At 39.5% G+C, this 70,325-nt stretch overlaps 3 protein-coding genes and 1 pseudogene across 8 annotated transcripts in view; 1 reads left to right on the top strand and 3 right to left on the bottom strand.

Moving 5' to 3' along the window:
- Window positions 1-15,541: 15,541 nt before the first annotated feature.
- LOC135710711 (transmembrane protein 53-like) lies at window positions 15,542-27,388 on the bottom strand. The gene is made up of 5 exons (XM_065233357.1): window positions 26,972-27,388; window positions 26,754-26,887; window positions 16,150-16,581; window positions 15,882-16,059; window positions 15,542-15,811 (listed from the first exon to the last, which is right to left on the bottom strand). Exons 1-5 carry the CDS (start codon window positions 27,173-27,175, stop codon window positions 15,677-15,679), a joined length of 1,083 nt encoding a protein of 360 aa, XP_065089429.1. The 5' UTR covers window positions 27,176-27,388; the 3' UTR covers window positions 15,542-15,676.
- A 9,024-nt stretch (window positions 27,389-36,412) lies between these two features.
- LOC135710717 (tubulin beta chain-like) lies at window positions 36,413-37,887 on the bottom strand (annotated as a pseudogene).
- A 2,162-nt stretch (window positions 37,888-40,049) lies between these two features.
- Window positions 40,050-52,300, top strand: l(2)k09913 (lethal (2) k09913). 5 transcript variants are annotated; one of them, XM_065233398.1, is made up of 7 exons: window positions 40,050-40,114; window positions 41,030-41,350; window positions 50,751-50,860; window positions 50,932-51,097; window positions 51,161-51,429; window positions 51,485-51,662; window positions 51,729-52,300. In XM_065233398.1, the coding sequence occupies exons 2-7, from the start codon at window positions 41,114-41,116 to the stop codon at window positions 51,867-51,869; spliced, it is 1,101 nt and encodes a 366-aa protein (XP_065089470.1). In that variant the 5' UTR covers window positions 40,050-40,114; window positions 41,030-41,113; the 3' UTR covers window positions 51,870-52,300. The 5 variants fall into 5 exon arrangements, with proteins under 5 accessions (XP_065089470.1, XP_065089473.1, XP_065089471.1 ...); XM_065233399.1 differs by having other exon boundaries at window positions 40,077-40,118; XM_065233400.1 differs by lacking the exon at window positions 40,050-40,114 and adding an exon at window positions 40,948-40,965.
- Window positions 52,301-68,840: 16,540 nt separating this feature from the next.
- Shc (SHC-adaptor protein) overlaps window positions 68,841-70,325 on the bottom strand; it is a 17,130-nt gene continuing 15,645 nt past the window's right edge. For both annotated transcript variants that reach the window (XM_065233392.1, XM_065233393.1), the window contains exon 8: window positions 68,841-70,325. This exon is cut by the window's right edge and continues 58 nt beyond it. In XM_065233392.1, the coding sequence (XP_065089464.1) occupies window positions 70,186-70,325 (140 nt within the window). In that variant the 3' untranslated portion in view covers window positions 68,841-70,185.

Below are 70,325 nucleotides of genomic sequence, written 5' to 3'. Positions count from 1 at the left end.
GAAACGCATCCTCTTAGGTACCGATCGATTTTCGATAGTTTCATTATGAGCGAAGAATATTACCAATATTCTACTGAAGGTTCTCTATATCTGTTGAGTTTGAGAGGACTACGGAAGAAACCAGACGTGTATCTTTTAAGTAATGATCATCTGCACATCTCAGAAAAAAAGGATCTGGAACGTAGAAAAATACATGATTCTGAAATGGGATAAATTCTGAGCATCCCAAACTTTTTAAAGTTACCTATAAAAATAATTACAGTATGAAAGTCCTAGACATCGAAAGTAAAATAGAATCTCAGAAAGCTTCAGGATTGCGGTTGTGGCAAACCATATACATGTTCTTCTGACATCTTCTTGTCTATCCCTTGCGCTGCAGAAATCATCATGAGCAATGAGGCCTATTCTGCGCCGCGAGTGAGATGACGTGACTCACTGTCACAAGTGTGGTGACTCTCCATTTGATTTGCCCGGAGATCGGAAAGTCATCTCACATGACATGGTGACACGCGGCGCTGAATAGAGATCAATACCTTATCGTTCAGTCGATGTCCTTCGTTAGTGTCGACCTCCACATATCTGCTATATTGAGTGGCGCAGAAGAGGGGGATGAAGCAGTATTTATGCACCGAATCTGTTCCTGCAGCTGCATTCAGATTGGAACCGTTATCCCACAATATGACGATCGGTGGTCCTCTCCCCAATACGAACCGGCTGACACATGATTCTTACGGTTGCCAGTTACTGTAGTTGTAGCTAACTAAGTACAGTTATCTATCATTTTAGCTCAACAATATCGGGAAAGACTAAGAAATTGTGAACAAACAAAATTTGGTCTTCCCATAGGTTCCTAGTAGTATCCATAAAAACTTTATGTGGTTTGTGCTAAATTAGTTGCCACCGTTTGAGTATAGTCGCTATATTCATAGTCTGGCGGATAGAATCTCGGGAACCAATTGAGCTGTCAAATAGCGGAACCAATCGAGCAAATCACGACCAACAACAGAAAAGAGCCCATCAGCTATTGCGAACAAAACTTCGGAAACCATTTTCTCGTGATGTAAGGCTCGTCTAAGCAAACTAACACTATATTTGAGTTGGCGAAAGATTCTACTATCCGAGGATGCCGGTAATTTGCGTTCGATTGTCGAGGAAAGAATAATCAACGTTTTGTTTATAAAAGTTGATAGGACCTTTTCAATTGTTGGTCTGCGCTTTTTGATAGATCGAAATTTTATCCGCCAGACTACAGGAATATAGCGACTATACGTTTGAGTACTGGGGAACGAAAATTTCAAATTTTGCATCACTCTACTGAACATGCATTCTCGTAGCCTGACGGTGGAGCATCTCGTAAATAGATAGCATTTCGACTTTCTCGATGATGGGAAACGCTACATTCGTCATTAACTCGTTCGTCCCACTACCGGACCGCAAGTATCTTGTAACAGACCTTTTCCATGAACGGTGAACGAAGATAACCCAGTGGACCGAAAGGCTCGTTATGCAACGCAAGATGATCTCACAGAACAGAAGGGGAAAGTGCAAACAAATCGGTGAATCAAAGAGTGGTTCGTTTTTCTGCTCAACAAGAGATGTGTTGTGGTAGCGTTCCACACGGGCTTTCTATGCGCAGTCACACTTTCATAGCATACTGCTTATCTTAACTGAAGGCAGAAGATTCCCTCTACCGCTAGGTGCGCTAGTGTTGGCAAATTACAAGACGAGCCACCTTCTGATCTGAAGTTCTGTTCTGTTCTGTGATGATCTGCTTGATGGGTCGATTAGCGGACGTCATGTACACCATCAGGTCGCTACGCTTTGCCCTTGAAAAGTAAATCGTTTACTTGCTCCATCCTTGCCGGTGTTCAGTGAAACTCCCTTTTTTGTAACTGATTCTCCCATAGCTTCAATATACGCAGTTGAGCTTGATGCAAAATTTCAGATTTTGATTCCTCCGTAGTAAGGTTACACAGTTAAGGTTTTTAATATGCTGATGCCAGGTAAAACAAGTTGACCCAATATTGACTACATCTATCAGCTATTACTTCGAGGTAAGCCTAGGAGTTCGAATGTATACATAGCACGTTCTGGTTTCACTTGGAATTGGTTGTTCAACTCTGCTGCCTCCAAGTGGTTGCAAAGCTTCATAAAACAGAAAAAGGATGAGCAGATCAAAAGAAACACATTTATCGCGTCACTTTCAATAGGTGATGATAATGGTGGTCCCACCTCTTACCCCTACAAAGGTTTGAGCTGGACGATTTATCTTTAAGGTAATTTAACCAGGTTGGCAAACAAAATCGAACTGGTTTCAGTTACAGATATAAATTCCCTCTAGAGTTTACAGTTGCTTCACAGCGATATAAATGTGGAAAAGCTCAGGCGTCCACCTCTTAGTTCGCCTTTTTGTCCACCTAAAATATTCACAAGTATTACAAGCAATCAAGAGTTAATGAACAATCAACAAAGCATCCTATTACACTAGTAACCCCGCAATCTGATGCTATCATAATTTTCAGCAATGTCAGGAATGCTCACGAACTCCCAACATTTGCCAGAAAACTTACTACTAACTCAAGGTATCTTCCAAATAAGCTTCAAAATTGCATTTTTTTTTTATCAAATGTTAAATTCAGTCCTCTATATCCGTAATACGCGCGCGAGGCTCAAGCCTTTGTAGACTACTGTTTTTTTTACTACAACTATTAAATCAAATATCAAAAATCCATCATCACCATCGTGGCGAACAAAATAGTTTTTGCAGTGCTACAATAATTATTAAAAAGTCCTATCCATACAAAATAATCCGTTAAAAAAACTTCGTCAAGATACATAATTTGTCAATTCATAAAAAAAATCACTGGATAACCGTTCAAAAAACAGTTTTAACGTGTGAAATGCAATGTCTCTTAAATTCTGCTAATGTTGTTGCACGTTTAATGTGTCTAGGCATCGAATTGAAAACATTTATTCCTCTAAAAAATAATGAATTCTGTGAAACGCAAGTCAAGAAATGTGGTGTTCTTATTTCATCCGCGTTTCTAGTATTATATCTATGATAGTCACTTCCTCTTTCAATTCGATCACACAAATATCGAGGCAGCAAACCGTTAACTACTTTAAAAATGAACACCATAGTCAAATATACAATTCTTTGCTTCACCGACTACCATTGTAAGGCGTCTAGCATCAAAGTTGAGGAAGTGAATCTATTACATCTCAAAATCATACGCATTATTTTATTCTGCAAGCGCTGTAATCTCGATATTTGTGTTGCATTGGACAGAAATAAAATGGATGGGCAAAAGTCTAGATGAGGAGAGATGATTGATTTGTTTAGCTGTATTTTACTGGCAATAGTTAAATCGTTTTTCAATCGACATAGAATTCCATACTTCTTGGCAATTTTCTTGATGAGCATCTCAATCAACCATCTACTTAAATACTGCAAATCTTCATTCAAGTGTGAGACGGCAACTTCTAAATCCTTAGCTGCAATGAATAACACAGTATCATCTGCAAAAAGATTAATGTCGCAAAACCGTAAAACACGTCGCAAGGCCCTAATACACTTCCCTGGGGCACTCCAAGGTTGTTCCCCACGGGACTGGAAACAGAATCATTAAAAACAGTCCGTTGAGTTCTGTCAGACAAATAGCTTTCAAACCATTTATATGCAGTACTCGTAATTCCAAAGCGCTTGATTGTACTTAACAGTAAGGGCCTAGAAAGTGTTTCAAAAGCGCGTTTCAGATCAAAAAAAACAGCAACAATCGTATCTTTACGCTCCAAGTTGTCTTTCCACTTTGCTAACACCAAATTCAATGCAGTTTCACAAGAATGACCTTCCCGATACCCCGATTGTTCTGGTATCAACAAAGAGTTGCTATTCAAATACTCCTACAGCTGGCGCTTAACAACAAGTTCTAAGATTTTTTCTTATGTGTGCAACATGTTGACGGGATGAAACTCTTCGGCTTTAATCGTTCCAGCAACTTTTTGAATAGGAACCACTAAGGATTCCTTCCAAATTTGTGGCACATGTTCAGTTTGCAATGATTCATTAATAAGGTCCAGAAAGGTGTGGCCAATGACATGAAAGCAATCTTGAATAGCTCTAGCATTAACATTATCTACTCCAGCCGATTTTCCTAATGAAAAACAAATAACTCTAAGTTCATCTAATGTAATTGGGTGAAAAACTTCCAATCTACAACTACTATTAACTGGCTGTTTTATTTCGTCAGGTTCATCGACCAATTCAATGGATTGATTGATCAATGAAACACTTTCGACAAAATAATCACTAAACTTAGATGCAATTACTTGTTCTAACTGTTCTAATGTGCCATTAAAAGTTTAATGTGCCATTAAAAGTTATGTTTGTTAGCCGAGATCTCGGCAAAATTCCCGTTTGTTAGCTAAATCTCGGCAAGTTTTTCACTGAGATCCAGCAAAATAAAATGCCGAGCTGCTCGGTGGTGCCCATCTCGGCGAAAAAATCTAAATGTGTAGGTTTTAATAAAGATTTCAAAATTTTCCATAACTCTTTGCTGTTGTTTTGATGCTGATCAATCTTCCTTTGAACATATTCACAACGAGTTTTCTTTATCGATTGTGAATACTTATTACGCGCGATTGTGTACCTAGTCCAATGATTGTCATTATTAGATCTACAAAACTTTTTGTACCATTTGTCCCTTTTCCGTTTAAGACGCAAAAGATCCAAATTGTACCAGCTGTTCGAGTTTTTCAAAGAAACAAACTTTTGCTCAACTAGTTCATTGGTACACGTTTTCAAAGCGTTATTAAGAACAGCTGTAGATTCATCTAAGTTACCGTCCGCGAATGGAAAATCCAGGCTTCTCTCAACAAGGTTTGAAACAGCTTGCTTCGAATATTTCCTCCAGCACTTCAATTTTACAAAATTATCGTTATCGTTAACATGGTCTAAGACATTAATCACTACAGTCTCATGATCGGTTATTTTCAAATCAGTATCAGTAACTGAACAAATGGAATTAAAATTGGAATAAACGTGGTCAATTAAGGTTCTACTGTGCCTGCAAATACGCGTATATTCATTTACCGTTTACTTTAAATTAAAAAAACTCAGCTAAATGCTTCAAATGATTCGAATTATGGTTATCACGCCAATTAATATTAAAATCACCAGCCAATATATTTAATTTACTAGAATCATGGAATGTCTCGAGCCAGTTCTCTAAAACTTCAACAAAACACTGGTCACTAGAACTGGGAGAATGATAAAAAACACCATAATTACCCATCTTCATGCCACGTACAACTGTAATGCCCAAGAACCAGTTGCCATCAATAACTTCGTTGGTACGAAGGTTGAATTGAACTGATTCTTTGACATAAATAGCAACACCGCCAGTGTATCTAGAATGTGATAAATTAGCAGCAACAATATATCCCGGAATACTATGCTGATCAAAAGCTTCAGTTTCTACAATATGAGTTTCAAATAATAAAACTAAAAGAGGACGTTTTTCCTCAACAATCTGACGTAATGCTACGTAGTTTGTTGACAACCCCGCAATATTCAAATACAAAAATCGAATTGATTCACATTCCTGGAACTTGGCTGCTATTTATTGAAAAGCAAGCTGCTTTTCTTCTAATCAAAAAGTCTTTTATAGAGCAAACATTCCGAGCTAAATGCGGCATGGTTGACGTCCAAGTTCATTTTTCGTTCTTTATTCATTTTCAAACAATTAATACATCTGGTCCTATCTACATTGATCGATTCTCTACAGCGACTTTCTCTTTGGATCGCCACGGCCGTGTTAAGCAATTACCGCATATTTTCGACACACAATTAGATGGAAATAGCAACAATCTAGCATCTAATAGAACAAATACGACAGGAAACGTTTTTGTAGCCGAGCTATTTGCGAAAAAGAGAGTCGATGAAGAGAACCGATGAATGTAGATTGGTCTATTTGAAAAGTGACGCGAGTCCAGCAGAAATCATTTTAATAAATGCAATCAATGCTGATTTTACGGTGATGTCTATATCAAATGTCATATAAACTGTGCTGCAAAATTGATCGTATGTTTCAATTTGGTTGTCTTTTGTTTGTGTAAAAATCGCAGTAAAAATGCATGGAAATATGGAATCGTATGAAGTGCAAAGCTGCTGGATCAAGTAGGGTAAACGCTCCTATAGTTGCGGTACGTTAGAAGCGTTAGGTTCCTATAGTTGTGTATTGAGTCTCCATACACAACTATAGGAACCTAACGCTTCTAACGTACCGCAACTATAGGAGCGTTTCCCCTAGCGGAAATGTGATAGAAATTTGATAGAGAAGAATGTGTTAAAATCGCGTTAAAGCATGCTCAACCGAACAGCTGCATTCGTGTTAGGGGAAGAATGTGTACCGTACGAATTTAAGGTTGCCATGCCGACGCGACGATGGTTTTGGCGGTTTTGGCTGACGCAAGGGGTAGGTAACTCAAGACAGTGTGCCAAAAACATAGTAGGGCACACCCTGGCTCACTCATTGGCACTATTTGACACCCATGGTACATAATTTTTGTGATCTCTAAAGTAACTGGTATCCCGAGCAAAGTCCAGCATCAAAATGACAGCAAATTGAAATCAAGTTTTGATATCAACATCAAACTGAAATCATAATTTGATTTTAGTTTACGCAATTAACAAATTTGATACCTAATTTTGTTTTCATTTTGCTATCAACAGATTGCTATTAGTTTGGGACCGAAGAGAGTACCAGAGCTCATACTTGGCATACACAGTTTTGCTCACAAACTGCTCATTTGCTAATAACTTTTCACAGAGTTGACGAAACATAGTTCTGTTTGAAGCAGTCGATAGAATAGAATTTAAGCTTTTTAAAGATATGTAAAAAAAATGCAGATTTTGATTCAAGTAATAAACTGTATTTGATTTTGCGTTGCAAAAATGAAGTGAGAAATGCCTGCTACACATCTCGGACTTTAAGTGTAAAAATTCATTGGTGTTGATTCAAATGATAAGATTTGCCTACTCTTTGCATGTTTACAGTAAACTATAATCCTAACCTATCAATTACTTTAAAGAAAACTATCTTTCAACAACTGAGTGAAAAGTTATTAACAAATGAGCAGTTGGTGTGTACAACTGTGCATGCCAAGCATGCCAGAGCTGAGCCAAACAGTTAAGCACGTTTCTTCGGGACCTTCTAGTCTTAGAGTTACCTCTATGCTAATACTCCGCCAGTAGACATTTTTACCTCAGTCCAGAATAAGAATCATTAACAATGAATCCAAAAATATAATAATTAAACAGCAGTAAATAATTGTTTTTTTTTTCTTAATTTTCGACAAAAAATGTAAACAAATGAATTACCGAAAAAGGCAGCAATTATTTTGCTGCCTTAAACGGTGATTTTTGACATTTCAGAGATTGTGCAAGTTACGGAGTTTTCAGATAAATTAAAAACGACTGGATTGATTACTTTAAACTCAGCTGTTTAAAAACCCAGTAAAATTTTACCGACTCCGGCAATCTAAACTCTGTGTGTTCTGCACAATAATTGTCTTCTAGTAGTAATAAAGCTCCTGTTGTTGATTGTTTACCTATCCGGTCTAGTTCCCTCAGATACAGACTGGTGAGACGGTGGAAACAATATTCATCTCTCTGACGGAGATATCGTCAGACCAACCTCAAAATCGTGCGACAGAGGACAAATCTAGATAAACATTTCTAAAGGTCCTATCTGCATTGATCTATTCTCATCATCGACTTTCTCATTCGTCAATAACTCAGCTGCAAAACCTTTTCCTGTTGTATTTGACGTTTTGGACGCTAGATAAGAACCTCCTTTATCAAACTATGTGGTAGAATTATCGTTCTAATATGTTTTTGCTAGGCACTTCTTAAGCGTCTTCTCGAATGACTCCGCATCGTAAGCAGAAATTGAGCGAGCCGTCCGTGATGTGCCAACCGTCTCTGTGATGAGTAAAACCAAATCATCATTTTCACCAGGTCCGAGCGTTATTCCATCTGATGTCCTAAAAAAAAAGTTCCGATATCTTAGCTGCTCCGTTTTTCTTGCTCTTCAATCTGTAACTTCATCAACAGAAATTTCCCGCACTATGGAAACGCTCTACTATCAACCGGTGGAAACTAACGATTTTAAATTGGCTCACTACTTGACTAGCCTATTGGTCCCAAGCAAATCGATTAACGTTCCCCATTCTACTCGCAATTCTAGTACTACACTATGTTTGTTTTGATTCGCTATGAAAGTTTGACAGATAAAATAAGGGGTTAGTGGATTTTCCTATGTTTCTAGGGGTGCATCGATTAGCTTGGGACCGAAGAGAGTACCAGAGCTGAGCCAAAAAGTTGAGCACGTTTCTTCGGGACCTACTAGTCTTAGAGTTACCAACAATCAATACGAAACTAACGATTTTAAATTGGCTCACCACTTTAGTAGCCTATTGGTCCCAAGCAAACGATTAACGTACCCTATTCTAGTTGAAATTCTATTACTACACTATGTTTGTTTTGATCCGCTATGAAAGTTTGACAGATAACATCAGGGGTGTGTGGATTCATGCAGAACATGCAGGGGTGAGTGAAATAGCTTGGGACTGCTTGGGACCGTTGTTCTGGTACTGAGTGAGCCAAAAATAATAATGATTTTCTTCGGGACCCAGTGGTCTTAGAGTTACCTCTATGGAGTTACCTCTATGCTACTATGTTCCCTGTTTTCAAGAAAGGAGACAAACGTAATGTGGAAAACTACCGTGGGATTACCTCGCTTGGGGGTGAATCTAAGTTGTTTGAGTCGCTGATAAATGAGAGATTGTTTACTTCCTGCAAGCATTACATAAGTGCATGTCAACGTGATTTCTTTCCTGGCCGCTCCGTGGAAACGAATTTCGTCAGCTTTACGTCGTTCTGTATGGAAAATGTATGCATGAAACTTTAAGTGGATGCCATCTACACTGATCTTAAAGCTGCATTTGATAGAGTTGTGCACGACGTTCTGCTATCAAAGCTTGAAAAATTTGGATGTTCTGTTTCCTCTGCAACGTGAAGTTACTGTATGCATTCGAAACCTCGTCGGAAACTACTCATTGTACTGTTTCTCGAACAGATCAGGAGTTCCACAGGGTAGCACTTTGGGACCACAGCTCTTCTCTTTATTTGTGCACGATGTAACGTTTATTCTACTACGTGAAGGAAAATTGTTTGATGAATTGAAGATTTACCTAGTCGTTCGAGGCTATGCTGACTGTTTAGAACTACAAAACAAAAATCTTTAATGATTGGTGTGAACGTAATTTTATGGTCCTGTGCGTCTCAAAGTGCTGCGTAATTAGTTTCCGTCGAAATAGGACTACCGTTTTGTTTAATTATAACGTTGCTGGGACTGCAGTTCAACGTGTCGATCACGTTAAAGACCTCGGTGTCATGTAGCTCACATACACTCGCCACTTCTCAACCACGATCGACAAAGCAAATCGTCAGCTTGGATTCATGTTCGAGATCTCTAAGCAATTTCGTGATCCTCTGTGTTTTAAAGCCCTTTACTGTTCATTGGTACGCTCACTACTGTAATTCGCGTGTGTTGGCTGGAATCCCTACCAAGCAGTATGGAGTGGACGATTCGAAACTGTTCAATGCAAATTCGTCAGATACGCACTGCGCTAACTTCCTTGGAGTGACCCGCTGAATTTACCACCGTATGCTGACCGCTGTCGTTTACTGGGTTTGGATTCACTTGCTAAGCGCAGGTCGTCTTCGTTGCTAAAGTCTTGCTCGCAAAATCAAAATTATTCTGTATGCTCCTGCCCGAACACTGCGTCCGAGAGCCTTGCTACATGAAGAAGTACATGCAACCAACTATGCTGCAAACAGTTCCTTTGTCGCCATGATTCATCAATTCAACGAAGTATCTGACCTATTTGACTTTGACATCAATGACTCCAGTCGGCCAATCTTTAATTTTTAATGAGTGACTACATTTTTTAGATTTAAGTGTTTCATTGAGACTACCAAGTCAGATGGACTATAATAATAATAATAATAATAGCTAATGTTTGCTATAGCAGTGGTTACGAATAAAGAGCCTAAATTTATAAAGAGGCGACATGTCAAAATTGGAACAATCGATTGTCTGTCAAAGTCATAGGAAAAGTCATTCCAATCGAGCAGAAGACCTGTCAAATGGATAAGATGTCATCTCTTTATAAATTCAGGCTCTTTAGTTATGAAAAGAGAAAGTCGATGAAGAGAATCGATCGAAGCAGATAGAACCAGGCTTGCAATTGCTCATTACAGCTAAAATGCTATTTTTCGGTATTATGAAACAATTGGATACTATAATGATAATTTTTATTTGTAAGATGCAAGAAGAGGTGGTAAAGGTTGTATATGACGTATAAAATTTGTCAATTTTGCTTTCAGAAGGTCACAACTAGCTATTTTATGATGCTGATTGCTCGCTCATCGCGTTGTTCATCGTTACAGATAATCGCTATTGTGACCCTCTGAAAGCTAAATTGACATGTTTTATGTGTCATACACACACTTTACCTCCTGTTCTTGCATCTTGTAAATAGGAATCCAAGATCAACATGTGAAAAGGGCATACAAGCTTTTTGTAAACAAACATTCTTATGCCCTTTTCTCGCCACCCATATGACACCAACGCAAACCATCAACATCGCCGGATAGGGGAAGGTTTCCCCTTCCCGATGATGTTGTTAGTTTGCGTGGGCGACCCTCGGTTGGCGAGAAGAGGGCCTACAAAGGCTTGTTTACAAAAAGCTTGTATGCCCTTTTCACATGTGGCTCTTGAATTATCATTAAGATATCTCATAGCTTCATAAATCCGAAAAATAGCATTTCAGTTGTAATGAGCATTTGTAAGCTTGGATAGAACCATTTGAAATGTTCATCGAGAAATATCGTCGTCCAGCATCTCGTCGTGATCCATGACCGAATCATCTATGTGGACATGCTCATCCTCATCTTCACCATCGACATCATCCACCATCAAAAGGCTGTGCGGTGACGTGGACAGTCCCGTCTGGCTGGAACTGATATTCGCATCTACGTATGTACACAGTTCGAAAAAGTAGTGTAAATGTCTGTTCAGTATGATGCACATAAATGGAGCGTCAAATATCATATAAGTTTACATTATATATCATGTAAAGTTATGAGACATTTCATACAAAGTTGCAAATATTGTATTCAAAAGCCCATTGTTGTAAACAACATTGTTTACAAGTTGCTCGGTTTCGTGAAATTAAATACAAGTTACAAGATTTCTGCAAAATTTAACTGTGACGAATCGATTTCCTGCATCATCCATTCCGTTTCTAGTAGCTAGCTCCTGGATGGTGATCCGAGTTCTAAGATTCTTGTCCAAGAGCGAAAGCAACACGCACCTACCTAAATATACTTTAAAAAAACACTTAAGAAATATATAGCGTTGGTTTATTTGCTCGGTTGCTATGTGGATTTTATCTGTTTGTTTACCCAATGTCAGGAGATTTGTGTGGATATTAGAAAATTTGTTAAAAAATTAACGTTTGATTTATTTAGAGCGTGATTTTCTCGACTTGCTGATTTCTGCTATGGAACGGACATGCAAAGAGCGGCATAAAGGCTGTCTTATAATGAGCACGTATCGCAACTAACATTGCAAGTTTATAGAGGATTTAAAGCATACTACAATTCTAAAGCATGTTCTACAGAACCCTCAAGAAAAACTGTAGAAATTTTTACTTGTGATTAAGGTTCCTTCCATTCACTTTGGATAAAAAAAATATTTTTGAAATCATAGAATACTTAGATATTTTTTTTTTTTTGGGTATCAAGCTGGATCTGCGTGACAGCTTAATTTTCAAGACTTGACCCATTTGAACAAATTTTGTTTCTATCTTTGACAATACAGCAGAAGGACTAGCCTATTTTGGCCGCTTGAACACTGGATTCCATATGTATTGTTTCAAGATAGTTATAGAAAAAATGCTGTGACGTGTGCGCGTAGATACATCCGCGTAGTAAACCGATTGAATGAGTAAATCCGTTTCGAACGAAATATCTAAATTATGTAAGTTACGAAAACCGCGCGAATTCCGAAAGCCGTGCGAGACAACCGAAGCGAGAAAAAAAAGGCTTATTATCATTTAAAGAGTGCCACCAAAATAAATGTGATAGCCTATGTTGGCAAGTTGATTAATTTTGGTTTCCTCCTTAGATATTCTACTTATTTACTACTGAGCTTTGTTTCCATTTAGTTATTTTACCGCACGTATCAATCATTCAAGATTTCACGACCGTACCGAACAAATTCTATACTACAGAAGCTCAAAAAAAACTTTTGGTGAGCTCTACCGCATTGCGAATCATTTCTGCGTAAGCTCCGTAGACGTAGGCGCGTTGATTCCGACAGCCGCGAAAAGTTAAACATGCATCAATACCACATAAGGAAGATCGATTTTACGTATGGTTTAGTTCATAGATTAACATTGACTGCTGTTTACAAATGTAAGTACTTGAACACTAAGAAATAAGTTAACTCAAATGCTTTAACCGCATATATAAGAGATTTCGCGTACTGAGAGAATTATACAGTAATCGAGTACAACAGGGGAATACAATACCTCCAAAAGTTTAAAAGCTATTAATTGTCACATACCTCTACTTTTACTTATTTCCTAAACTATTCCTCTCCTTGTTAATCTGCTAAATGTTATTGGTCTGCCTGCGTTTTCTTTTTAAAGTTCAAGACTAAATAAGAAGATTTATTCTACAACTTTAAAGGTTAGTTGCCTCCCTAAGCGGACCCCCCGCATCCTAATTCTTTTGTTAATCTACTTAATGTCATTAGACTTTCTGAAGTTTCTTATTTAAGTTCATTTGATGATTATGATATCTCATTAGTCTAATTTAATAAATTATTAAAAGCTCTAATTCACCTAATCAAGCATAACCCATGCTTTATTAAGTACCTGCACTTGTGCTTGTAATCTAAAATTAAACGTGTTTCAAGTACTTTTGATTTTGAACTATACCTATTTATTATATCTTAGTTCGACCCAGGTAACACCTTCATGTGACTGAAATGCATCATTTTGAAGTTAGTTTCCTAGCTGATTTTTAAATTATATAGGGTATATGCTCCAATTACGCTCTCACGTTTCCACTATGTCGCACCACAAAAATACATATGGGTATGTCACAATAGAAGCACACCACAGTGGAAATCTCGAGCCATAGTTCAAACACTTATCCCAAATCAAAATGAAGCACATATAAGATTAGTTACAATACCATGTACAAAAATGATGTTTAACATTGTTTCCTGAGTAATACTTCAATGAAAACAACAATGAAAGCTTGTCACGCAAATAGAAGGAGCACCGTTGGGCACTTTCTGAAATATTTCAATAGTATAATTCCCTTGCAAACCCTAATAAATCTATATGCGTAAAAATAAATAAAATAAGAGTGATTTGCGGCAAAACCCGCCAGTATCGCACCCAACGTCAGTGCCTATACGTAAGCGTACTACGACGCGGATCTCAATGAAAGGAGTAACAAGTGTGATACTATCACTGCTAGATTAGATCTTTGGTTCTCTCATGCAGTGGTTTATCAGAGAGGGGAAGCTTAGTAATCCCCATTGCCTGCCCATGACGCTATTCTATCGCGGCATGAGCCAGCAACGCCGACCATAAACCTACCGTCTCCAACACTCCACTATAAAGCATGAAATTAAGCCCACCCACCAACAGCAAGGTGCAAAAACTAGCCAAGGGGAGGGAATTATGGAATACTTAGATATTATGATGATATTTTGCACTAAAATTGTAAAGTTTGTGTTTGACACATAAAACCTGCAAATTTAGCTTTGACAGAGTTACAATGAACGATTTTCTGATCGCCTCTTCGTGAAGAGTGAAAAGCGAAGAGTGGGTGAGATAAATGACAAAATCGCTTATTGCGACTCTCATGTAGGAAAATTGGCTGGTATTATGTGTCAAACACAAACTTCACAATCATTTCTTGTTGATTAAACAAACAAAATATTATCCATAATTTCATAAAACATAGTTTAGCAAAAATGAATGGAAGGCCCCTACTTGGCGACGACACATGTTCATTAGAAGTCATAGATATTAAATTAGTTTGTGTTAACACGCACTAAACGCATAAGTTACGAACGCATTTTATCAGAACGAGCTTTACTAGTTTCCAAACAATAGTGTGCAGCATTCACCCGAAAGCTACCAATTCATCATCATTTCCTTGCACTATGCACACTTGTACAGTAGGCGCCAGTAGCATTGCAGTGTGTGCATCTAAAAATATAACAATTTCTCTGCTGTGATACATTGTGTCACCCTATAAGTATAGGACCAACTGTACAACGGTCATTCTAGCATTACTATTTACATACCTACAATCTACGCAGTAGATTGCAACCGACTGGCGCTCATTTCATTGTATACAATATTAGACTGAACTTTTTTCACTATTCGAAACATGCAAAATTATATTGTGAATGCAGCCAACGGAAGGCTCGCAGAGGGCTTGTTTTGTATCGCACTGTCTGCATAATCAATCGAATGGCGTTCATTAACGTTAACAATAATCGCATACCAGTCCCAATCGCATTTTGTCAAACATAATATTTTCTACTGGAATGGTAGCTAATATTTTTAAATAGTAGCTTTTATTTTAAAAATGTTTAGGAAAATATTCAACTACCAAAAAGCTAAAATGATCCATACTGCCCATAAATGAAGACATGACTAATATGCCAAAATGAAATTCTGAGTTAAAATGAGTTCAAATGTATTAAGCGATAAATCAATTAAATCACGAAAAAAAAGCTATAATAAACGGTAAAAGGGCTGTTGGAAGCCATGCCATTTGGATTAAAATTTAGAAAAATTGCTTTCCAAATGTGGATATTAGACAATTTTTCGACCTTAAAAATTCAGTATTTCAGCAATCTTTTTCCACATGGTTATGGATAGAGATCATACCTACCTGACGGTGCTGTTTTTGGCGACATGATCTGGGTGGCTTAAAAGCCGTTTTTTCGTTTACAGGCTGCACAGCAGTTTTTCGTTATTTCAAACAGGCTTGCGAACATCGGCATTTATCGAGCTTTTAAAATTACAAACGGCTAAGCAGGTTCAAGGACAAACGCAGAAATAAAATAAAATCGTTTGTCATAATCAACAGCTGATTGCTTGATATCATTACACTCAACTCTGTTTTTACGCGGTTGCATTTTTTTTTGGATTTTGTTCTCATGCAGAACGGGTACAACGTTTTAATACCACCCGATTTTTCTTTGTTTTTTTTTTGGAACAAGTTCCATTAAGTTTGGTTGCCAATTGAAATCGAACGACCAAAAATAAAGGCGAAAAACAATCGCGTTAAAACAGAAATTGAGTGTATTTATAAAGCAGCTTATCACTCCGCGTAATCGCAGATAGGTAGGTAATCAAATTGAAATTTCACAGCGAGCGGGGGAGTGGAACGCACGAAACAGTGGCCAGTTAACAACAGGAAGGGAACGTTTATTTTTGGATTTTTCGCTGGGCCAGATTTGTTCGTTTTATCGATTCTTATCACAGGTCATGGAACGATGAATTTTGGTTACAGCTTTGCTTTCGGAAAATAGCCCGCAATGTTGAGGGTGCTTAGATGGGTTAGCAACTGGTCGATGTACTCCTCGCGATGCTTGTGGAAGTGGCCAACGTGCGGCGAACGATCCCAGCACTTCATCGTAGTCTGATTGGAGATAGGAAATTGCATTCGCTTAGATTTATTGGACTGCGTATGAATAGAGATCAGAACCAACCTTAACGCCAACCGTTTCCCAAGCTTCCATGAGCCGTTTGTTGGCGGACTCCGTTCCGACCGGGTCTGTCTTGGAAACCAACAACAACGCCGGACATCGTGCCGGTTCGTAAAAGTACAGGTTGTTGCACTTTTCGTAATACTGCGTGGCTTCTTCATGAAAAAGCTTCAAGTGGTAGCTAGAGATAGTGAGCACACAGAACGGGTGGAATTCAAGGTTCAATGAATTGATAAGAGTTGAACTCTTCAAGAGAGAAATTTTAACTTACGTTATGTAGCCTCGTAATGCGCTTTGCAGGGTAGGATTTTTCGGCAGAACGGCGTGCGGAACTCCAACCGGGATTTCAGTAATGTCAGCTGCACTGTCCCAAATTTGTCCCTTGATCTTGTCGAGTACCGGTTTGTTGGATTCATCCTCGTTGATTTTGACTAGACATTCACCCCACAGGTAACCGCCGACGGAGAATCCATGCAGAACCACTCCTCGGTTTAGATCGTTGTTTCGCATAAATTTCACTATATCGTTGGCTACGGCTTGCGATCCGTGCACGGGCCACATCAGTTGCCATGGGCTGATGTGGGCTACGAGGACTTCGAAACCTTGCTCGATGTAGAACTCGGCGTACTTGGCTAGATGTTTCTCCGATGCTTGCAGCCATGCGAGCATCAGCACCAGGGGCTTGTCCAGTTGTTCCTTTAGCCTGTAATTTTAAGTGTTTTACTGTTCATTGAATGGGTGTCGAACTAAAGGTATTCGCATGGGCGTAGCCAACGGGTGGCCGTTCGGTTGGGGCAAATGCCTCTCCCCCTTAATCTAATAAATTGTTATAAATTCGATTTACTTGAAACTTCAAGAGTCTTGAAAAGTGTTTAAGCCCAAGATGGCAGAAATTGTTTTAACTAGTTCGTTTATTCACTAGGCTCAGTCGTGTGTGACTTAATTAATTAACATTTTAAACAGCAGTAAATCTAGGTTTGTATTGGGTACCAATTAATCGTGGCGGGCTCGAGGTTGGGCAGGGGCAAGTAGCACAGAATCAGGTTGATAATACGACTGGGACACAATGGCTGGAAAACTTGTGGAAAGGAGGGGATGGTCACATCAAATTCTAACATCAGACAAACAAAGGAATTCGTAGATCGCCTGCATGTAGGGAAGATCACGGGTTCCCAATACACCTCTTACTTTACGGAAGGGTTGTCTACCTCGGGCCACTAGGGTATCCAATAGTCGTGCTCTGGAGGCGTCATTACCCGGGCAATGCCAAACTGCGTGATCGATGCCATCATAACCGGTTCTGCCCCTACATATATTGCTGTTAACAAGGTTTATTCTGTAGAGATGTGCGTCTAGCGAGTAGTGGTTGGACATAAGTCTGGACATCACACAAATGAATCCCCGATTTACATCCAGACCTTTGAACCACGCTCTCGAAGAAACATTTGGAGTAATGGAATGTAACCACCGCCCAAGAGAATTACTTGTCCAATCGTTTTGCCAACTTAGAACAGAACTCTGACGTAGTAATGGGAAAAATTCATCATGTGAAATTCTTCTATCATAAATCTCACCTTGTTGTGCGCCCACCTTTGCGACAGAGTCTGCCTTGGATTGAGCAATGTGAGGGAACCCATACAAAGGTAATCATATATGATCTATCGACCAGCAAACTCATCTGCTCCCTTACCCTTGAAAGGTAATAAGATGAGTGTAGATCGCAGAAAATGATACAGGCCTTAGAATTAAAATATTTGTTCTGAGTTACAGAATAACGGACATATTTCGAAGACCAGAAACGCTAACGGTTGGACTGAATCAATCCTTAGGCCGAATTCTGGATAAGGAACATGGTGGATCGCGAAACAGTTTGAAATCGACAATTCGACATTGTCCTGTGTGGTAAAATCGTTCAAGGAGACCCAGACGACCCAGCAGCGAGCTGGCAGCGGACGAAAAACGAAGACGCTCAACCCCGTGAACGCAAGGAAGGTGATGGTTTACTTCAAGCGCAATCCGAACCATTCGATTCGGGACGTGGCCAAGAAGGTCAATTCTTCCGCCTGGTTACTTCAGTAGACAATGAAGCGGGCCGGCCTTCATGACTTCAAGATAAGGAAGGCGCCTAACCGAACCGATAAACAGAATACGGTGGCCAAATTCCGCGCCAGGTTGGTGCAACCGAACTGCATCGTAATGGACGACGAGACGTACTTTAATGCGAATGCCAAGCAGATCCCTGGCCTGGAGTGAGCATCATGGGTTTTTTTTTTTCTTAAAATATAAGGAATACACTTGAGCGAAAACTGTTTTCAAATCCGTTAATTAAAATCCGAAATAGATCCAAATGATGTTGTTCCATCACTAAGTGGGCCATGCTTTAAGACTGTATGCGATTACTTTGCATGTTGTTTGTTGTTTCCACATTTTTCATGATCAAACTCGATCAAACATAATATGAAAATAGATGCCAATTGATAGTGGATAGCGTTGTTATCTCAAAATAGGCGAAAACCCATATGGGACTGATACGCGATTATGGGCAGTCTACCAGTTGGTATAATTTGTTTGCGAGGCGAAAAATAGAAGTTTGAATTCATTGCTTACCAAAGCAGATTCGGCTTAATCTCTTCCCTCCAGACTTATGGTGTGGTAATGTGAATTTTAAGAAGAATTCTGAGGAAAACTTCAAGGGAGTTCTGGGAAGAATGACTGGAATTCCAAGGTAGTTATGAAGAGAATTCTTGATGATGAGACCTTAATGTAAATTCAAGGGAATTCTAAGGAGAACACAGTATAATTCCTAACAAAATAAGGGAATCCTGATGAAAGTATCATGGAAATGTGTAGGAGGATTCAAAGCTAATGGCATTTTTTGCCTAGTTTCAATGACATTTTCCGGAGAATTCTAAAGAGTTTGATAATAAGTTTCCTGGGTATTCTGAAGAGAATTCTAAAGTAATTCCAGAGATAATTAAAAGAGAATTTAGAGGAGAGTTCCAAGGAATATTTTACCAGATTTCTATGAAAGTTTTAGAGAAATATCTAAGAGAATTATATGAACCTTTCTGGAGAGATTTCCTATAGTGTCCTGCAGTGAATTTCTAGTGTTATGAACACAACAAATGTTAGAGAAAACCAGAGATTGCCAAGATAAACTTCCAGTAAATTTTGATAAACTCTATCTGAGAAAAACACAGTATAATCACCCGTTGGAAACTAACGGTTTTAAATTGGCTCGCTACTTGACTAGCCTATTGGTCCCAAGCAAATCGATTAACGACCCCATTATCATATAGGTAACTCTAAGACCAGAAGGTCCCGAAGAAACGAGCTCAACTTTTTGGCTCAGCTCTGGTACTATCTTCGGTCCCAAGCTAATCGATGCACCCCTCGAAACATAGTAAAATCCACGAACCCCTCATTTTATCTGTCAAACTTTCATAGTGAATCAAAACAAACATAGTGTAGTACTGGAATTTTGACTAGAATGTCGTTTGCTTGGGACCAATAGGCTAGTCAAGTAGTGAGCCAATTTAAAATCATTAGTTTCGTATTGATTGTTGCCATTATAGTCTAAATTCTAGTACTATATTGGGTTTGTTTTGATTCGCTATGAAAGTTTGACAGATAAAATGAGGGGTTCGTGGATTTTACTATGTTTCGAGGGGTGCATCGATTAGCTTGGGACCGAAGATAGTACCAGAGCTGACCCAAAAAGTTGAACACGTTTCTTCGGGACCTGCTGGTCTTAGATTTACCTCTATGGTATAATTCCAAACGAATTTTATAAGGTATTCTAAGGGAATCCTGGTGATAGTATTATGGAAATTTATAGGAATATTCAAAGATAATTGATTTTTTGTCTAGTTTCAATGCAATTCTGAGAAGAATTCTGACTTGATAGGAAAGTTTCATGGGTACTCTGAAGAGAATTGCAAAGTTATTCTGAAGATAATTTCAAGAGAATTTAGAGGAGGGTTTGAACGGATGCTTTAGGAGATTTTGGAAGAAAAATCTAAGAGAATTGTATGGAGAAATTCCTGATGATTTTTTTTCAGTGAATTACCAGTATGTTCTGATTAGGATTCCAACAGATGATGAGCAGAATTTTATGCCAATTTTGAATAGTATGAGAGAAAAATCTTAAGGAAATTCCGAGAAGGATTCCAAAATGATCGAATTATGAGGATATTTTCAAAATAATTGTGAAGAAAATTTGAAGAAATTGAGAGGGAATTAAACGGAAACTCTGAGAAAAATTCAATGGAAATTCTTAAGTTAATTTCAACGTGATTTTGAGGATAATTATAAGGGGTGCACTTCAAGGAGTTCTTGGAACCGTTCTAAGGAAATATTTGAGAATATAGCAAGTAGAATTTTCTGGGGATTTTCCGAAGAATTCTGATGAGAAGTTGATTTCATAATCCAAGCCAATTTTATGGTGAAAGAAATGTGGAAAAGAGTTCTAAGCGAATTTTTGCGAGAACTGTTCGAAATAAGTTGTTGAGTGAATTCCAAGAGCTTTCTGGAGAGAATTTTCACAGTGTCTTGCAGAGATGTTCTAGTGTTATGAAAAAAGTAAGATAATTTATATAGCTGAAGATCATTAACGTCAAATATCATACTTAAAATGGTCATTTTATATGATGGACGAGGCGATGAAAGAATAGAGTTGATATTTCCTTTAGGGTATGGCAGTGTTAAAATTGTATATAGAGAGTAGAAAGCGAATCGGGTTGATCATCTCCTTTACCAAACTCCTCTTTTGGGTAGGGATGGTGAGGGATATCTCCACCACTTTAAGTCTGATATTTGAAGTTAAGCATCTCCAACTATGTAAATCGTTAACTTCACAATTAGTAATACAAGCATGATTAGTTAAAGTAAGATAACGCAAAAGAGTGCCAACTTAAAATTTTAGTAAATTTGATACGATTCTAAAAAAAAACTTCAAATAAATCCTGTGAAGAGTTCTAAGGGAATAATACATAAATCAGTGTTGATAAAATATCAAAAATCAAATCTCAATGATATGATAACCTGTGATATCGTTGCGCCAAATATCAAGCTAACAAAACTAACCAGCTACGATTATCACCAACCTGTCGTGAGTATGAGTTTTAAGAGTTTTGCTTTACACCCAAACGCGACCCGAAACTTCCATCACCACTGGCAGCAGTAGCTTTGTGTCTGGCATGCAGCGTTTCGGTCATCCGGCCAGATACACAGACAGATCACGCATATTTCCAGATTTTTTAAATATGTTCCAGATTTTCCCAGATGCTTCGAACATGTTGCTTTAAAAATATCATTGCAATTGATTTACACTCTATTCAAAAAATAAAAAGTGCTTCTTTAATTATTAAAGGCAATCATCGTTGGAAATTATTACAATCCATGTACGATGGAATTGTTAAAACATGTTTGCATGTTAATGGGTTGCAGAATCATGAAAATGAAGCCATTTTCTAAAGATTAGTCGCTGAAAAAAATCTTAAAACTTTTAAAAATAGTTTGCCTAAATGTTTGTTTAATTGGAATTTATATTTATTTAGAATTTTGAATTGCCATAGAATTTCAGAATTTTAAGGTAATGTTGAAAATAGTTTACATTGAAGTGTGAGGCAAATTCTTTGCGAAACCAAAGGAGAATTTCAAGTTAAATCTGAGTAGAGTTCCATTCATCTTTATAAGCTTCGTTGTCGTGCGGTGTCACCCGTCGTTGAGGCGTATTGTGAGTGCCACGAAGTGAGGGTTCGTTTCACGCTCCAGCCAGTGGAACTTTTCGCAACCTGAAAATTTCCCTACTGGTCTACTGGGTGTGGTGTGTGGTCAGTCTGTGCAACCTCTGGTTGAAGACAGTGTCAGTTGTCTTTTAAAAACTCTGATGACAATTGCATAGAGATTTTGTGAAGAATGGAAATAGAATTCGGAATAGAAATCAAAGAAAGTTCTTATTATGAAACTTAAGGAGTATGCTGATACGAAACGTGAGAATAATTTCAATGGAATTCTGTTCAATGTTTCTATGGAGATTCATTTTTATAAAATTTTAAGAAATTTAATCGGAGTTATGCCAAAAGGCAATTTCTGGGAGACTTTGAATGCCATTTTGGCAATGTATTTGAGTACTTAGCAAATACTCAAAAGGATTTCTTAAAAAAATCTGACCTTACCTACAAAGCAGCTCAAATGGAATTATCGGATAACTCTGAGAATAGTGTGACGGTCATTCTGAAGAGTGTGCCAAGGAAATTATTAAGAATATTCTAATGAAATTTCATAGAGAAAGATGAAACAAAATTATGCCAATTCTTGGAAATTATTGCTAGTTTGAGGGAGTTGTGGAATCGGAGAGTGATTTATAAGAGATAGCAAGAGAACTCTTAGAGTGTTACTGAAAACGTTTGGATATTATCAAGATTATTTTAGGGGTATCCAGAAAAGAAGTATGATGGAATTCTAGTATGATTCAAATAGAACTCTGAAAAAAAGACGAAGATATCCTGTAAAGAGTTCCATGTAAATTCAGACTAACAAAAAGTTCCATGATCTTTGACCCAGGAAATATACAAATTCCGCTTTCAGACTTTAATTTTAGTTATATAATTATTTTATTCGTAAGGGTAATGTAAACAGTTGAGTTACCTGTAGTTTAGGTAAACTGTGTGTGAATACCACGATGTTAGGCTTTGATTTCCACTTCAGCCTGGTGAATTTTATAAAATTGCCTACTGCCTACTATGATGTCAAGAATTACATTGTCCGTTCAACCTCAGGGTAATATTAGAATTATTTAGGACTATTAAAATCTTTAACACATATTATGGTACTGCATCAAAAAGCAAGGACTACATCGACTATTGGTTTAAAAAATCCATCCCATCAAAGTTGCTTGATTCTTTGCTTTTCATTCTTTTTTTCAAGTTACAGTTTAAAAAGCAATTCTTAAAATATTTTCTGCAGTATTTTACCAACGATTTAACTTAATTTTTGAAATGCTGCGTAATGAATATTCGAACTTTTTGGGCACACTGTATCAATACTTTTCTTAATTTTTAGGCGATTTAAGCGATGTTAACAAGTTATTTATTTTATATAATTTATTTAAACATGTAATTCATAAACATTCTGGTACTTTGAATAAACTCCAGATGATCAAACTGACCGATTTTTACGGGAGATTGGCACATCACTTTGATTTCAATAGCATTATGTTAAAAACAGGATTTTTTGGAGCCTTCCAGATTTTTCCAGATTTTATAGTTTAGCTGGTCCAGATTTTTATGAAAATGACCTAGCAACGTTGCTGGCATGGCTGAAGAATAAAAAGAAATAGCAAAATATTCTACCTCTTTCTAAAAAAAAAACAATGTGTAACGGAATCAATTTTCTCGCTTCGTTGTCGTGCGCGACAGTCTGTTTGAATTCGTACTCTCATGCTCTACCGTTGTCTCTCTTACACAACACAAACAGTAGAACAACATTCGAGCAAAAAGAAAAATATCAAATAAGTATCATATGACAGGTATGATTTCGTTTTAATTCTTCAATTTGGTATAAATTAAACCATTTCTGATCATAAACGTTATTACTAGGACATCGTTGCTTGCTATTGTCAGAAATCACTTATCTTATTATGGGAAAAACTAAAATACATACATTCGTGATGGTCTTCGGCGGCAGTGTCGTATGACAGCGCCTGTCATATGGCATTTTAGTTTGGTACTGTAAGTGGAGAGCTTGTTTTGCAAGTGTCGGAAGCAAAGGCAGTCCATTATCACAGAAAATTTGTCGACTACGGGGACTGCTTACAAAACTGCTCGCAGTATCAAAGGAGCTTGTAAAATCAATATCAAGTATGATATTTTGTTAAAATATCACGCGTGATAATTTTGCCAATGACTATGCCATCACTGCATATGATTCAGTAATTTTCAAGATCCTAGCCAATAAAATCATGATCCAAGGTTTGTAAAAACTTTTAATATTCTGTGGACTTGAAAGTTTTGTGAGAACTCATGCGTGTTTTTAAAATCCTGGTCCAAGAAGAATCATAAACATACTAGGTATTTTTGTTGTTGAAATTCTGGACTTGAACAAAATGTTAGATCTCAGATGAATGTCCCTGGTTTATTCATTACTAACAGATCATTCAAGACACCCGACTTCAAAAATTGTGTATTATTACAAAGCTAAATTAAATCCAGTGTTTGACATTTCGACAAGGATGCTGACACTTTGACATTTTCCCAAAACTTGGTCCATGGAAAAAAAAGTTGAATATTGAACTTTTTTGAGATCTCAGACTCAATAAAAAGGCGACTTAAGTCATTTTGATATGCCCCCTTAGTGAAAATGTTAAATCTCACGACGAGTTAGACTAATATGCAAGAAAGATTTGCTTATGAGATGATGTGCGCACGCTCAGTAGACAGAGATAATATTGATAACGATTTTAAAGATGTCCTGCAAAATGATGGAGTACGATGTGTGTAGATGGATTTAGATGCCATTAATGAAAGCATTGATTTTTAGATGAATGATTCGCTGGAATGAGACTTTTCGAGCATCTTATGATTACGATTTCGATGACGTCCTCCTCGGCCGTTGCGTTTTCGACACAACTAACGATATTTCTCAGATATTCTTATCAGTCATTGGTTTCATTTGGGAGTGGACTTAGATGGGAAATCCACAGGACTTTATAGGGATACTCATAGAAGTTGCTAGGGGATGTCGATACGTATCAAATATTCTATCAGATCTGGAACAATGAAGGTTGCCTTAGCGCAATAGCATAGGATTAATAGGACCAGATCAATGCAATTACATTCTATTCCGTGAGTCCGACATCAAGTACATGAACTATTTTGTCTCAAAAGGGCCCCGATGCGATGGGTGGAATATCGATCAGTTCTTGTAAGGCAAGTACAAGTAAGGCCTTGTCAATAAAAAAAAAACTCTGTAGAGGGGGTTTCGTTGGGGTCAACGGTTTGCATGATGACACGAAGCAACTTGCTGTTGGGTAAGAGCCCATGGGCGGGCAGATAAGCAACAAAAACCACAGGGTCCTGCCTGCAGTAGAACTGGAGGTGCGTAGCTTATCTGGATAACAAACCATTTCCAAACCATGTGCCAAACTCATGAGATATTGCCACCGATTGGTACACTTCAGCCTACTTCGGCACGTTCGGCACCGCACTTGACACAGCTTTCGGCACAACTAAATCTCGTGGTACAGATTACGTTGTGCGGAGTTGAATATGCCTTGATATTTCAATCTAATTTGAGATCAAAATAAATTCGATTAAAATTATTGTCAAATGAAATGTATTCGAGGGTCGACCGTTTTGATGAAATTTGATGACGTCAGTAGAGAGGAACCTTTCTTTATGATTCACCTACATATTAAAAAGTGATTTTCCAACAGAATCTAATAATCTATTTAAGACTTAAACGCCATTTTCAAACCAAATGAAAGCTTTTTAAGAACACATTTCGGAAATTTTAATCAAAATTGATCGAAGTAGGCCGTATTGCTAAATTAACGTATTTTTGATTTGCTGCATGATTTTTAAATGAAAAAATTAAATTCAAATTTTAAATAATTAAAAAAGTGGAATTGTAAAAATTGTGTAGTGAAATTGAAAGTGGATTACATGACCTTGACCAAATGGAGTCCAACTCCTTTCAGTTGCTGGCAAATAGAGTTCCGGAAGACAGCAGTTTTTTTTCAACCGGCACTGACGCACAACTAAGTTATATTATAAAAAAAAAAAACAACCAATTAATTAACCACTTCATTTGAGTAATTGAAATGACGTTTACTACCACTCGAACTTTGAAATAAAACATTATTTTGAGATTGTTTTCTTCTAGAACCACAAGAAAAGCCAACATTTGTGCGTTTCATAAAAAAAAAATAGAAATTAGTTGGTCCAGTTTTGTGAAATCGCTGGTAAAAAGTCACGCCAAAACAGCTTGACAAAGTGGTCAATTGATGCTCGCGTCAATCAAGAATTGCACTTCTGCTTGATTGAAAGTTTCCATACATTATCAGTGGTTTATAAGCATCGATAACATATTGGGGCGGGCCTTATCGTGTGTACAAATAGCATCGGCATGCTTGCGTTCTTGAAAAGGGGTATTGGAACTGCGGTAGCGTTGTCACCTTCTAACTCCCAGATTCAAGTTTCTTGCACTGATAAATTAAACTATTCCCATTTTGCTTGAACTTTAATCAATTTGACATTAAACTCATTAAACTCGAATGATTAAAAATTAACACTCTCTTTCTAAAAACTAATCGTCTGATATTAAACCCAGTTTAATCATGGTTGATTAGATTGAAAATTACCTTTTTTGATTATATATTAATATTCAAAAATAATAAAATTTAATACTGGAAAGATTATTTCGAATTTAATCACGCATGACTACTGCCGAAGTAATCATGGCTCGGACTCAATAAGGTGAAGCGGGAATCTGCATACTTTTTAAGCTTTTTTGATTTAATTTATCTTTGAGAGTGCAGTCATAAGATATGATTGCAGAGAGATTTTATCCATATTGTCACTGCCAGACTGTGCGAGTTGGATTTTAAATTCATACATACAATACATACATACATTTTGAAAATAGTAATCAAATACCAATTTGAAAAATTTGGAGTTAAAAACGGAATCTTTTGGTCACAAACTTGCATTGTTACCAAAAATTGCCATGATGATTAAGCCATCAAACTCCTTTAATGATTGTGGATATTTTCTAGCACGTCAAATTCAGCATGCATTTAAACAATTGTTAACAATATTGATTATCGATCCATATGGCCGCGAGCTTAGACTAATCAACATTAATAAATCTCACCTCAAGGTCTTGGAGTCCTTGTTCCACTTGCTTCTGGTCGAACTATAGAAGTGCATATTCCTCGTCAAACCGTACACTCGAATATCGACCGGAGCCGATTTTGAACTGGCATTTCTCGAACTCATCACGATTGGCTGCAAGTAACGTAAATCAACACAATTCAAACGTTAATTCACTTCAAAACTCCCCCAACCCACTCCCGGGATGCGGGCGCCTACCCGTCGTCCTCCAATAACCGCAACACTACTGCTCCGTTTATCAGCGGAACCACCACCCTGGCACCGGCCGCAATCAGCGCTCAATTGAACAATTCCGTTGAATTGATTCGCTGCACTTTGCAGCCTGAGACACTGGTTTCGGTAGCCAAAGCTGTTCGGACGTTGGAGTCCACGGGTTATCAGCCGGTAGGACAGGTGCCACATTTCACGATTCCTAACGCCAACGTGAACGCGAAGGGTGCTGCGGACGTGTCAACAATAAGCGTCTTAGGAGACCTTTTGGGAGTAAAATTTGGCTAAAATAAAATACGTTTAAGAAAACGCGCTCGCGAAATGAAATCCAAACACTTTTCGATTGGAGCTATGTTCGCGAAATAACTGATTGTGATTATTAACAGCGTTGGCTTGCCGCTCGGCTTCCCGGCTATAAGCTGCCGGTCGCTGTGTGATGCGAGTGTATACTTTGAATAGGTTTTGCAAAATGTTTCTTGTGGAACGTTTTGCATGTGGTAGTGCTGGCAATGAACGAAAGAGAAGCGAACAGCTGGGTGCACTTATGAATTTTGCAACGTATGTAAATGAATGGTTATAGGAAAGCAGTTATATCATTGTGTTTACTAGATATTTTCTAAAATTTATTGTTGGACTCAGAACTGTATAGCGTCAAAAGAGATATTTCTAAAACAATGTAGTTGTCTTAATCCTTATTTGACACCCGCACGTTTGTACTGCACATGCGGATTAGGCACTCGAGAGATACAACAACCCGGACCTTCTAGAGTGAATGAATGAACACATTATGTGGTAGTTGTGTCTATGACTAGAAATCTGTTAAAAGTGTTGGAAGCATGATTTATTTAGTTTATGGAAAGTGTGAAATGGTTGGAATTATTCCAAAAAACAGAGTTTATTATTCCTATCATTCTTGGCTGCAATCAATTTGTCAGCCTCTCTTCACAGTAGACTTTGCTTGCCAAACAACATTACGAGTTTTACGAGGCTTCGACGTATTTTTCAAGTTCAGATCACGGCCTACGAGAAAATGATAAAACCTTAACTCTTACTTGGGTTACTTGATACTTGATGTCCAAACGAAGAATTCTTCATCTTGATGCAACTCATGATTCCGGTCCATTTAGTCCGGAGTTTGTTCACCCGAACAGCCAATTCCTAGAAGAACGGTTACCCAATGGACACCTGTGTCTGCCTGGTTGGATCGTGCACCAATTCGTCGTACGAAGATATGGGCCGTTGCGCTTCGATCGCCAAGAAAGTCATGAAGCACGGTCCCAAGTCTAAGATACCGATCAACGTTACCTCCTGATCGGAACAGATCCGTACCACCATCGAGTGCAATGGAATCGCTAAAAAGTTCAAGGAATTTGAAGACGCTGTACTGGCCAACGCTTACGGCACATGCATCGGATATTGGAACCATAAGGGCGCAACAAGAACACCATCGTGACCTCATACAACCGCAGCTTCACCGAACATAACGATGCCAACTGCACTGCTTCGTCAATAGTCCTGAACCCTCTGACCGACCAACTGACCGGTGCCGATGGTAAGAAGTTCGGTGATGAGCTGCCCCAGAAGGGATTCGACACTGGCATAGACATCAGGTTCCACCAGCGGACGGTTTCATTTAATTTTCATTTTGCAGCGTTTGGTCGGGCAATGGGAGCGCAAGTCAATCCAAAGCCGAGGATAAAGGACGGGTAATGGCTGAATAGTCTATGCGGACCACTTGAACGCCATGGGAAAAGGAAGGGATTGAAGAGGCCGGTTATTGGGGGGTTTTGAGGAAATGACACATAGTGATGCTAAATGTAAAGAAACCGAAAATCCATCTCCCATTGATTCATCCTTTCACATATATACCAAATTGATATTTTAAAGCCATAATCAAAATAAACAGACATTACATGAAAAGGCTAGTTGCCAGTTGCTTTAAAGGGCTAGTTGCCTCCCTAAGCGGACCCTCCGCATCCTAACTCTTCTGTTAATTCACTTAATGCTACTAGGCTGTCTAAATTTTCTTATTTAAGTTCGTTTGATGATTAAGATATCTCTAGTCTAATTTAATAAATAATTGAAATTTCTTATCTACCTACCATGCTTTACTAAGTACCTGTACTTGTGAATGTAATCTAAAATTTAACGTGTTTCAAGTTGTTTTTGACTTTGACCTATATTTAATATAGGGGAAAAGCTGGCTTCGGCAGCACCCCAACCTACCATCGCCAGGGGGTAAACAACGTCCCTGAGAGCTCAATTTTGGCATGTGGATACATTGTGTTTCAGAGCAACTATTGACCAAATTTGAGTGCTCCAGGACCCTGTTCACCCCCCCCCCCCCCCCGACGATAACAAGCTAAGGTATTGCCGAAGACAACCTTTCCCCTACATTAGTTCGTCCCAGGTAACACCTTCAAGTGACTAAAATGCTTCACTTTGAAGTTAGTTTCCTAGCTGATTTTTAAATTACATAGGGTATATGCTCCAACTATGCTCACACGCTTCCACTATGTCGCACCACAAAAATACGTATGGGTATGTCACAATAAAAGCACGCCACAGTGGAAATCCCGAGTCATAGTTCAAACACTTATCCCAAATCAAAATGAAGCACATATAAGATTAGTTGCAATACCATGTACAAAAATGGTGTTTAACATTTTTCCCTGAGTAATACCTCAATGAAAACAACAACGAAAGCTTTTCACGCAAGTAGAAGGAGCACTGTTGGGCACTTTCTGAAATATTTCAATAGTATGATTCCCTTGCAAACTCAAATAAATCTACCTGCATAAAACTAAATAAAATAAGAGTGATTTGCGGCAAAACCCGCCAGTATCGCACCCAACGTCAGTGCCTATACGTAAGCGTACTACAACGCGGCTTTCAAATAAAGGAGTAACAAGTGTGATACTATCACTTCAGGCTAGAACTTTGGTTCTCTTATGCAATGGTTCATCAGAGAGGGGAAGCTCAGTAATCCTCATCCCATGCTCATGACGCTATTCTGTCACGGCATGAGCCAACGATGCCGGACCTAAACCAACCGCCTCCAACGCTCCACTATGAAGCATAAGATTAGGCCCGCCCACCAACGTCCAGGTTAAAAAACTAGCCAAGGGGAGGGAGGTTCCACCAGCGGACGGTTTCAAAGTCGAAATACCTACTTTTAAACAACACAGATTAGGATACCAAAGAATTCGTCAGTTATTAAGTAGAAATACACCGCCAGATTCTAATTCATCACCGTTTTCTAATCTACCGCCGAGTGCCGAGTGCTGCAGATGGCTACTGAAAGCATCAACGTAACTTCATTATCGCATGTTGTTAAGGTTCCTAAATACACAAGCGGGCCTGATTCAACCGACGATACATACTAGATTTTGGTTTGCTGCCTTGAGATGCACAAAAACATGACTATACCGGGCCGGCGCCGCACAGTGGGACTAAATCAAAAAAGTGGGATACGGCCTTTTGCGACGAAACTGTTGAGTGTAGCATTTTGATGTCTTGCAGAATGTGTCTTCAATTTTTGAGTACTTTATTTGAGTAGTGAAAATGTTTGCTTAAGGGGGGTATACACTCAGATAAAAAAATATGTCTTGTTAAAAATGATGAACACCTAAAGCCCTGTTAATCTCAAATTGGTACGCTTTCAATCGGATGTATCTCAGAATCTATTTGGTTTAGAAAAAAATGTTATTAGAAGAAAATGTTATGAATTTATTTTATTCCTCTCGAATGAAAATTCAAACTTTGGGCTTGTTACGTGCCATCAACTACACACGTAGAAATTATCGCCGACTTCGGTAATTTTTACCGAAATCTGAATAGCTGAACTTTTCGGTAAAATTTATGCAATTCAATTCAATTGCTTTTCAGCTACTTTGGAACTAAATTCTCCACTAAAATGACAAGATTTGATCATTTAAACAAGGTTGAACATGTTTTGATATTATTTTCAAATTCAATAGCCTTTAAAATTAAGGTCAAAGTTTTACCGAACGTTCAGCTGTTCTGATTTCGGTAAAATTTACCGAGCACGAAAACAAAATCTTAGTGTGTACATTTTGATTGGGTGGAAATCCGGGCAGTTTGGGGGGTTCATCCCGTTCTCAATGACGTCTACTCCATTATCGCGATACCACTGTTGCGCATTCTTACTGTAGTCGCAACTTGCCAAATCTGGCCAAAACTTGACGGGTGGGACCTAATAAACGGCAATATACATTTTTCAGGCTTTCGTTGATGTATAACCACAGACAAACAGACATAACACTCACAAGTTGTTCATCGAACAAGCATTTAACGGTCAATTTAAAAATATCTCAGTTGGTAGTACTGCCATAGAGGTAACTCTAAGACCACTGGGTCCCGAAGAAAATCATTATTATTTTTGGCTCACTCAGTACCAGAACAACGGTCCCAAGCAGTCCCAAGCTATTTCACTCACCCCTGCATGTTCTGCATGAATCCACACACCCCTGATGTTATCTGTCAAACTTTCATAGCGAATCAAAACAAACATAGTGTAGTAATAGAATTTCAACTAGAATAGGGTACGTTAATCGTTTGCTTGGGACCAATAGGCTACTAAAGTGGTGAGCCAATTTGAAATCGTTAGTTTCGTATTGATTGTTGGTACTGCCACCTGTGGCGCGCATTGTCAATTCCCTCGCGTTTGACGTTTACACACTAGCGCCATCTGTTCAGCGTACTACCCACCACAGTGTACTCAACAGATGGCGGTAATGTTTTATCGACGATGTTTTACAATGAGAAATATTCAATGTGTTATGTCTGTTTGTCTGTGGTATAACTGTCCGTTCATATGGTTGGTTGTGATGAAAATCGGTGTCTTCTGGCGGTGTCTGGCAGATTATATTTATATTTTGAAACTAATGTTCTGCCCGACAACAACTCAGCAGCACGAGACTCCTTGAACTGTGTTTCAGAGTCGGAGCACTATTGGGCAAACTGGAGGGGCTACGTGGACGAAAAGGCACTCAAGCTTTCAAATGATCTGAAACACAGCGCGGATCAACTTAAACACTGTTTTTTTTCAATTAACGATAGTGTGGATTGTGTGGTGTTGTGATCTATTTTCTGGCACATACCCTTGACGACGATCGCGACTACGACGACTGCAGTCCAGCGAGCGCTCGCTGCGGTTCCAGAATGATTCTTTCGATGGCGGACGATTAAAGGCCGATCTTGTACCACCGCTCGGTGAAATTCGCACTGGCGGGTTGGTTTTACCGGGGCTGGTATAGCGGTGTGTGGAGATGGTTCCGATGCACAGGCGCTTCCTTCTGACGAAGCCGGCCGACGACGGCAAGGCCGCCCTCTGTCGAACCGGGAAGGGAAATTCTCCTTGGCGTTTAGGGCCTTCAGTCCGAGAACGATATCCTTCACGTTTAGTCGAGGTAACTAAATGTCACCTAGACCGTAGCGTGCAATGGCGGTCCTTGACTCGCCAACTAGAAAGCAATTTTATTGGTGGAAAAAGGTCCTAGCGAGGAGGTAACATCCATTAATGCTGTCTTCGACCAATTTCGAGGATGACTTAGACTTTACCTGAATCAGCTGAATTGGTGATTTACAGTTTAACTTGATTCACTACTCACACTTAGTATTCTGTTATAGTATACTCCACAGACACTTCTCTACACGCTCGCCTGAGATAAAGTGAACAATGGCCGTTATATAAGCATCGCCTAACCCTTCAGCTCATCACTCGTGACTCCGTGTCACCATTTTGCCGCGGCCATGCACGCCTTATTCAACAGTCGGCCGTTAAGCATGGCCGTATCGTTTGCCCAGTGGGTTTTACCGCAAGTGTTATACAAATTTACTTAAATGCTCGATCACATGGTGCATATTTAAAATATTGTATTGGACCTTTGTAAGAGAACAGACAACATAAAACTTCTGCCCGGAACATGTTTGAAGTCCAATTTGCAATACGTCTCATCGTCCATAAGGATGCATCCGTTGAATCATACAGCTATCGGGCCCGCGTTTTGGCCATAATATTTTGCTTTAAGATCCGGTTCGGTTGCTTAATAGCCCGATACTTGAAGAAACCTTCCCGAATGTGTATATTCCGAACTGTACTGCGAACAACACCGGGTTGGCCGAAAGAACTGGATTCCCTTTGAAAGCCTTCATGACGTCCTGACGCAGTTTCCGGTCCACTGTACCAACAATCAATACGAAACTAACGATTTTAAATTGGCTCACTACTTGACTAGCCTATTGGTCCCAAGCAAATCGATTACGTACCCCATTCTAGTCAAAATTCTAGTACTACACTATGTTTGTTTTGATTCGCTATGAAAGTTTGACAGATAAAATGAGGGGTTAGTGGATTTTCCTATGTTTCGAGGGGTGAATCGATTAGCTTGGGATCGAAGATAGTACCAGAGCTGACCCAAAAAGTTGAGCATGTTTCTTCGGGACCTACTAGACTAGTCTTAGAGCTACCTCTATGACTGTACCGCTTCGATGCCTTGATTGCACCTTTCGTGAAACAAACAAACTTTCCTTTAAACGTTTCAGCAGTTTGAACTCCTTTGCTATCCTCGTACCCGATAATATCTTGTGTGCAGAATTAATTCTCTTCTTGTTTCTTGCATCGCGTGGAAATTCAAGAAAACATACACTTTTTTTAATTTTGCGCATGATTTGAAGAGAAAGACATTGTAAACAATTTCTGCCAAAAGATTCCAGAACCGACCATTAGGAGCGCTGTACCGGACAACAATAAGCGTACCGATTCTAAATTGGCAATGCTTTACAATGAAAGCAGTCGTTAGATTTCACTAAAAAAAATCCTCACAATTCTTCCCAGAGCTTCATTGGAATTCTCCTCCAAATTCCTTTCAAATTATCCCTCATGTTCAACAAAATTCTCATCAAATTCAGTCATGAAGCTAATATTTTTGTCAAATCTGGTGTCTTGGAAAATGTTCATTGTCCGACATTCTGAATATTTATCTTTGTTCCACATTCCTGAAAATTTCCCCAAGTTTGGTCCAGGTTTTCGAAAAATTGTCTAAGTTACTGAAGATAAATCCATTCCGGCATCATTAAGTTCACTAAGATAATGAAATTTTTTAGGAAGGTACAGTTAATTCAGCTGACGATCCCTGGTTCCAGTTTTTTCGTAGGTCCGCTGATTCCTTTCCGCATTCAGGGTTTCCTTGTTGGTTTTGAGCACTCGACAAACTGTTGGTTTCGACATCTTCAGCACTTTAGCCAGCTTGAAATCGGACCACTTCAGATTTTCCAGGTGTTTGTGTACAATAATTTTTTCTTCTTTCGAGTTCCATTTGACGTTATTTCTGAACGCAATCGACTACTTTGATCAAACTTGCACCAGTTGTTCTCAATTCCCAGCAATTTACTTTTAGCCAGGCTTTAATTGCATGGTTTTTCAGGAGAAGTAAAATAAGTTGAGGTTTTTACATTTAGTAGACACCCTGGAATAGAAGATTAGGAATCTCATAGATGAATTCACTGAACGAAAACATCCGCAATACTTCAACTGATTATTTCATTCCTCGAGCCCTTTAACAATATGTTTTCGAATTTCGGATGATTGCCTTATGGTTGAATTCGTCATCAGCTGATAAGCATCCATATGACTGTTATCCAAATAAAGGATGATATTTATTTGAAAATTGGCTGTAAAACATACAGCGCTCATAGTGTATTGTTTATATCTGTCAAGTTTCATAGTTATTCAAACAGTAGTTCCAGTCATGTCGTCGAAACAAGAAATTGTCAGTGAAAAAATTGTGTGTACTTACAATCAAAATCCAGAGGCGTCCCACCAGGAATTGCAAATACAACTGTGTCTTGTGTGATAAGAACCTTCAAGGAGCGTCTGAGTGCCCGAAGGAAGGAAGAGAGTGGTCGTAAAAGTGGTCCAATAGACAGTAAAATGGCCAGGAAAGTGGCGTAACAGTTCAAGAACCGTCCAAACATGTCAATTCGAGATGCCGCTAAAAATCCCAATGTGTCAGTCGGTTTTGTGTAGAAAAGCATGAAACGCGCTGGGTTACATGTTTACAAGGTGCAAAAAGCCCCAAACCGGAATGAAAAGCAAAACATCACTGCGAAAACCCGCGCCCGGAAACTTTACACGAAGTTGCTCAACTTCTTGGGAAAAAATATTTCGTTTGCCAAGTCTAAGTTCGATGTTCCGGAGGATGTTCGAAGAAGAAATTATCGAAATATGCAAAGAAGTTCCTGATCTGGCAGGCGATTTGCGGATGTGGTGAAATAAGCGCTCCTTTCATCACTTCCGGAACAATCAACGGTACGATTTACACGGAAGAGTGCCTTAAGAAGCGTCTCTTGCCATTTATAAGGAAGTACAAAGGATCAACTCTGTTTTGGCCGGCATCCTGCCACTACGCCCGAAACGTGTTGGAGTGGTACCGAGCCAACGGAGTCAATTTTGTGCCAAAAGATATCAACCCACCAAATTCACCGGAATTTCGCCCAATTGAAAAATTCTGGACAATTATGAAGACGGAACTTCGCAAACATCCCAACACTATTGAAACAGAGCTGGCGTTGAAGAAAATTAGGGTAAAAACAACAAAAACACTGGGAAAATCGGTTGAACAAAATTTGATGGGTGGAGTGAACAGGAAGGTGCGGGCATTCGGGATGGGAGACGAAATTGAATAAAACAAATTTTGTAATTCATAACTCATAAAACTACTAATGAAAAATATCAAGAAAATCCGATAATCGGTTTAATTTTGGTGAATAAATATGTGTGTGCCATTTTTATCGAAAACACCCTTTAGGATGGCTTGCAAATACTTTAAATTAAATTGTTTACATTTCCATACTGAATGGCCATGAACAGTCACTCCATCATGGATACAAAAACCGTTCTAATGGTCTGAGGTTTCATTCGAACAGAGGATGATGTTTTGGTACAGTGAAGACTAACTAACTCATTTTTCCTTGCTTCAAGATCATCCTCCGTCGAGCAACCCGAGTCTTGTCGCTATTAACAAGGCATAAAAAAGTAACAAGAACTTAGATGTTATCCTTTAATTACTTAAAAAATCCTGTTCCTTATTATGCTTGAAGTTATGAGGACTATAGGATTGGTGGTAGATCTTATACCAGTAACGCACCACGAAAAGATGATCTACCAGCGTTGCTGGGTTTGTCATATGTAAGTTACTCGATTTTTTATCAGGATAAAAAGTGAAACCTGCTGGCAAAATTGAGCAGGAATCGAAGAGGGAGAAGCTCAACAGCTCTGGACGGTCAGAACTAAACACGAGTTGAAACTTCTTGAGGACAATAAAGTAAAGTATGAAGCGATCGTAAATATTTAACACATTTCTCAAAAAGGCAACAAACAACGATAAGCAGACGTGATTACTAATCCTAATCGTGTTGTTCATTTTCCTCTTCGAACTTTTGCTCGCTTTTCCTCGTATTCATCAACTGAAGCTTCCTGGTACTGTTGGTACTCGGAGATCAGATCGTTCAAATTGGACTCCGCCTCGGTGAACTCCATCTCGTTCATACTTTCGCCGGTGTACCAATGCAGGAAAGCCTTCCGTCTGAACATGGCAGTGAACTGTTCGGAGATACGTTTGAAGATCTTCTGAATGGCCGTCGAGTTTCCGATGAAAGTCGCCCACATCTTCAGACCACGTGAAGGAATGTCACATACAGCCACCTTCACATTGTTTTCGGAATCCATTCCATGAAGTAGCTGCTATTCTTGCTCTGGACGTTCATCATTTGCTGATCAACTTCCTTCGTCGAAACGAGACCTCGGAAGATGGCCGCGCAGGTCAGATACCGTCCGTGTCTGAGGTCACATGCCATCATCATGTTCTTCGCATCGAACATCTGCGCGGTCAGTTCGGAAACGCTTTCAATACGTCATTTCTGCGAGCCCTTGGCCGTTAGTGGTGCAAAACCGGGCATGAAGAAATGCAAACGCGGGAATGGAACCATGTTGACGGCCAGCTTACGTAAATCGGCATTAAGCTGACCTGGGAATCGGAAACACGTTGTCACGCCGGACAATATAAGGGATACTAGATGGTTCAGATCGCCGTAGGTCGGCGAGCTGAGCTTCAACGTTCGGAAGTAGACATCATAGAGTGCTTCGTTGTTGATGCAGAACGTTCCGTCGGTATTTTCCACGAGCTGATGAATAGATAGAACGGCATTGTACGGCTCTACGAGAGTATCCGAGACCTTTGGTGAGGGATAGACTGAGAATGTGTTGATAATCTTGTCAGGGTACTCTTCGCGAATTTTGGAGACGAGCAGAGTGCCCATACCGGAACCGCTTCCACCACCGAGGGAATGTGCCAACTGAAAGCCTTGTAGACAGTCACATGTTTCGGCCTCCTTACGTACTACGTCAAGAACAATTTCAACCAGTTCGGCACCTTCTATGTAGTGAGTGACCCTTGGCCCAATTATTACCGGCTCCGGATTGCGCAAAGACAAAATTATCCAGTCTGAACAGGTTACCGTAGGGAGACTGACGGACCGAGTCCATTGGTGCCTGGTTGCAGATCGACGAGAACCGCCCTTGGTACATGTCTGTTTCCGTTGGCCTCCGAGTAGTACACGTCAATGCGTTCCAACTGGAAATCATTGTTGCCGATGTAGTGACCGGACGGATTGATGCCATGCTCGTCTGAGATGGTTTCCCAGAACTTGGATCCAATCTGATTTCCGCACTGGTCGACTTGCAGATGTACAATTTCTCTCATATTGATGGCTGATGACCAAGATTACCGTTACAGATAAAAAATGTTTTAAAACAAGCTCTTCAATGAACACTCCCGTAAGCAATTTTCAACTAGCACTTGCTTTTCTCGCGACGACCGATCGATTCTCCATTTTTAGCTTAAGGCTACGATTTTCCTCCCTTTAGTATCGTTCGAGTGTTTTTGCAGCTGTACTAACCCTCTTGCTGCTGTGTGTTGCCTTCTGTCTTTGATATTAAAATACGGGAATTTTCCAAACAACAACAACTCATACGTTTGATCGAAGTAGGCTCTGTTAGTGGACGGATCGGATTTCTCGTGCTGTCAATCGTTTGCATAAAGTTCAAACGAACATTTTCCTTTTGGCCGATGTGAAAAGTGTGATCTGTGAAAAACATCGTTTCGATGACAAATTCCTTGATCCTTCGGGTCGTTTTGCAAACCGCGAAGAAAACAAAAAAAAAAGATACGTGTACGGCAGATAAAGGGCTACTGGAGAAAATCGTGCAACAGAGAAGTCCGGAAAAGTTGATGATCACAGTAAAGCGACCGGTTTAAGTGAGATCATTCCATTATTATCTATAAATTAGAACTTTGGGGAACATTTGAGGCATTTGGTGAGATCCTTCAATTTTTCTATATTATATAAACCATTCATTACATCACATATGATTGTTAAATTAACTCTTACATAACTCGGAGCGTTTGGTACGGTATGTCGACGCATCCTTCAAGTCCTGTAGATTCACGAAATGCTTTGCTGTTTCAGCATCATTGTGTCCGTTTTGGCGTTTTCTAACCTCATAATTTTCCAGGATGCTTTCTCGTACTGGCTGCGTTTGTATTAGATTACATTAGGTTCAACCAAAACATTCAAGGTGTCAGAGAAATTCCGGATGGCCAGGATGGGTATTTTACAAACAATTGCAGCTTGCTCTGTGACCGGCACAATCGGCACGCTTGCGGCTCACTAGCGGCACACTGACAAAAAAGATGACCCAAGATGACCCCTTGGCTAAACCCCAAAAAATTGCATATCAAATTTACACATTTTGTAAAACTCGATCTTTGGTGTGTCTTGAATCACTTTGGCCGCGTCATGTTACGTATACTTACGGGTCAGTGGTCTGAATCCGAAATGAACCAACATCTGATATGCGATGTTGTTCAATTATAGATAAGAGGATAATGTCGTCCGTAAATTTAGATTCTTTTATTAGATTAAAATTCAACTCTATCTTGTAGATTTTCATTTTCATTAATAATTTTCTGTATGAAATAATAGAACAGGAAATTAACTATTGGTGTATGGACATCTTAAAAAATCGAATACATACATTTCTTATTCTAACCTTAGTTTAGTGCATGTCGTATTTATTACTCCATCACTATTGAGAAATGATGAAGTATTCGATTTTTTTTACAGTTGTCATTCATGTATTTATCGTAAGGATCCGACTCTAATTGTTAGGTTCCGCTATTTATACCCTTCGGAGTGTTGAAACACCCTCCAAAGGTGCGCATCTTTGTCAGTCAAAATTGGATTCCTTAGCAACAAAATTAAGGAATGACACCGATAATGACCATGCATCAGAACCCTAGTCTTAACCACTTTAAACTAGAGAACAACGAACAAGGAATCACATAGATGAAGACTAACTAACTCATTTTTTCCTTGTTTCAAGATCATCCTCGGTGGACAAAGTCGAATCTTGTCACTATCAACAAGGCATAAAAAGTAATAAGGACTAAGATGTGTTCCTTGGATTACTGAAAAATCCTGTTCCCCTAGTTCGAAGTAGTCAGGATTAGGAATCGGTGGTAGATCTTACATCCCGTAACGTACCACGAAAAGGTGATCTACCCACGTTACGGGGGAGCGCACGCTTAGAAAACTTCAAGTAGACGATCTAGGGATTGTCCACACATTTGCTCTTGTCGCCATATTAAACTTATGAATAAGCAAAGAAAAATTTCGCACTAATGCCATTTCGTAAAACCTACGTGAATTTCACATAATTTTCACCAGTATGACACTTCAACTCGACCTATCAATCCAGTTGAATTCATTACCATGCCATTGAATATTAAGTGTAGGAAGTAATTCGTAGGGTCTAGGGTTCAGGTAGTAGGTACTACCCGCGGGAATGGAAAAATCTCTCTGGTGTTTATCCTTAGTGTCATCAAGCAAATCCCTGTTCTCGTTCAACGTTAAAATTATAAGGAAACTAGCAGCACAGTTCCACCTAGTCTTCATTCATTCAAAAGATCATCATTCTCATAGGTTTTCAGTTCATTCAATACAGTCGTATAGAGTGGATGGATACACGATTCGTCCGTGGTCGGAGCCGTAGGTTTCTAGTCTCACTTTCATATTTAGCTACCATTATTGATTTGTGCCAATGTACAATATTCGTGTATTATTATTCGGACGCTCAATAATGTGGATTCTAACGCTATTCGCAGCACCGGTACTTGTATAAATTATACAAAAGCACAAATGCTATCATAGGTGTTCCAGCACATAGTCGAGCAATGAAATAGGGTGAAGATTAAGTGCCAGAAGATCTACTCGACACTTGAAGGCCGTCGGTTGGCAGTCTTGGGATCTTGTGTTTGAACGATACTGGAAGACAAACAAAGGTGGTAATCTTCTGGAAAAAGTGAGAGCAGGAAGTTATTCCAAAGGTATTGCGTGAATTTAATTTGTCAAGCTTTAGCTCTCGATATTGATTAATCCAAAAAAATGTCAGTGTTGCCAATATAGGTAATTCTTATTCATGTACCTTTCACCATTATATAACTTTCATTTTTATAGTTTTTGGAATGCCTCAAAAAAATGGCCTGTTTGTTAAAATTGATCTCAAATTAATTTCTCACTTATAAACGTCGTAGAGCATGAATCTAGTTTCGTTGTCACACTTCAGTATTGAATCTACTTCCTAGAGCGAGTACCGCGAGAAACAGCGATTGAATGCACATTATTGAAACGAAACGAACAGTATCGGTACACGACATCCACCGTTAGTGTTGGTGGCTGCTTTGTGACAGGCACTCTTAAGGTGGTAGTGTAAGTACCAGACAGCTAGCACCATAAGGTGGTTCATTCATTTCACTAGTTCATTACGTTTTCACGTTTTCGATCGAGTGATAGACCTACAGAAATCAGTCATTTGGTAGCAAGGGAGTAGCGCGTGAGTTGTAGAACTGGCTCCAGTGCGAATGTATTTTTTTTCTTTTTTTAATTTTTTGCTTGCATAAATAGTGAATAATTGATCAGCACAGTTGCCATCGGCCATTGCAAAGTGATACAGAAAGAAGAAGAAGAAACAGTGCGTGAAAACACACAATGGCATTTCTCTCGATACGACTAGTGGCCACGGCTGCAGTAAAAAGTGCCAATGCGAATCTTGCCAACAATATCAAAAAGTGCACCCTATCGTCGGCCTTGGATCGTCAAATTGGCTCCGTCGCACGGTTCAGTTCCGTCGTCTCTTCACCACCGCAGAATCACTATGAACTGCAGCAACGGCAGCAATACCACCAGGCAGCTCTACTGAATGCTGCTATCGTTTCCGATCAGCATGTAAGCACCAAGAAGACGTCCACGATAAATAATCCATTAATTTCTAAGACCAAAGAATCTTAAGTGTGGAGTGTGGTTCCAAGTGTGCAGCTTTATCAACGTAACGTTAACTCTTCTAGTTCGCAGACTCTCACATATATGTACGCGAGTGTAGTTATAGCTTTCGATCCGTTCGTACACATGTATAGGCAAATCGAATTGCTAGTCTTCCCGGTGCGAGGTGCATGCATGATGTGGTTGCTACTTGCTTGTAGTTTCTGTATACGGCGATACAATGGACGATTATTAGTAAATTTCTTGGACTTTGTACGGATTCGTTGCGTCGACGATCGATGCAGCTATTTTCATTGGTGCATGTTGCTATGCTCCGCGGGGGAGATGCACTAGTGCTGCAAACTAGTGCGACGTTCGTTGGTGGGAACCGGAAAAAAAATTGCTTCAGTGCTTTGTTTCGTTCGCTTTATTGATGATAAATGATACAATGCTTTGTTTTCTTATAACACAATGGATGGTACGGCTTAAGATCATTTTTATTATCAGGTAAAAGGCTTTTAAAAAAAAACGAGAACTTTAGTCTTTAAAAAGATTCAAATATTAACACTTCAGGAAATAGCAATTTCAAAAAGGTAACGTTAACTGGGGGAAAGTTGTCATTCGTTGGGACTTTTTAATAATAATGTTCTACACACAATAAAATACCCCTCTCACATGCAGCATATGGCAAAAGGGTTTCTCATGTATCGATTTATATTTTGATTGGTTTTAAAATAAAAATGTGCCTGAAAATGTAAATTTTCAATTCGGTGGTTGAAGTTGATCAAGTTGGATTTTATTAAACGGAATATTCAAAAATTAGTATTCATAGGGGAAATGGCTCTAATGTTGACCTATGGATCTAAGATTGGGCCCATCGCTAAAATTCTGCTATTTATCAATTTTATCTAGATGAACGCATCATTGGGACGGTACTAATGGATATCTTTGGTCGATATTGAAAATTTAGTCGATTGCTGTATTTAGGTATGGGCCCAAATTAGGGGCATTTAGGCCGACATTACATCCATTTCCCCTACTTAATTTGTCTTCACTGTAGAAGAAGAATCAGTTATTAAAATAGCTGCAAAATATATCTCCTTCTCTACCGGATTTTATCGCTTTTACACGAGCTTTCGCCTGCTCCAACTTAGTGTTCTTTGAAGCACTTCTATGGTAATTAATTAGGAGTTTTCTATGCCAACCAATGTATAAATTTGTATATAATGTGGCAAGCATAATACAGGGTGTCCATTCAAATCCAATTTTTCAATTCCCGGTTTTTCCCGGTTAATTAAAAAACCTCTGCCTTATACAAAAAAGACGTTCAAAATTAACCGTTTATAGATAATCATATATTTTTGTCATTATTTGCTCTACAATACGTCTATTTTGTAGAAAAAAAATATGAGATGAGATTTGCATTAATATGTTGATGATCTAGATCTCCAAAATTTCATGGAATCATGAATTCGTATAAAATCAAAGAGTCTCGCAAAAATGAGCCTAAATGTTGTTTTGTTTAGTCGGAAAAATCATGTATTAATGGTACCTGACCAGGAGAAACTCAGTATTATTTTCTTTTAATCTTCCTGGAGTTTAGATCTTAAAGATCTATAAGTCAAACAACATTTTGTGGGATACAAAGATGTGTTACCAACATATTTATCATTCTCATTTTCATTGTCTTGGAGATATTTTACAGGTTAATCGAAATCTTGTCCGATTTTCACTTTGGAGGATTTTGAGTCTCCGTTCATAAAATAATTTAAAATTATCAATTGTGCTTAAAAATAGCATTGTTCGATTATCAAAATCATCCTGGAAATCTGAAGTTCTGCAGACTCAACAAGGCATACGATAATTCGACTTAATTCTTAATTCGGGAAACCCCATAATATCATTGATTTGGATTATTTGGTTTTCCAAAATGCCTGAAATTCATATCGTTATTCTTTTTTAATATAGTCATTTTAACACTCTTGGAGCCTTTGTGACATAAATTTGAACTCACGATAATGATGATTACCCTAGAAAGGTTTGAGCTGGATGAATTATCTCTAAGATAATTAAGTACTTAGTCTTTGGCGTGAGAGGTATGGAGTCAGAACTTTATGTTTTACAGACTAACCGAGGTATTCTACGATGTCCTAAATAATCTGGTGTAGCTGGTTAGCACAAAGTGCAGACATTATTTTTAATTTATCGCTGGACCAATCATCTTAGTTCGTTGATTGTGTCCGGTGTCAAACATTTGCATGCCAAGCATGATGGAGCATGTAAGGAGTTTGAGATCGGACATTTATTTATTGGTATGACTCTGCTTCTTATATTCAAGTAGCTTCGTAACTAGATATGTCTCGCTTAGAACTTCTTCACAGGGAAAATTGCAGCAAAAGAATTCAACCATTTTTCTTCAAATGACATCAACAGAAATTCTAAAAAATTACTATGTAAGCTATGGTAGTAGGAACAACGGCAAAATCACCGTTTGCCCCGTGCGCGAACAGATTGCGAGTGAAAGAAAAGAATAGATATAATAGATGATATAAAATTGATTGATTCCAAGTGACATTGCAAGTTTTACAAAGGTTAAAATGATTCTTCAAGACCAAATTATGGCCTACAAGACTATGATAAAACCAAAATTGTTACTTATATGATCTATCCCGGTGCGATTAGGGTTTTCCCGAATTTCCCGGTTTTCCCCGTTGGATGGACACCCTGATAATAATACTCGATGTCCAGGAAAGATTTCCTAGATTGGACTGGGAATCGAATCCACCGCCTCCGGCTTGGTAATACCGTGCCTTAATCAACCCGGGAGGAACTGGATAAGTTCAATATATTGCCAGTTTACCCCGACAATATGGTGCTGGTGGTTCTATCCAAGGAAGTGGCACCCCTATCTCTGCTAATAATAAGTAGCCATAGCGAGCATAGCCACACTCTGGGCCCGCTCAGATTGATATGTGATCACGTTTTTATGCTGGCTACGAAAAGATGGCGGCGTGTCAGGCCCTTGGTTCTGTCAAACCCACAAATAACAGAATTTCCATCTGAATGGGACGAATGTGGAAATGACGCACAGTAAATAAAATTTAAGTTTAAAATTCATTTTACATGATCAGCTTATGAAACTCATTCCATTATTTGCATAGACAATTAATATAAAGGGGCCAAGAGCCTAACTAACGATTTTAAATTGGCTCACTACTTGACAAGCCTATTGGTCCCAAGCAAACGATTAACGTTCCCAATTCTATTCGAAATTCTAGTACTACGCAAAATTTGTTTTGATTCGCTATGAAAGTTTGACAGATAAAATGAGGGGTTATTGGTTTTTCCTATGTTTCGAGGGGTGAATCGATTAGCTTGGGACCGAAGATAGTACCAGAGCTGAGCCAAAAAGTTGAGCACGTTATTTCGGGACCTTCTAGTCTTAGAGTTACCTCTATGGGTGTACTTTGTATGTCTGTCCAAGGCCTTAAATGCATTTAAGCTGCAGCCTCTCAAACCGACAGGAATACACGTAAGTAAACTTATTCGAGCGGCTCATGGCAAGCCTTCATCGCAAAACTATGCTCAAAGTAATAATCTGAACGCTGATCAAATTCAAGAGCAAAGTATAACCATAGAGGTAACTCTAAGACCACTGGGTCCCGAAGAAAATCATTATTATTTTTGGCTCACTCAGTACCAGAACAACGGTCCCAAGCAGTCCCAAGCTATTTCACTCACCCCTGCATGTTCTGCATGAATCCACACACCCCTGATGTTATCTGTCAAACTTTCATAGCGAATCAAAACAAACATAGTGTAGTAATAGAATTTCAACTAGAATAGGGTACGTTAATCGTTTGATTGGGACCAATAGGCTACTAAAGTGGTGAGCCAATTTAAAATCGTTAGTTTCGTATTGATTGTTGGTATAACGAAGAAAATGAAACTCAATCAATGAGTTACAATTTGTACTATGAAAATCATAAATCCGTTCTTTTCATATGGCATTCTTGCCTATTGTTTGACATTCACACATGGTGAATCTAAAATTTGGTGACTAGCCTATTGGTCCCAAGCAAATCGATTAACGTACTCCATTCTATTAAAAATTCTAGTACTACACAATGTTTGTTTTGATTCGCTATGAAAGTGTGACAGATAAAATGAGGGTTTTTCCTATGTTTAGAGGGGTGCATCGATTAGCTTGGGACCGAAGATAGTACCAGAGCTGAGCCAAAAAGTTGAGCACGTTTCTTCGGGACCTACTAGTCTTAGAGTTACCTCTATGGAAATACCATAGAGGTAACTCTAAGACTAGTAGGTCCCGAAGAAACAAGCTCAACTTTTTGACTCAGCTCTGGTACTATCATAGAGGTAACTCTAAGACTAGAAGGTCTCGAAATAACGTGCTCAACTTTTTGGCTCAGCTCTGGTACTCTCTTCGGTACCAAGCTAATCGTTTCACCCCTCGAAACATAGGAAAAACCAAAAACCCCTCTTTTGAGCTGTCAAACTTTCATAGCTAATCAAAACAAACATTGTGTAGTACTAGAATTTCGACTAGAATGGGGTACGTTAATCGTTTGCTTGGGACCAATAGGCTAGTCAAGTAGTGAGCCAATTTAAAATCGTTAGTTTCGTATTGATTGTTGGTACTATCACAGACAAACAGACGTAACACTTCATTGTGTATCTTCGTTCAAGCATTTAACGGTTAATTTGAATATTATCAGTTCCGCGAACTACTCGCCGCAGCGCTGGCATCGGATCACTTTGACGTTTCTATACATTCTATAGAAATTTTATGCAATACAATTGTTTGCGAGCTAGCGAGCAAGCTTGTTTTCCGCGAGAAGCCCGAAAGATGTCGTTACTGAGGTCATATGTTTTGAGATACTATGTTTTCAAGAAAAACTTTTTCAAAGAGTTACGTCTGTTTGTCTGTGGTACTATCTTCGGTCCCAAGCTAATCGATTCACCCCTCGAGACATAGGAAAATTAACCAACCCCTCATTTTATCTGTCAAACTTTCATAGCGAATCAAAACAAACATAGTGTAGTACTGGAATTTATACGATTGGGGTACGTTAATCGATATGCTTGGGACCAATAGGCTAGTCAAGTAGTGAGCCAATTTAAAATCGTTAGTTTCGTATTGATTGTTGGAAATACCGTTCCGGCGGTGTAGAACAATTCCTTTGTTTACGTTGTGTGGCGACATCAACTATTTGAAAGTGGGTACGTGAAACTAAGATTATCTGTCTGTCACCCTGCCGGGGGCTTGGCCTTAACCGACTGAGTAGACCAGCGGTTCTCAAACATTTTGTGAATTGCGACCCACTTTGAGAAATTCCATAAGCTCGTGGTGGCTCACCAATATGTTGTATGTCTAAAATGACCAAAAAATCTCTAACATGGCTTAATGCTGCCGAAAAAAAAGCTGCATGATTGCCTGAAACTCCAAAAAGAAAATGGTATTGAAACGACTTAAAAACTCCAGGTCAAAATAGCTAAGCTAAAACCGCGCTCATTTCAGTCCAAAAAGGTCTCAAAACGCTCATAAGAAACCTCCCCTCAATGTTACATTGAAAATGCCGAAATAATCTTTAAAACATCGAATCACCAAAAATGGCCATACATTCGCAGCTTACCAAAAGCTTTTAAAACACTAAAATGCCCTTCGATAATCTTAACATTCTTAAAACTGCTTGACAACTCTGATAATAGTCTTGAAACCGAGTTGTGCTGATAAAATTCATTCTTCTACACCCAACTTAGCTGAAAATGAAGACAACCTTAACAGATAGACCAACCACAGCGGCGTCGGTAGTGTAGTGGTAAGCGTGATTACCTCTCACCCCAGCAGGCCTGGGTTCAATCACAGTCGGCGCCGCCGGGATGTTCTGTGGCATAACATCTCTGATCACGCCTTCCTTCGAAAGGGAAGTAAAGCTGTTGGTCCCCGGTTCATGAGTTGATGGATCGATAGGTGGTAGGGTCCAGTTGTAGGAGCTGCCTCCCTGGCGTTGGTTACATTGGTGCTCAGCACGGAAAACAAATCAATTCTAAGACCAGAATTTCCCGAAGACACGGGCTCAAATTGTTTGGCTCAGCTCTGGTACTATTTTCGGTCCCAAGCTAATCGCTGCACCCCTCGAAACATAGGAAAAACCCTCATTTTATCTGTCACACTTTCATAGCGAATCAAAACAAACATTGTGTAGTACTAGATTTTTTACTAGAATGGAGTACGTTAATCGATTTGCTTGGGACCACGAACTCCTCATTTTATCTGTCAAATTTTCGTAGCGAATCAAAACAAACATAGTGTAGTACTAGAATTTCGTGTGTGTGGATACGCTTATAGATGTACTTGGGACCAATAGGCTAGTCAAGTAGTGAGCCAATTTAAAATCGTTAGTTTCCACCTGCATGAATTTGAATTTTGACATTTGGCATTCTCTTGATCAAGGAAACCTTTGGGTATCGAAGTCAACATTAGTTTTTCTTCATTCGTGATTGGATATTCATTATCGCCTGTGTTGTTGTCATATATTAATATTCGCCTTCATCTTGGTGGGAATGATTTTGAGGATCAAATGCAAAATGATTATTTTCATTTTATGCAAATATAGCGCTGAAGAACGTCTCGTGTTAGCTTTTACACGCAGATCGATGGCAAATAATTGCCTCATGCTGAATTGATGATAATATCTAGGTTTTAGGCTCTAAGGTAGACAATGTTTGAAATAATCATTTTGCTCAAAATCAATTTGATTATTTTGCTTTTGAGGATTGCTTCTGATTTTGGCAATTTTGGGTTGGCTAATCAAGCACTGGTGAATATCAACAAACACGTATTCATTGATGCATAATGAACTCATTTGTTCATTTCGCTCGCTTCGTAACAGCGAAGATTTTCAAAACAAATGGAATTTATCTACACTGGATTGAAGCGGTACTCCTTGCTTGTGATAGTAAATGATAAAAACAGACACTACGCTTTACAATCTTTAAAGGTCAACTCATAATTCATACTGGCTTTAAAATAGTTGGAGCTGCTTATCGTCAAATATCATGGACATTTTATACGATATGTAGATGAGTAAGCAAGTATTTTTTCCTTGATTTGTTTTCCGTAAATCTTGTTTTCTGTGCTGAGCACCAATCAGCGTTGTCAGATATACCGATTTATCGGTATTTATACCGATTTCCGAACTAGATACCGATATACATATAACTTATATGTATATCGGTATCTAGTTCGGAAATCGGTATAAATACCGATAAATCGGTATATCTGGCAACGCTGATTGGTGCTCAGCACGGAAAACAAGATTTACGGAAAATAAATCAAGGAAAAAAAAATACTTACTTACTCATCTACATATCGGTTGATATATGGTTTCTCAGAATACCGATATTTGAGGTTTTATACCGATTTAAACCGATTTTTTTTTAATTATCAAAATGATTATTGTCTGCCCGCCCTCGAATTTCGGAGAAAATTATTGCCTTTGAAATTCAAAAAAAAAAAATGATCTTCAAAAATGTCTTATGGATACTCATTCGATGAATGTTTCATTTTATTGTTTTTCTATTGTTGAAAATTCATCGCATTGTAGATCTATTGTAATGATAATATTTTAAATTTACTTGCATGATATACATACAATAAGATCGATTGTTGGCAATAGATCTAATTGTGATTTTATATTATTTTATGGTAAATGAGCACAACTCTGCACTTTCACGAGAAATCACTGGGATGTTGGATAAAAGAGGTGAGATTGCAGCAGGATTCGTTTTGGTAAACGATATGCTAAATTGATGTCCTAACGATTCAATAGCGTGAAGGAGCTAGGATCCACGGTATTCTACACAGTAATCAAATTCGGTCGCCACAAGGCCACCGAGCTCCTTATTTCACAAAACAATTACGACCAAGTTCCTGTTTATTTTATTGTTTCTAGATCCTGGCGGCAACCTCACCGACGACGAATGTAAGATTCTATGGCATATTTCCATAAAAAGTATACAGAAGTTGTAATGTTTCACCACATGAACAGATCCTGCAATGTGTTCTTCGAAAGGTTGTTTAAATAATTTTGTAATAAAGTTTGTTTTCCGGAATGCACTGCGGCTAGAAAATCATCTCATGAAATACGAAAATATGAATTGTGGAAAAACTTGCTGGTATGGTACAGTCCATTGTAAGTACTGCCATCAAATTTGTTGAAAGAAACATATACAGAGGATGTAAGAAATCCAACCTTACATTGTTTGTAAGAGAAATGTGTTTTGCGTGAATGAAGCTCGAGCAGTTTATGAAAAACGCTCAATATTCAACTGAACACTAAATATCAAGAATGTACAATTTTTTTCATAAGAGAAGGGCGTTTTACTAACATAACTTTAACTTCTTACACACTTAATTTTTTTTGCAAAGATTCCAACAGCCGAGTAGTGCTGCAATTTATTGGCAGAGATTCAGTAAAACAATTTTTGATATTCAAACAGATAATTTGCAGATTTATCAGCAAAAATAAATGCCGCGGTAATCGGTTGTTGGAGAGTCTACCGAGCTAGATTGTGTGTGTAAACACTCATTCAAATAAACGATAAATATTTGATGAGCCAGCTGCCGAGAATTCAGCAATCTATCTTTTTAAATCGTACTTTTACAGTTTTTTTACTAACATTGAGTATGGGAAATTCGCATGGCCGAACCGGGAATTTATACCACCACTTTTATTGACTGAATTTTTAATTTTTAGACGTTGGAGACATGATGGTATTATTCATCCAACGATTTACACTGATTAATGTCGGCGTGTAAATATCGTGATGATCCGGTGCAGATTAAGATAAATGTTATCAATATAGTTGGCAAGATATAGGATAGCGTTGATTTTATCATCTACTGTAGTAGCTATCTTTAAACTTATGTCTTTGTTGACATGCATAAAACAAAAAAATGCTTCGCTTTCATTGAGTATGGATAGATAAATACACACTGCGAAGCTAACCTAATTAAATTGGGAATATCTTCCTATTATTCATGGCTAAATATGTCGAAGCTTATACCTGACCTCCAGTTTGTGTTGTGTGAGCGCCATGTTGTTAAGAGCCATCTTAGCCTGTCATTGTTTGACTTTGTATATTGTGTAGAAAGTACAAAATCCAAGAAAACTGTGTAGAAAATAGAAAACTTTTTCACGATAAGCTTTTGGAAACCGCTTTTTACCCATTTCTAATATATGCAAAAGCACCCTTTCCTCCCATTCCCCCTTCATCATCTCGCATTGGAACAGATTTCAACCGTTAAGATATTCTACTGACCGCAAGTTAACTTTCGATGCAGGTAAACATGGCCACTCCGAGCCGCGATCTCACGATACAGGAAATCTCCCGTAGCCTCCAGCTGTACTCCAAAGACAGGAAGCCAATCGAGAAGGACCCGAAGACACTACGGTAAATGAAGAATCAATCTTGACGAATGATGAACGTTTTCTAACTGCTTCATTACTGCTGTATGATTCCAGTGTTGGAAACATCTCGGACAAACCGACGGTTTTGGTTTTCGCATGGCTCAACGCCAAGCAGAAGCATCTGGCCAAGTATGCTAAACTGTACACGGAGCAAGGTTACGATGTTGTAGTGACTCAGCTGACACCCTGGCAGCTACTCTGGCCCATGAAGGGATCTCAGGTAAATTCGATTTCTGCCGGTTACTTTTCATGATTTGATGGGAAAACTTACTTTCACTTGCAGCTCGTGGCGAACGATATTGTAAAATTCTTGAAGAACAATGAGTTCAAGCATGGTCTCATCTTTCACGGGTTCTCGGTCGGAGGCTACCTGTGGGGTGAATGCTTGGTGCACATTGCACGGGATTTGCAGAACTACCAAGTCGTGCTTGACCGCGTCAAGGGTCAGATTTGGGACAGTGCTGCCGATATTACGGAAATCCCAGAAGGAGTTCCCCGCGCTCTGTTCCCCAGAAATCCAACGCTTCAGAATGCGTTGCGGAAATATATGCTGTGAGTTTGTGTTGCCAACTTTGTACCCACTTTGTTGACAAACGTTTCATTTTAGCTACCACATGAAAGCATTTCACGAACCAGCCACATCGCATTACATTCGCTCGAGCCAAATGTTCCACACCAATCTGCTGAGATGTCCAGCTCTCTTCTTGGTTTCGAAAACTGACCCTGTCGGAACGGAAGTCGCCAACGGACGTGTCCGGGACAGCTGGGAGAGTAATGGCGTCAAGGTAAAAAGCTTTAAAAGCCAATAATTTTAGCAACAACAACCCCAACACTTTCAAACCATCTTGCAGTGTACCTTCCATTGTTGGGACCGTTCACCGCACGTGGGACACTTCCAGAAACATCCAGAGGAATATGTCAACCAGGTGTTTAGCCACATTCGGCGGCTGGAACTGACCGGAAAGATGCAATCGCTACGGGCGAAGCTGTAATCAAGGCGTCAATTTGTTCTGTGATACTTAAGACAAATCTATGTAAAACGAAAAAAAAAAAACAAACCTTTCAATACCTTGATTTTACTTCACAATTTATGCAATAAAAAAAAAACATACTGTGTGAAATTAGTTTGTACAAAGCAGAAACCCCAAACATATAGGCGTCTACTATTATACAACTGGTGCGTCAGCAAACACCGGGCGGCAGAAAGGTAAAAGTGCAAGTCATGTTGGTAATTTGCGATCGGCACTCGTCGTGGTAGATCCAGTAGGTGTGTATTGGTAGGATAATACCTTAATCTACTTTATTTTCGGTTTTCCAGTGAATGAAAATGACGTTCTCTTCTTAACGAACGAATTTTCTATACACAACACACCATATATGTAACGGATGGATATTAGGGAAATAAACGTTAGCTAACACTTAATTTGGGTCATTTTATTTACGAATGAGAAATACTTTAAGAACTTAAGTCTATTATGCGCGGCGAGTGAGGTGAGGTGACTCGCTTTCAAAAGTCACCGCAAGTGAGGTGACTCTCCGTGCAAATCAAATAAAGAGTCACCTCACTGACGGTGACCTTACTTGTGACCGCGAGTCACCTCATCTGGACACTCGCGGCGCAGAATAGGTCACATTGTTTTTTTTTGTGTTTGTAATAGGTACTTCCTAAATCATCTTGCGGGATGGGCAATGATTAGCATCCATGGCTCTCACACTTAAGGTCACGAGCTCAAATTTCATCCCCGGACAAGTGATGAATGCAGGGTGGCCAGTGAATTTTCATTTTAAAATTCCCGTTTTATTCAGATCTCAAAACTATCCTGGTTGTAATGAATGTGGTGTAATGATTGCAATATCACGTTATTTTCGAGGATCTTGGAATCAATTTGAATAACTTTTATTAGTCTTCCTATAATTTCAAAGCGCCTAAATTTACGAAGTACCAGAGCCAAGGATTTTTTTAAAGATCGCCCTAGTCCTCAAAACTGACCAATTGGGCCTACAATGTGCATATCCATTCAAGTGTTTTTATCACACATGGCCGGAGTAAATTGGATCATTCGGGTGATACCCTTCCTTTTTGTTTGTTTGCATTTTATTTTAAACAAGACTGTAATTTTAATTGAAAAGCTCGGCTAGCTTTTGCTTACTAAGAAGAAGATCGTGGGTTTACTCCCAAGCTCCTCCAAAACATCGCATCGCCTGCTTAATCAAATCCTTATCCATCTCCTACCCAACTATCCAACTCGGTAGCGTCTATGGGGGCGTCGGTGGAGTCGATGACCTCTCCTTAAGTAGATGTTACATCAACAATATCCTTCTGTTGAAAGTCGTTTCAACGGAATCAGTTTCCAAAAAAGTATTCTCTGACCGACGGCAATAAAACGCGAATATTCGATTTTGGGAGACTGATTCCGTTGAAACGACTTTCAACAGCATATAATTTTCGTTTAGTTCCTTTCACATATAACTCCCGGTTGGGATTCGAGTAGGTTCTCGACCAGATTACTGTGCTTGTCCTATATTCATTTGTAGCTTCGTAGGTTACGATTCGTTCCTTACGCGACCTCTTAGCGAAGAAATTCGTGACAATAACCTTTTAGAAACCTGGGTTCTATTATTAAAACAACAGCTGAAGCACTGCAGGTAACCGGCTCAAATAGTACAGTATAGTTTGTTAACTTTAGCTCTATCACTAATTTAAGGTAATTTAAGAAACTAAGATAATTTTAGAAACAAATGCACAAAATCACTTCTACACGTGGGATTTGTAATCGTTATCGTCTAACTTCGTCACCGGTCGGTCGTAAACACCACTCGATGTCCTCACGATTGCGGACTTTACTGGTCGTCCTTACTGACTTTGATGCTAATAACTTTCCCCTTTGGCCAACAGTTACGAGGCATGTTGAAATCGGCGATGATCACAATATCGCCCACGGCGATCGGTTTTACCCGCTGAAACCACTTGGTACGCCGGGTAATCTCAGGCAGATAGTCCGATACCCAACGCTTCCAGTACTGGTTTGCAAGGATCTGGTATGTGCACCAGTTCTGCCTGAGGGTCGCCACGGTATCGTCGAAATTAGTGAGCGGTTTCGGCCCGTTGTATGAGCCGAACAGAAACTGGTTCGGTGTCAGTGCTTGTGTCGAATCCTCGTCTATCGGCACATGCGTTAGCGGACGCGAATTCACGGTATTCTCTACTTCGATCAACAGGTTGTGGAGTACTTCGTCGGACGGTTTCTTCGAAGAACAAACAACCATCAAGTTGTTCATGACGGTGCGAATCAATCGCTTACAACTACCGCCCATGTGTTGTGATAGGGGTGGGTTGAATACCCATTCGATCCCATCACTCGCGAACTCTCTCATCAGTTCACCTTGACTGATCGCTTCGTTGATCTGCTTCAGTACTCTATTTGCGCCGACGAAGTTTGTGCCACGGTCGCTGTAGATCTTCTGGGGAGTACCACGGCGTGCAATGAAAATGCGGATCGCCATGATGCAGGAGCTTGTGCTAAGCGAGTGCACAAGTTCTATGTGAACTGCTCGCATGGTCAGACAGGTAGCTAACATTCCCCATCGCTTCTCGACTCTCCTTCCGATGACGACTTCATTCAGCCCGAAGTAGTCAACTCCCACATGCGTAAATGGCCGTGAGAAAGCAGCGACGCGGGCTGGCGGAAGATCAGCCATGTACGGTGGGCTGGGTGCTGCGTGCTGATTTTTGCATCTCTGGCAATCTTTCCTCACTCGCTCGAAACAAGCGCGTAGATGAGCGATAGGACTTTTTTTTTAATTCTTTATTAAGGAGATTTTAAGCCTATGGCTAGTTCATCTCTGAGATGAGGGATACTTAAATTCTGTCGTATTTCGTTGATAACGGTTTCGTGGTTTTGCTGGTGGTATTCGTGGTGGTAGTGCGCTACGATCAGGGTGGTGGTGTTGTGTTTTCGATGAAGAATGATTGTCTGCTTCGCGTCTTCGGTGGCGTAATGACAAGCAGCAATGCGCGTTCGCATGCGCAGTATTCCACGATCGTCCAACCATGGCGTTAACTGGTACAGCGAGCTGGTTTTTGGGACAATATTTGTGGAAGAATCGGAACATCTGGTCTTCTGAGTCGTTTGCAGTAAGTGGTCCTGTACGAATCGGTCGCCTGGCGCGCTTTTTTTTATATTAATTTATTTGTACAGGCTCAATCGAATAAACTTTACAGAGCCGAGTTATCATTTGCATTATACATGATTAATGTCTTAAATCTAGAGTTAAAGGAATTGAACCGATTACTCGCGGTCGTCTCGAGGTTAGTGGAGATTTACAATTTTTTGGATGGGGAAAGGGAGAAGGAGGTTTGAAATGTGATTTATTATACAAATATTTAATTAATCCTAAAACATGAACTTATTTCTATTCATCTTGAAAACAAACATTAAAAAAAAACTACACGCACAATACACAAACTAAACACAAGGTTAATCAAACTTACAATCTAAGGTAAGTATTCTTAAAGTAAACATATATGAGTTTCATAAACTCCAGATCACGCCTAGCCAAAATATCCCGAACTGGAACATTAGGTTGTCTACCTTGAGCCCGAAGGGAATCGCACAGCTCAGATCTGACTCCACGATGCTCAGCACAAGACCAAAGGATGTGATCGGCGTCTTGGTAACCTTGTCCACATTCACAGAGATTGCTGTCTCCCAGCCCAACACGAAACAAACCTGGCGTGCTGCTAGTACTTTTCTCGAGTTGCTAACCCAATTACGGATCTCGAAGCCGCCTTGCTCGTGCACATGCTTGACGACCTTAGCTAACTGGATGGCTTGCTTTTCGGTATCCACGCTGACGAGCATATCATCAACGTAATGCGACTTCCTGATAGGTTCGCAGGCAGCCGGCAACTTGTTTGCGAATCGTTCCGCGTTGTTATTTTTCACGAACTGAGCAATGTCATCACCTGCATCACGTACACTGCTATGACTCCATTTGCGTCCATCCAGAAAAAAACACTGACATAGCTGGCCTTCGGCTCAGATCAGTACTTGGTGAAAAATTTCGCGGATGTCACCGGTCCGACCAATGCGGCGTTCTCGAAACTGAAGTAGAATCGCGAGCACAACAGATCCGGTCCTTTTAGCAGCGCCGAATTCAAGGACGTCCCGTGGGCGATAGCCGTTGCATCCCAAACAATGCGTACCTTCCCAGGTTTGTTTGTGTTGGTGACGGGAAAGATCGGCAAATACCAGCGTCGTGGAATCTTCTGGTTGATTTCTTCGTCGGTGAGCTTCCGGATATACTGCTTCTCTACATACTCGACAGTCTTCGCTTGCAAGATCTTTGACAGCTCCAGGTCCTTCTCCATCCGTTTCTTTAGGCACTGAAATCACCGCAGCACCATTAATCGACTGACAGGCAAGCGGGCGTCATCGTATCGCCAAAGCAGTCCGGATTATCCTTACGATCAGTCAACGACAATGCACGTTCATCTTCATCGGAAGAAAGGGCCTTCTCCGATTTGGTCACCCCGAGACTGTCTAGTGAGAACTAGTCTTTCTTCTTCTTCTTCTTTCCATTATTTAACGTCGGTCTCTGTTCCGCAATCTAGTGCCAATCACCGACGGACATCGATAGCCATCCATTGACGGCAATCGAATGTGCAGGAATGCAGCTTCCACACCAGCGTAGGATATTGCACCCATTTCAAAACACACATGGGTCGGGACCAACGGCTTTACTTCCCTTCCGAAGAAAGACGTGACCAGAGATTTTTATGCCTCAGAAAAATCCCACCGACCTCGACTGGGATTGAACCCAGACACATTGGGGTGAGAAAGCAGTCACGCTTACCACTACACCACCGGCGACGACTAACTAGTCTTTCATAGCCTGGTGCAAGTCCTCATCTGACTTCACGCTCAGTGATGCAAAATATTATGACACTCACGTGACACTCGTCTTCGCATCAACCAACTATTGCTGACAGAACGTTTTGTCACGCAGTGAGAGGTAGATCCATGGCAAACAACAATCACCAGTAATGGTTGCTGCTCACAAGCAAAACGTTACACTCGCTGCTTTGCTGATGATGAAAAGCACAACGAAAACAGTGAAGACTTCTGCAGTACGATCATGAGAAAAAGCGAAACGACTGAAGAAAATGAAAATAATGCCTGCGCATTCCAAGTTCGTATCGGTAGGCGCGACTGTGTGAGTTACAAACAAAGCAGGCACACTCACAAACACACTCACATAAGCAAGCAAAGCAGCAACTGCTTCAAAACGAGCACAGATGAGTGTCGTGATTGTCGGGAATGACCAGATCAGTGATGGATCACAACCGAAGACGACATTCACCAGTTGCTTTTTACTTCTTTCGTCAACTTGATTGATGGTCATGGAGAGAGCTTCGAAGAGCACATTGATATGAATGTACAAAGCGTTACTAAAGGGTGATACGGTCAAAATTTGGTCAATATCAACTTGACGTATTTCTTTCAATTTTGCATTTAAAAAAACTGAACACCCCTCATTTTGAAGGTGTGTGTGTGTGTAGAATGTTGCTCCTATTTTGATTTTGGAATTCACTCTTCAGTTGTCAAAATGCCGTCCAAGCAAGAAGAGCAGCGTATCAAAATTTTGCTCTCGCATCGCGAAAATCCGAGCTACTCGCACGCAAAGTTGGCAAAATCGCTAAAAGTTGCCAAATCAACCGTTACAAATGTAATTAAAGTGTTTGGGGAACGTTTGTCGACAGCCAAACCGGAAGCCGCTGAGACGACAAAGAGAGTTGCCGGTAGTTTCAAGCGAAACCCTAACCTCTCTCTCCGAGATGCCGCAAATAAGCTGGGTGTATCGTCTACAACCGTGCATCGAGCCAAAAAACGAGCCGGACTATCGACTTACAAGAAGGTAGTGACTCCAAATCGCGATGATAAACAAAATACGACGGCCAAAGCGCGATCCCGGAGGCTGTACACGACGATGCTGACGATGTTTGACTGCGTGGTAATGGACGACGAAACCTACGTCAAAGCCGACTACAAGCAGCTTCCGGGACAGGAGTTTTATACGGCAAAAGGAAGGGGAAAGGTAGCAGATGTTTTCAAGCACATGAAACTGTCAAAGTTCGCAAAGAAATATCTGGTTTGGCAAGCCATCTGTACCTGTGGCTTGAAAAGCAGCATTTTCATAGCTTCCGGGACTGTCAACCAAGAAATTTACGTGAAAGAGTGTTTGAATAAACGTCTGCTACCTTTCCTGAAGAAACACGGTTGTTCCGTACTGTTTTGGCCGGATTTGGCATCTTGCCATTACGGTAAAAAGGCCATGGAGTGGTACGCCGCCAACAACGTGCAGGTGGTTCCCAAGGACAAGAACCCTCCCAACACGCCAGAGCTCCGCCCAATTGAGAAATACTGGGCTATTGTCAAGCGGAACCTAAAGAAGACCAAAAAAACTGCTAAGGGCGAGCAGCAGTTCAAGGCAAACTGGCTTTCTGCGGCGAAGAAGGTGGACAAGGTGGCTGTACAAAATCTGATGGCAGGGGTCAAGCGTAAGGCCCGGCAATTCGGATTTGGAAAAGCGGAAGCCTAACTGAATATTTTTCCTGAATTTTATACTAATTGAACTTGAAAAAGAAATTTAATTTGATTTTTTAAATAAACGATTTCACCGATTTACACGCGTTTTCCCTTGACCAAATTTTGACCGTATCACCCTTTACCATCAGCTGTTTGACGATCGTGATTGTGATAGGTCGCAACTCTGTTCACGCTACATGGACAGACGTGGAACGTGTAATGATGTAGGTTCGCTTCGTTCCTGAAACTGCATCCTCCAAACACGGCCCATTCTAGCCGTGTCTTCACTGCGATTGGTTGACCGGTCTTCTCTCCCCAGACTGAGACTGAGCTGGGCATGTTTCATCCCTAAGAGGATGTGTGGGCGTGCATCCCGATAAGACTCAATCGGCAAATCTCGAAAGTGTGGATACAGCTGCAACAGCTCTATATAGAGTTTTCCTTAAGCAATCATAATAAGAACGTTAAAGTAGATACACAGAGAATAGACATTGAGACTCGAACAAAATTTCTCTAAAAACTTGTGTAAAGATTTTTATTTGACTTAAGCGCCACTAACGGCGACTTCCCCACTTAAAAAACCTCTTTGACAACATGATGGCGTTAACGTTGCAAAACTTACACTAGACACTAAGTGCTGGTAGCGCCAAGTGGCAATTTTCAAGAGAGAATTTATCGATATTAGCGCCAAATTGGTCGAAAGTGATAAACTTAAAGAGGAAATCAGGAGATGTTAGCGCTACGTAACGGCGACATTTCCACTTAACTTTACACAAGTTTCTGACCAAGCTAGGACGTCTGTTCTCTGTGGTACATGACAGTTGCCAGCATGCAATATACGAATTACTCCATTACAAACGCAACGCAACGCAAAGAAATAGTCTTTCAAAATACATAACATGTTAAGAGAATCGTCGCTCAAAGTTGAACCAATTTGTGATGCAAAATTTTCAGCCACTTCCGCGTAGTCAAATCGTATTCAAATCGTCTCTCAGAAACTCGATCAATCAGTGCAGCACACAGCCTTCTTGAAATGCCCGTTTGTTGTTTGTCAATTTTCTCCAGCATATTTGCGGCAAAGTTGCTCTACCGCTACTTGCAATGGTTTTACCAACAATCAATACGAAACTATCGATTTGAAATTGGCTCACTGCTTGACTAGCCTATTGGTCCCAAGCAAACGATTAACGTATCCCATTCTAGTCGGAATTCTAGTACTACACTATGTTTGTTTTTATTCTCTATGAAATTTTGACAGATAAAATGAGGGGTTAGTGGAATTTCCTATGTTTCGAGGGGTGAATCGATTAGCTTGGGACCGAAGATAGTACCAGAGCTGAGCCAAAAAGTTGAGCACGTTTCTTCGGGACCTACTAGTCTTAGAGTTACCTCTATGGTTTTACGGCACTAGCAATGTCCTTGACAATATCGAGCTCTTCGTCACAGAAACTAATTTTGAACGTGCTTTTCACGGCAATTAGTGCCTTTTGAATGGGGCCTTTCAAATCATAACATCGTTTGAACATTGCGAGCAACGTGTTCCACCTAAAATCTCTAAAATGGCGAATCCTTCGTCATCAGACCCAAAGGCTGATTGTGAATCTACAGAAAGAAAAATGCACATAATTAATAACGTATCGTAACTAAATACAATACACTAAACACAGTCACTTTCGTATTCCATTCGGCTCCGGATCAAAGCGTTTCCTATTTTTACGAGGGATTCCGGATTTGCTCTACTTGATTTCCTTGATAGCATTTTGAGCAGTCAGATTTTGCGCCTATCCTCTGTCAAGCACGTACCCTAGGTACTGATGGGTGTTTACCATGTCGATTTTGACCCCACTTACAGTCACTTTGAGGCCTTCGGTTCGCTTTCTACACTGAAAAAAGTTTTCATATAGTTTCCATTGGGAACGCACATGATATTTTTTCCGATAACAAAATTAATTATTTTTATCTGAAATCCACATAATATTCATATGATCACATTAATTCTATGTGATAAATCACATAAACTTCATTGGACAAATAAGGTTCATGAGATTTGTTGGTTCGAATCGCAATTATGAGATCACATGAAAGTTATATGAAATGCTAATGGATATTTTCCATTGGAAATGGGATTTATTTTTTGAGTGTAGTGAATGGAATGCTGATTTATGATCGCTCACTTTTAGGCGAGGGGGCGACACATCTAAATCTCAAGTCTAGATGCTCAACAAATCTCCCACTAACGAATCAATCTTCGAAAAATATTCTTTCATTTCTCGCATCTACTTGCATCGCGCATCATCTTTTTGCAGGAAATCTTCAGAATCGTCGTCAATCTTCTTTCTATCTACTCAGCGTGCGCGCAGCTAGCCACAGCAAAACCCAATCTTTCCTGCATCGTAGATAGAGTAGTCCCCCTCGCTTTTAGGTTCAGTTTTTCTAATCTGACATAAAATTGACAGTGAAATCGTGATGATGACTGCGATATCGTCCGCAAATTGCACCAACTCGCAGTCATCGAAGGAAAAGATCATGATGCTCGGTCTTTGACAAGTTGAAGATAATAAGTGAGAGGTAACAACCTTAATATGGACCAACAGGTCTGTGCCATAAAAAAGGAGGTAACAACCTTGCGGTAATTCTTCTGATGATACTCCGGTCTTAGTAAAAGTATCTGAGATCTCAAATTCTCATGGAGCCACGAGATAATCTTGTCCGGTACTCTCAATTTTGCTAGCGTTCCAATGAGGATTGCTGAGTCGACTGAGTCGTACGCCATGCTCACATCCAGGAAAATCACGAAGGTTTCTTTGTGCTCCTCATTTGCTTTGTGTATCGAGTTGACAACGTAGTTGATGCAAGTCGACACCGAGACATGCTTCCGGAAGCCAAAGGACAGTTCAGGGATCAAGTCCTTTGTGGTTGCAATTTCTGCCAACCTGTTCTTGATCGCGCAGTTTATCAGCTTGATTTAGATATTCATCAGGGTAATTGGTCTCATGCTGTTAGGGGCGTCTAGATATCCAGTTTTCTTCGGGATTGGCTTGATCTCGGTGTACCTCCACTGATCCGGGATTTCCTCAGAAACGAATACTCGGCTGAGCATTTTGCTTTGCAATTCCGGATTCACCCAGACAACCAGAATGCATGTATATTCAAAGTTGTTTTCGTGATATACAAACATATATACAAACAAACAAATCGTATAGAATGCAAAGAAATGGGTTATACGTACAAAAGTGGAGGCCTTCTGGGTGATTTTTGCTTCTTGTAGGTTCTGATATTGTTACGTTTTTTAATATTCTGCACAGCTCATGTCAATTTTTTTGGCTATTTCACGAACGGAACACAGTTTATGCCATTTCAAAAGGCGTACTGCTGCCAGCTCCTTTTTCTGGTCCGATGTCCCCTTTTTGCGCCCAGATTTCGGTAAGTCTTCAAGAAAACACGTTTCTCCAAACTTCTTAACAGTCTTGAACACTGTAGGTTTACCAACCGGTGGAAACAAACAATTTTAAATTGGCTCACTACTTGAATAGCCTATTGGTCCCAAGCAAATCAATTAACGTACCCCATTCTAGGCGAAATTCTAGTATTACACTAGGTTTGTTTTGATTCGCTTGAAAGTTTGACAGATAAAATGAGGGGTTCGTGGAATTTCCTATGTTTCGAGGGGTGCATCGATTAGCTTGGGACCGAAGATAGTACCAGAGCTGAGCCAAATGTTTCTTCGGAACCTTTTGGTCTTAGAGTTACCTCTATGCTACATTTAGGTAGCGTAGTGTACTTTGTATATTGTGTTGCATTATTTTAAGGTTTTTATAATCCATTGTTTGTTCCTGTTAGTCTATTCTGTTGCTCCGTGTTGTCTACTGTGGCGTCCCCTAAAATTTTCTCCAAGTACGTGCTGACTGCAATCAGCAGTTGTTCCGTCTCGATCTCGGTTCTATCCAGGCTTATGCGGGATCCAAATTTCCTTCTTAGCTCGATTATAGGGGCCTGTGCGATCTGTGCGATGAGCTTTTCCAGTTCCGTAGTTTTATGGAAGTTGAAGCCTCTGCCACTTTCTTCCGACCCCATTTGCCCTCTCGCTGAGACAAGTCCACCCTGGTTTCTTACTTCCTGACTGTTTTCGTACCACCATCCTTCGTTCAAGACTCCCCTCATCCATCCTGTCTCATTCCTCAACCTGTCTTTTCTCCGGATCTTCCACATCTTCTGCCGTTGACTGAGCCCTTTGGAATGGAACCGGTGTTGATCCACCGTGATGTGTCCAGCCCATCCAAATCTGGGAATTCAGACTCATCCTCCAATAGTGCGAAGCGGTTCTGTAGTATCGGGAACTCCTTTTCCGCTTCTGCATACAACACTCGATTTGTCAGCATCTTCTCCAGATTCCTACTTCTTCTTGCGCGTTCAGGACAGTTCCTATCGTTTGATGGGTGGTCCTGTTGGCAATTTGTACAGCGAAAATGACTGTCGCATTCTAGGTCCAGCTCATGTGCTTTTCCACACTTCCTGCATTGTGCTCGTCCTGTACATCTAGTTTTCGTGTGTTCGAATTTCCAACAAAGAGTACACTGCTTTACAAGGAAGATGTAGGGGTCTGCACGCAAGTTGACTCCATACAGTTTGAACGAGTCAGGCGCCTCTATCCCATGCACGGTCACCTTAACGTTCCTCGTGTCCACTAGCTTGCCTTCCCTTTCCTTTTTCTGATCCACTCGACTTTTTTAACCCTGCGGGATGAAAATCTTCAGATTCTTCGGCTTCAGATTGATTCTTTCCAGTTGCGTGAAGTCCGCTACTGATTCCAGCTCCAGCTTGAACCGAAATTAGCCAATCTTCGTAATTTCGCTACACCGCACAAACCCGGCGTCATTCAGGATTTTTCCGACTGCTCCTGGATGACTGGGGATGGGTACGTCATACTTGATCGGTTCAAGATAGTCTACCTTCTATGACGTGATTTGCGTTGATTACCGCTCTTCCTGCTGCGGTACGTATGCCTGACGGTTTCCACCTGGCTCCTCCTGTTGCCGATGACACAGCCGTTCTACCATAGAGGTAACTCTAAGACCAGAAGGTCCGAAAGAAACGAGCTCAGTCAATCGGGTATCTCATATTATTTTCGATGTTAAAGAAATCGGATAGCTCTGAATGATTAATCATGCAATGACGACATGGTAAATTCGCTGAGTGTACATCATCGTTTTGAATGATTTGCGTTATGGGGCTGAACCAATACCATATGCATTTCCATTTAGTATGACAGTCATTCTGCAGAGAGCATAACGCATTTCAACTGAAGGCCCTATCCCTTCTCTTAACAATTTTCATCCTGTATTCTAGAGGAAAATCATCTGATTTCACAAGAACCGTCATCCGGTTGCAGGTATCATTCGAAAAAACAATTTCGGTGTTTTGGTTTGAATGGTCTGAGGTTTCATTCGATCAGAGGATGATGTTTGTGTACAGTGTACAAGTCGCCGGCAAGGTGACAGATAACCTTAGTTTCACGTACCCACTTGAAAATAGTAGATGTCGCCACACGACGTAAACAAAGGGATTATCCTTCACCGCCGCAACGGTATTTTTTTATGGAAAACCAACTTTTTGTTTCACCATGTGTGGATGCCAAACAACAGAAATGAATGCCATATGAAAAGAGCTAATTTATGTTTTTCGTGGTGAAGTGAAATAAATCCGTACAAATTGAGCCAAGTTTCAGCTTCTTATATCATCTATATCGAATGGCAATAAAAATACTTTGGTTTCCTCTGTTATTTTTACCCTTCTTACAAAGAAGGGTATAGATATCACTTGAAAAACCGACTATCGATCCGAGGCCCGGAGGGCCGAGTGTCATATACCATTCGACTTAGCTCGACGAGATCGGAACATGTCTGTGTGTGTGTGTGTGTGTGTGTGTGTGTGTGTGTGTGTGTGTGTGTGTGTGTGTGTGTGTGTGTGTGTGTGTGTGTGTGTATGTGTGTGTGTATGTAACGAAATGAATGCGCTCACGTTTCTCAGCAACCGCTCAACCGATTTGGACAAACTCGGCGCCAAATGATAGGTCTTGGGGTACCATTGAACGCTATTGAACGCGGTTCCGGAGATATGGCCGGAATAAAATCCGGTGAATATGGGCCTTTACGCTGGATTTAACGGAAAACGTATCAAAACCATCATGCGACACATCAAATTACTACAGAATTCAAAAATAAAATCAATGCAAGTCGTGTTAAGTGTTCCAGACCACATTGGACACACTTGGACATGTTCCGGGTACCCCGGGGAAGTTGCTTGAATATGAATTGAATTAAAACCCATTAAATCACATTAAAATACGATGATAAGGTGATTGGTAGCCTCACCAAATAGACTACACCCGGATATATTCCGGGTACCCCCAGGCAGTGGCGTAGCGTCACTGGATGACACGGGGGTGGGGGCTTGGTCACTGATAATGACAATAAAATAAATAAACTTGAATAAGTAAGAAGGGTCTGATCACACCATAGGTGGATACATTCGGGTTTTTGCTGTTGAATTTGATTATCCTTCAGATTATTGCTTTCAGCATAGTTGTGCAATGAAGGCTTGCCCGGGATCCGTAAAAAATGTTTAATTTCCCGTGTTTCTCTTACGGGCTAAGGCTGTGAACCATTTGCCGAGTTAAATTTAACTCGTGGTTAAAAGTGACATTTCGAAAGTTATTTTCTATGTTCGAAAATCCCCGTGCTGTCGATCGACCGTTTTTCGAGCCACGGTTGTCAAAATTTAACTTCTTGTCTGTCAGAAATAACCATGCTCGGATAGCAGGGTTAATCGATAACTTTTCATCTGTCAAATTTTAACCAAAAGTTAAAATAATCCACCAAATGGTTCAGAGCCTAAGGCTGTGAACCATTTGCCGAGTTAAATTTAACTCGTGGTTAAAAGTGACATTTCGAAAGTTATTTTCTATGTTCGAAAATCCCCGTGCTGTCGATCGACCGGTTTTCGAGCCACGGTTGTCAAACTTTAACTTCTTGTCTGTCAGAAATAACCATGCTCGGATAGCAGGGTTAATCGATAACTTTTCATCTGTCAAATTTTAACCAAAAGTTAAAATAATCCACCAAATGGTTCAGAGCCTAAGTAAAGTATACTGCTGAAATTGAAAATTAGTCAAATTGCATGACATATCACATATTTAGTATAAATGCATTTAAGGTCTTCGAAAGACGTACACACATAGAGGTAGCTCTAAGACCACAAGGTCCCGAAGAAACGAGCTCAACTTTTTGGCTCAGCTCTGGTACTCTCTTCGGTCCCAAGCTAATCGATGCACCCCTCGAAATATAGGAAAATCCACAAACCCCTCCTTTTATCTGTCATAGTGAATCAAAATAAACATAGTGTAGTACTAGAATTTTGACTAGAATAGGGTACGCTTATAGAAGTACTTGGGACCAATAGTCTAGTCAAGTAGTGAGCCAATCGAGGGCACGCAATGTAATTAAAAGTATTGAAAATGAAATTAATGTACTTTAATTACAAAATTTCGTCTGTAATTAATGGACTTAATGTAGTTAATGTTCTACACTGTGTAATTATTGTAATTAAAGCAGTAGTTAATGGAATTAATCTAATTACAGCCGTTGCCTGCGTCGGAGTTAAAGGTTATTGCATGCCCATCGGAGCCAATTTAAAATCGTTAGTTTCCACCGGTTTGCACAAAGTTCACCGCTCTACTCTTTTAAGATAGTTCCTCAAAATGTACATTTTGCAGTACTAGCTGCGTATACAATATCCACCCAGCTCTCCTTAATCTGACATCAAGGTCTCTTATGGAGCTTTTTTTTTACATTGGTAACATTGATTTGTATGGACTTGACAGTCAGATTATCAAATTTTTCGGATTAGCGGGGGATACTGTAACAAGTACGCTCTTACTCGCTGTAAAACCATTCTTGTTTTGTTCATCATCGACGATAATAGCAATAGCATCAAAATCACCGATAGTATCCTCGCTCAATTCTCATTTGTTTCAATAAATTCGATGACAATCACATATTTTCGTTTTACAAATCATATGTTTAAATTTTTGGTTCTGTTCTGCTCAAAAACACACGGGACTTCAAAAAAAAAAAAGTTTCACAAACTGATTATGAATTGTGCATACGACTGAAAACGACGAAATTTCTCGCTGGCATCACTGGACTTCCAATGCCACTAATGTTAATTTTGACGTCGGACGCGCATTCCCCGGTTTGGTGGGCGCGCGACAATGAGGATGAATTTTAAGCTTAGATTTTATTTATTGTACATCATTTCCGCATTCGCCCTATTCAGATAACCCTTCTGAAACTTGTACACTGGCAATATACTGCACTCAAAGATAAATTAAATCATAAAAGCTTAAAAAGTATGCAGTTTCCCGCTTCACCTTATTGAGTCCGAGCCATGATTACTTCGGCAATAGTCATGCATGATTAAAATCGAAATAATCTTTCCAGTATTAAATTTAATTCTTTTTGAATACTGATGTATAATCAAAAAAGATTAAAATTCAATCAAAAATTATTAAAATAGAATCTAAAATCATTAAAATTTATTCAAAAAAAGATAATCTACAATCTAATCAACCATGATTAAACTGGGATTAATATCAGATGCTTATTTTTTAATCATTCGATATGATTAAACTGAGTTTAATGTCAAATTGATTAAATTTCAAGCAAAATGGGAATAGTTCAATTTATCAGTGTGGAGTTGTCAAGTTGCCCCCGGGTTGGTTGCCTACCATGTTGGTTTTGACCAACCCGGGGGCAACTTGACAAGTCCAGTACATTTCCACTGTACTCAGAAAATTTGGTGCTGGTGGTTCTGTCAAACTCACAAATTTCAGAAGTGTTATCTGAATAGGGCGAATGCAGATATGTAAATAAAAATAAAGTAAGTAAAATACTGAACATAAAAACAGATAGCCTCATCTGTTTCTTGAAACTTCAAGTTGGTGGGGAACAATGTTAATGAAACGGACAGGTGTAACAAAAGACAATCACTGAAATTTATTCGTTTTAGAAGCTCATTATGAATATCTTTTGTTGAGAGACGCTTATTTTTATTTATTTTATTTATTTCTTCATGTTTAAATGGATATACGAAATATTAGTGTTCACACAGCAAACCTGCTACTCACCGCGAATAAGAATCAATTTTGTATTTTTTTTGTCACCCCTCAATAGCAAGATGGGGAAGTAAACGCTTTTTATTGATACGGCTTTTTATTGCAAGTCTTCATCGCACAAGTATGCTCAGAAACATTATTCTCAAGACTGATAATATTCAAGAGCAAAATATAATAGAATTATCCAATGTGTTTTTATTTCCATTTGATTATATAAGAAAAACTTCCATCAATCTGTTTCAATTTGTTTGGATTTATTTCATTTCACCACGAAAATCATACATCGCTCTTTTCACATGGCATTCTTGCTTGTTGTTTGACATCCACACATGGTGAAACAAAAATTTGCCTTCCCATAGAGAAATACCGTTGCGGCGGTGAAGGGCAGCCCCTTTGTTTACGTTGTGTGGCGACATCTACTATTTGCAAGTGGGTACGTGAAACTAAGGTTATTTGTCACCTTGCCGGGGACTTGGTTTTGACACTTTAGGCACTCTTCTCATCATTATAGTGAGATCCCGTGCGATTCTTGTATCATACACGTTAAATGCACTAGTAGAAAACAGTAGCGCAGAATTATATGAGGATCTCATTGATTTCATAAGCAACAAAAACATATTATTTTTTGTGTAAATCTCATGATATCCATGAGAAAAGCACATGATTCTATGGTGACAAGCACTGAATGGTCTTCATATTCCAAAACACATGAATAGAACGTGTATTTTTTTTTTTGAGTGTGGCTTCTGTATTGTACCGTGGCGGCCATGTTGGCTCTTCCACAAAAGAAATAATTTTCAGTTTATAATTTGTTCAGCTTTGTAGTCCGTCACCCGAATTCAACAAAAATTCCACTTTACTAAAACACACGGCGGTGCTGAAAACCGACTGAAAAAGGTTTTGCTCAGAACCACTCGATATAACACGATTTTAGCAAACCACGTTTATTTCTAAAGTTCAAATTGGCTATCATCTTAAATCCCCATAATGCTAATACACATGCAGGAGTGCTCCTTAAGCGATAACACACATCTCTATTCCATAAAAGAGGCAGAAGCACTAGGTACTTAGTGGCTGTTGGTCGTCTGCCATTCCTCTCCATGCTGGCCCTCATCATCACCCCTCCCTGTCAAGAAGCCCCGTATGAACGTCATATTATCATCCACAGAGCAAACCAAACAACCGTCAAGCAAAAAAAGAAGTTAAACTGTATTTTAAATATTTATTTCAAGCATTTGTTTGCTCTCCTGTTTCATATAGTAACTTGATAAATGTTGCATCTCATTTAGTTTTTCATCTTTCCATTACTGGTAATGTGTAAGATTTCCTTTGTATTTTTTTTTTATCAAATAATACGGTAATAATGAATGTTACTGGTTGAATGTTGAATTCTTGAAAACTATTTGTTTGTATGTTTGTTTGTTGTTCGTTTGTTAGTTTCCTTCTGTCGCTATTGTTTATACACGTTTCAGCTCTTCAACGAATAAATAATTATCATCTCACATACATGCTGTTCTACTAATTCATACATCCTCCTCTCTGCCTAAAATGCTCGCACATGCGTTCACCTCGAAACCACATCCACAGTCATATAGAGTTGAAATACGACAAAAATCTATTCCACCTTCGAGTCACAGCAAAAGAGTTTGTGCAAAATTAAACAATAAGAAATGCATCCTTCTCCGGGCCGGATTCGAATGTATCTGTTTTGTTTGTTGTCCTCGTTTATTGTATTGTTAGGGTTGTGGAATCTAGAAAGGTATTTTCTGCACTTGTTTTTTTTTTGAGTAAAATATTACGTTATAAGTATATTCACGTGTGTGTCTGGTTTTTTTTTCATGCAGTGCTGAAATTTGCATACTGCTGAGTAAAGAAGAGTTGTTGTTATATAGTAAAATATGAGAATCGAAAAAATAAATACTGCTACCCAGTTGGAATTTCTTATGTGTTTGTTTTGTTATTTCTTCAACCAACAGCACTGTAATTGATAACAATATATAATTCTTATTTTATTTGTGTTTTGTTTACCTCTGGTAATAGTAATTGTATGTTTGTTTTTTTCGTCATAGAAGAAATCTACTAACTTCTAGTAATTTTAATTTCTGATTTCATGCACCTGCTTGCGGTAGAATATATTTGTTTTTTTCCCCCTCATATAATCTTGTTAATCTCTTGGTATTTCTTGTTTTATTCGAAATGTTATTCGTCTTCTCTTTTATTGTACACCATACGTGTATCAGATCAGAGTTGAATTCCCCTCCCGTGGTGATACGTTTCCCGGTTTGTTCTCGACAGTTTCCCTTGTTTTCATTTGATCGATAAAATAGTAGTGTAAGTAAAAAGAAAATATAGGATCTATAGAGTTTTCGTTTTACAGTTCTTTGAGTTGTATTTCTCACGGTTGATCTATACATAATCCATAATGTTCTACTTTTTACCCCTCTTGTAACTGCCACTACTGCTACTACAGCCTTGTTGTTGTTGTTCTAGCAGCGTGCTGCGCTCCGGTGATTGACCACCGTGAGAACAGCACTGGCACTCGCACCCTCAGTTGAGCCCTAAATGTTGTTGCTGTTGTTGTTGCTGCTGCTGCTGCTGCTTGGCTTTCGAGAGGAGGTCCGTCGTTCGCAGGATCGGATGCCTCAGGAGGAGGGCACTTTCAGCGGAAATGATCGGCAACGAGTTCG

This window comes from Ochlerotatus camptorhynchus, unplaced genomic scaffold (assembly GCF_037179485.1).
Source record: "Ochlerotatus camptorhynchus isolate MF236.1 unplaced genomic scaffold, CSIRO-AGI_Acam_v1.1 ptg000401l, whole genome shotgun sequence".
NCBI lineage: Eukaryota > Metazoa > Arthropoda > Insecta > Diptera > Culicidae > Ochlerotatus > Ochlerotatus camptorhynchus.
Note: the sequence above shows the minus strand (reverse complement) of the source record. Positions and strands in the feature narration are given on the sequence as shown.

What these genes read in the sequence shown, in the direction of transcription:
- LOC135710711 (XM_065233357.1), bottom strand. Translation starts at nt 27,175, where the DNA reads ATGTGGCACCTGTCCTACCGGCTGATAACCCGTGGACTCCAACGTCCG. An exon ending in AAGGACTCCAAGACCTTGAG is followed by an intron (nt 16,582 to 26,753) that starts GTGAGATTTATT and finishes TTAAAATTACAG; the next exon opens with GCTAAAGGAACAACTGGACA. An exon ending in GGGAAACGGTTGGCGTTAAG is followed by an intron (nt 15,812 to 15,881) that starts GTTGGTTCTGAT and finishes ATCTCCAATCAG; the next exon opens with ACTACGATGAAGTGCTGGGA.